Source organism: Rosa rugosa, chromosome 1 (assembly GCF_958449725.1).
Source record: "Rosa rugosa chromosome 1, drRosRugo1.1, whole genome shotgun sequence".
NCBI lineage: Eukaryota > Viridiplantae > Streptophyta > Magnoliopsida > Rosales > Rosaceae > Rosa > Rosa rugosa.
Genome location: NC_084820.1, coordinates 58,241,767 through 58,313,315, shown reverse-complemented (window position 1 = coordinate 58,313,315; position 71,549 = coordinate 58,241,767). Strand labels below are relative to the sequence as shown.

The window sequence follows — 71,549 nt, the reverse complement described above, 5'->3', positions numbered from 1 at the left end:
TTTTTTCAAGTTGGGTTTTGCTCATACGATGAAGAATGCTTGGGAAGCAATCTAATGGTTTTGTTCAGACGATGAAGAATGCTTTGTTATCAACTCGATGTAGATCTGTGCCGTATAGGTTGTCTTCTTTAGCTTGTAGATTTTGGGGCTCAACAAACAGATCGCTGCAGAAGAAACAAGGAAAGAAGAACAGAGAAAATGGCAGCGAAAACAAGAGAACCACAGCGAAGAGAGCAAAACGAGAGAAAGATTGAATTTTTCAAAGGATAGGAAAACTCAATCCAAGAAAGAATGGCCAAATATGCGAGCATTGAATATTTGAAAGAATGGGAATTTGGATTAGACTCTACTCGACCTTTGATTCTCACAAGGTGTAAATAATGATTTTCTGGAAAGAGAACCTTTCAAATTCTGAAATTCTCCATCATCATTGAGTTCTTATTGTTTGAATCGGTGGGCCAATAGAATGAATTTGGGCATTTGGAATTGGAGCTTCGTTTTCTACAATTTGGCATTGCTTGAGATGTATTAGTGGGATTTAGAATCTGGGTTATGTTGGTGATGAATTTGAGTGACGAAGTAGGTTTTGTGATTGGGATTTGGACACCTAGAAAGCTTTGATAGTGAGGAGCCGTCCGAGTTTGGTGGCTAGGAAGCAGATTTGGTGGTGAGGGGCGGTCCGGGTCTGGTGGCGAGGCGGCGGCCATTGGGCAGAACAATGGGTGCCCAAAACATTTCTGGGCAGTGATGAGATCGACGCGTGAGCTGGTTTCTGGTGTCACCGGACGACGCGAAGGCCGGATAGGATTTTTCGGAGACTGGCGAGCATGGTGATGGTGGTGAGTTGAGATGAAGTGTGGTTTGGTTTTGGGGAGGAGGGCCAGAGGAGGAGGAGGACGAAGAAGATGAATTTTTTTTTTTTAATAATTTTTTTTTGAAATGACGATTTTAGCCCTTAAAGTGGGCCCTATGGTCGTAGTTAACGTTCGATTTAGACGAAATGTGAGGAATTGGACACGGTTGAGGAGAATTGAAAAGTTCCGGGAGTAAACTGATTAAATTGAGAGGACAGGGAGTTAATGAAATTACCCCCCAACCTCAGGGGGGTAAACTGAATTGAATCCTTATGACTTTGGATTTATAAGTTCATTCATTTCAAGAACAGATCCAAATCTCAACCTTTCAAAACCAACAGTCCAACACCAGTGATCAAGCGTATGTACGGTTCTCCACATTATAAGCATGACAAGAGGACTCTGAGTCTTTATCTGTATATTGCATGTAATAAATACAGTAATAGATGAATAGCTGGTCCTCGATCTCTTATAAAGCCACTACTAGTAAAAAGGCTATTAGACACTGATTTTAATCAGTATATATTAGTCTCATTACTCACTGAAATCTGTGTGTGATGGTCATTGGCCACCCTATACTCACATATTAGATTTCTGTATCATTTGAGGGGGGTGGTCATTGGCCTTTGCACACAGATAGAAAAGTCTGTGTGAGAGTTTTTTATGGGACCCACTCATATTTCAGATTCCCATTTGCTTTTTACTATCAAATTAAAATCAGTGTGAAGTTTTTTTTTTCTCTTTTTTGGACAAGAAAATCAGTGTGAATTATACAATAAATACTAATTATTTAATAACTTGGTTTCTTGTTTTAGTTTAATGGTAATTATAATGAACCGACCATCCCTCCTAATCTGCAATTGTCAAGCCAGAATGAAAACACAAGTCTTCATTCAATGTATGTAGCAACATCACATCTTCCATCTATGCAGCGATATCACCCCAAGAAGACTCAAGATATCTCAGTTCATCTTATTCATTATCCCACATGATATAACCATAACCAAACCTGAGAAAAAGACCTCAAAGGAGACATGGTTTCACATGAACAAACCCGGAAGTAATGGAGACTTACAGCTGGAATAGTAGAAGTAACAGATCGGCTACTGCGAGTGTGAAAATGGGTGAATCTGGGTTTGGTGTAGGCCTGGGCACGGGCCGAGCCCGTTTCGTATTTCACTGGGCCCGGGATCGAGCCCGAACAGTTCGGGCCGGGCCCATATTAAGTTTTCAACATCCAGGGACCAGGAAGGCTCGGACCGTTAACAAACGGGCCGGTCCTTCAGGCTTTTCGGGCCCAACTATGAATTTCTGGAAAAACTATGTATTTCTAGAAAAACTATGAATTTCTGGAAAAACTATGAATTTCTGCTAACAATCACATTCAACTTAAGCCATCACAATCACATTCAACTTAACAAATCACACTGCCAACCAACTTAACAATTGATAACAAATCACAAATCACACTGCCTTGATAACAAATCACAAATCACAAATCACAAATCACACTACCAACCAACAGCACACTGCCAACCAACAAATCACAATCACATTCAACTTAACAACTGCCAACCAACATCAGAACCAAACAAACTCCAAACATAACAAATGTTCCATTGTTCCGAGTTCCAACCAAACCAAACTTAACAAATAACAACCTCATCTCCAAATTGCAGTTGAGCTCCATCTCCAAACAGCCACCCCAACTTCAAAACCAGCATGGCAGTAGGCAGCAACTAGTATCACACATAAGCTAATTTCTGATTTTCTGAACTGCAAGTTACACACCAAAACAACAGATTAATAGTAGCACACACACACCAAATCAGTAACAAAATCACACCACATTTATACATTAGTTATCACCATCAGTAACCAAATCAATTTGAGTAGATTAACAGTAGCACACTCACACCAAATCAGTAACAAAATCATACCACATTTACACTATAACCATCAGTAACCAAATGTCCAAATGAGTAACAAAAGAACACGAATTATCACCATCAATAACCAAATGTCCAAATCAGTAACAAAAGAACACAAATACAAAATCACACCTTTAGAAGTAGACTTTGCAGATTTTGGAGGCTTCGCAGCAGTACTTGTAGACGGTGCCTGAGTTGAGGTTTTGTCTTGATATTCTGCAAGTTAAAAGAAATACAAACGGTTACCAACTGAATAAGTTGTGTAGATAATGAACATCAGTAGTTGAATAATTAAAAACTGACCTTTCTCAATGTCTTCATAGAGTAGCACCTCCTCGATGGTTGGAACATACTCTAGACCCATTATTCTCGGACTCTTAAGCCAATTTTGCAAGCATATAAGGGCTTCAACACTCCTAGGAATTAAGGAACTCCTGTGTGGATCGATTACTCGCTTGCCTGTGCTAAAGCATGACTCGGAAGCTACTGTGGAGACTTGAATGGCTAGCACATCTTTTGCCACAGCTTGCAAGTTGGGATATTTCGATCCACTGTGCTTCCACCAAGTTAAAATTTCAAAGGTTTCCCCCACTTTAGGCCTCTCGAATGGATCAATAATGTATCGATCAACTTCACACTCCACCACAATTTCATCGCTGTTCTCAAGTTCTTTCGCCCAATTATCCATCATTGCGGCCATCTTGCCACTAGCTAGCACCTCTCGTACCAGAATGCCTCGATCCATTGGTGACCTTCTCCTTTTGGTTTGAGGCTGAATTCATTGAAGTTGCATATGTATCAGTCAAGGCTACTAGCAGATCTTTGACCTTTGCTTCCCTCTATTTAGCTTCACCATCATCCATGCCCAACTCCGTCTTGCAAATATGAGTGAAATTTTGAAGTTTATACCTAGGATCAAGAACTAAGGCAACCAAAAGAAGCTGATTGACATCATCGATGTTGCCAAAATATTTTTGAAACTTATTCTTCATCCTCACTGCCATCTGACCCATCAACGCTGCTGTTTCATTCTCATAAGCCATCCCAGGCTACCACAGTCCATCAATCTCACCCTCTATTGCCACAATGTCATGGAAAGCTGAATGGGCAGTAGGCTTCAAAGTTGCACTTATCCTCAATGTAACGTTGTAGAAAACTCGTAAAAACTGGCAGAAAATGGCAGCCCTTTCCTAATCGTCATCATTAGGTGGTCCGACCCTCTTCCTACGAGTTTTGGACTTCACTTCCTCCACCACTTCTAAATCTTCATCTATCACATCTTCTTCATCAAAATATCCATTATATTGATGCACATTCTCTTCACCAAACCGAACAAAGGCCTTTTTCAATGCAATTGATGTGTCCAACATTAGAAATGTGGAGTTCCACCTAGTCGAAACATCAAGAATGCAAACTCTGTTGGTATCCAAAATTTTCTTCTCAACACACAACTTGAATTCATCGAGCCTAGAAGAAGAAGACCTCACATACCTCATTGCATTTCTAATTGAATTAACCGACTTGTCCATAATAGACAAGCCGGATCTAACTACGAGGTTCAAAATGTGAGCCAAGCACCTCACATGTAGATGCTTCCTTCCCAAAACCGGGGGACTTGTCCAATTCAACATCTTCTTCCGAACGTACTCCACTGCATGTTTGTTGGCAGCAGCATTATCAACCGAAATGGTCAATACTTTATCTATCTTCCACTGGACCAAGCACGTTTCTAAAATCTTCCCAATGGTGACACCCGAATGATTGGGAATGCAGCAGAAGTTCAATATCCTTTTGTGCAAATTCCAACCTCCATCAATAAAATGCGCTGTCACCACCATGTAATTGACATTCTGTATTGATGTCCATGTATCGGTGGTCAGACACACTCTGTGTTTGCACAACTCAGCCCTAAGCTCCTCTTTTTTGGCATCATACATCGCTAAGAATTTCTTCACAATGACCCTTCTGCTAGGGATTTCCCACCGAGGAATGGAAACCGAACAAAAGTACTTAAATCCCTCCTTTTCTACCTGACTAAAAGGTAATTCGTCCATAACTATCATCACCACACAGGCCTCTGTACAAGCTTCTGGACTCCACTGTCTCATCACTACAGAATTGGTACTCCCATCACTAGTCAACACCTTCTGTCCTTCCTCCAAATCTAATCTACCAGGATATTTTTTGCACACATTCTCTATATGACGTCTAAGAGTTGAAGTACCATTAAAAGATGAATTAGCTTTGAACACAGTATCAAAATACTTACATTTCGCTTTGCTGCAATGTCCGACTACATCCTCCTTCCCATCCTGTTCCGAACTCGTAAGTGGTTCGTCAAACTTCTCAAAATGCTCCCAAACATTAGACCGGCAACTGCTGTTTCGAGTCCGTCTCGAATCCTCCCTCTTTCACTTCGATGTCTCCGCCTGGCTGGAAGCCGTCTCACCGCCATCAGTCGTCGCACCGCCACCAGTCGCCGCACCGCCCTCAGTGGTTGGATTCGTCGGCACCAACTGATTCCCAGAAGTGGCCATTTCGAACAAGAACGAACCTTGAGTCTACTGCCTTCACTTTACAACACAGAACGAAGCAACCTTGTCCTGTTATTGATCACCTCCACATTCCACCCACTCCAAACTTCTCAATGCAACCAACCCAATGAGCTGAGCTTCCTCGGACCTCAGACGATGCTCCAAGATGTCGGATAAGAGCCCAGAAGCATAGAACGACCAAAGAGGACAGCGGCTCCGCCAGTACCCCCGACACCCATCAAAACATCAATCCATCAAAACCCATCCAAAACTAAAAACTAAGTATACCTTAAATGTTGGAAAAAAGGATTGGAAATCTGAAATTGGGGATTGGAAAAAGGGATTGGAAATCTGAAATTGGGGATTGGAAAAAGGGATTGGAAATCTGAAATTGGGGGTTTTACTTCTCGTTTTACTGTTTTAGGGTTCGAAGAAAAGAGAGGCAGAGAGATGAGGTCGTGCTAGCTGCTAAACGAGTAGGATTGGAAATCTGAAATTGAAATTGGGATTGGAAATCTGAAATTAGGGTTCGAAGAAAAGAGAGGCAGAGAGTGAGAGAGATGAGGGTTCGAAGAATAGAATTTCCAGAGAGTGAGAGAGATGAGGTCGTTTAGCTAAGTGGGGGTTGTTTGAAATTGGGATTGGAAATCTCATTTTAGGGTTCGAAAAAAATAGAGGCAGAGGCCAGAGAGTGAGAGAGATGACGGTTCGAGGCGGAGAGTGAGAGAGATGAGGTCGTTTAGCTAAGTGGGGGTTGTGATCACCTGTGGTCAATTTCACGGTATACTCAAATAAATGACCTATCACAGAGGGACATATGGCAGTAATGGGACTAAGGGCTTATACGGGCTGTAATCCGGGCTTTTACGCATTAGAGATACCAGGCCCGGGACCGGCCCGTTTTATTCATAAACGGTCCGGGCCTAAAATTTTCATCTTTTTTTTTTTCTCAAAGCCCGGCCCGAACCCGGCGGTTCGGACCGGTCCGGTCCGGTTTTTCGGGTTTTCGGGTCAAAACGCCCAGCCCTAGTTTGGTGCTAAATATAGTGAAAAGAGTAATACGAGTTTGAAACTGGATGAATATGGAATTAAACATAAAATGTTATCTGAAGGTTCAAATATCATACCCAGAGAAACCTTAAAACGTGGATTGCTGCAAATATTAAGTTGCAATCCCAGCAATTTGAGAGAAAGAGTATAATTTGTTGATACCCAATTGATAGAAATGGTGCAAGGAGATGGGTTGGGGTGGTTGATGGCAGCGATGGCATGGGTTGGGACTTTGGTGGGAATGAAGACGAGAGATGGCAGAGAGAAGAGAGAGAGAGAGGGCAGATCATGTTTTTGATCTAGATCTGAAATCTATGGTGGCTAAAGGAGGCTGGAGTTTATGGAAATGTCTTACACAGATATCAGTAAATATTATTTTATTCACACAGATATCAGTGAAAATCATTTCAAATGGATATAAGTGAATATTATCTTATTCACACAGATATCAGTCGATGTTTTTACACAGATATCAGTGAATGTTTTCACACAGATATCAGTGAAAATCATTTCAAACGGATATCAGTGAGTATTATCTTATTCACACAGATATCAGTCGATGTTTTCACACTGATGTCAGTGAATATTATCTTATACAGATATCAGTCAATGTTTTTACACGGATATCAGTGAATATTATCTTATTTACACAGATAGAAATAAATACAATTTATTTCACGATTGAAATCTCAATTTGTTAATTTTATTACGTACAGATTTCTGTGTATATAGTTATAGTCATGGATATTAGTGTAGGTTAAGAAATACATGTGGGTCTTCTTTATTCATACACGCATCTGTGCATACAATTATAATAAATATTCTGGTGGTCCTAATCTAGCATATTAGATACAGATATATGTGTGAGTTAATCTTTCACACAGATATATGTCTAAAATAATCATTCATACTGATTAACTGATATCTGTAGCTAATATAAATCAGAATGAAAAAAATCAGTGTGCATTGATTGTTTTGCTAGTTTTTTTTTTTTTTGACATAAAAGTACTTCATTCATAGAGGTGAAAGCTACCTCAATTGATTACAATCAGACTTTAGTACATCCTCCAGGAAATCCGGAGGTTTAATAAACCACATAGAGCCATGACTAGTTGCATAAGCTGCATTAGCCAAACAGTGAGCCACACGGTTACAAACCCGTGAAGTATGTTGCACTATAATATCAGTTCTGTAGGTGAGTTCCTGACGAATATCATCAAGCAGTCCTTCATCATTGACATAAGTGAATCGTGCATCAGCAATACTAGAAACTGCTTCCAGACAATCAGTTTCGATAATGACCTTGCTAACCTGCATTGTAGCGACCAGCTGCAATCCCTCCTTTATAGCACACAACTCCACTTGTCTTGCAGAAGCAACAGCTGGAACTGGGGTAGCAAAAGCAGCACGAAAGTGACCTGCATCATCACGTAAAACACCTCCCACACTCCCCCGAGAAATACCTGGGAGGAAACTACCATCAACATTTAGTTTCCAAGTACCTATGTCTGCCGGTTTCCAGATTTGCTTCTGTTTTGGATGAACAAGTTTAGGCACCCGTTGTGCTTTGCCATATTCCTCCAGCCAAGCGAACGAGCTAAGTACCAAAGCCTCAGCCAACTGTGTGGTATTATTCCACAACATATGATTTCTATTCTTCCACAAAGCCCAAATGATCACGAGGAGTTTGGCAAATAACTCCTTCTTTAGATGCATAGCTTGTTCGAAAAGCCACTCTTTAAAATTCATTCGAGTCAATAAACGTCTTCCCAAATTAAACGGGGGTGCATTCAAAATGGCAGTTGCTATAGGGCATTCACAGAAAACATGGGCCTAAGACAGAAAATATCTGATTAAGAAAGGCAGGTTGATGCTTAGCCACAATAATTTCTAAGCCGACTACAAACTTTATTAAATATTCATAGAGAATTCGCAAATTAACTTCATGATTGGATAGACAAGATAGATAGATCTAATAGGAATTGCACTCGGACTAGAGAACTTTCCCTTACCGTGCATTTTTATTAGCTTGGGCGTTCTTGAGACATATATTAATTAGTCTTTTCGTACAAAGTATAAACAAAGAAAGAGACAAAGAGGGTTAATTTGTATGTTAATACTTCCAACTGCATGTAACTGGAGCAAGATCATGATTCAATACCTTTTCAAATTTTGCAAGTTAGTTGATCAGTTGGGCCGGGCATGAAAACACAATGAAAATTTAGTAGTTTCTTCTAATTTAATAATGCATAGTTTGGAATAGTTAATCACTTCACCATGACTTGATGACATGGTTAGCTTCATGTAATATTCATGCATGCTTAAGAATAAAGATCAGAACAAGAAAAAAAATAATGTGTATCATTCAGCAACTGAATAATAAATATAGCAAATTAAAATAGCTAGTTTAACAGATACATATCTGATCACAACCATTAAGTGGGATCTAACAAAAAATGACCATATACGTACGTATATATGGTATCCTAGCCTTAATTTTTTTTTTTTTTTTGAAAAAGGGAATACAGTCAATAAATAAACACAAATGTTTCCCTAATTCTTCCTCTTACTATTACTGACTATTCCTTCATTCCCAGCCAGCATCAAGTACTTGTCCTTCCTTGTAAGAGTGGTACACTCAAACCCCAAAGCATCACCCAACTTCCTCTGTATATAATTAGCAACTTCACAGCTAGATTTTCCACCAGCACAAGTCAGCTCTTTAGGTAACTTGCCTAATATTTCAACATAATACACCGGTCTAGGGTTCATCATGAAGAAAATAGGATCCAAACATTTGAGCCCGCTGGCTGTAGTCCCATAGAACATACTCACCTTTGTGTTGACAGCCACAGGCACAATCTCATCAGCCAATTCAGCAAACAGTGAACTAAACCTCAACAGATAGGGCTCTCTACATGTTGTACCCTCAGGACACACCACCAAGTCACCTTCACTAAGCAACTTGTTCATTGTTTCTCCATCTTTTTTTCTGTCCCTTGTTAACCTCACTGTCCTAATTGGGGCTATGACCTCAGACATTTTGCTTAGGCTGTATGTGACAGCTGTCAAGGGCTTGGCAAGAGCTGTGCTGAGGAGAACTGGGTCTAGAAGTGTTCTGTGGGTACAAACATAGAGGACTCCTCTATTTTCATGGTCTGATTTTGTTGAAGTGTCTAAACCTTTGACAGATAGATTTAGACCGGTGCAAGTGGCTAAGAAGAGTGCAATTTTGAAGGGGAGGAAAATACCCACTGAGATTCTGAATATGGCTATGACTATTCCAATGGGGATCCACAAGAACATGGAGAGAGTTGCTAATGGAGTAGGCAAGAAAGCTAGCCTTCCATCATGGAATATTAAGGGCTTGGGGTATCTGTGCCTTGGCAACACTGAAGTACTTGAATTGCTCTTGCTGTCTTCCTTGTTCACTACATAAGCTTCCTGTAACAGTTAATCACACAGATAGAATTAATTAACTAATTTATTTCACTGGTAAAAAAAAATATTAAGCAATTAATTGACATAATAAAAGCATGGTCTAGATTAAACGTCTGTAACATGCATGGCAGATATTTGGTGAGGACACATCATAATATTTTATATATAATTAATGTAAATAAAGGATTATATTGAATTATTCCCCACAGAAATTAATAGGCACATGCAACAGAAAAGTCTGAAGAATTAAGTATGAAAGAAGCCTGCCCTTAATTAATTAAGTATGTTGGGTTATTTACTTATGAATAAAAGGATGCCAAGAGAAGAAAGGACATATATATTGCTTTCTTTGTGAACATGGTTCTGTGATGCTATTAGTATAATTTAAATATAAAATCCCAAAACCTTGTGTATAAACTCTAATTAAGCTGATAAGTAAGGCCACCTAACTAATAACTTATGGGGGTTGGGTCTAGTTGCTAAACAATTAATGTAAAATAATCTCTTTTTTTTTTTTTGTGAAAAATGGAAAACAATCTCATATCATATGATCTATTTAAGTAAAGAAATAATATTAAGGAGTGTGGAAGTAAAAGTTGTATATACCTTGCAAAGAGAGACGAAGAGATTATCATGGAGGCTTGAAGTTCCTAGTCCAATATCCGGTTTTCTGTCACCAAAATGTTCCTTTAGAGCTCTGTGCTTCATAAGCAAACCAGATTTAGACAACATACCGGTGAAGTATTGCCCAGAAGTGAGCAACTCAGTCCCCTTAACATCATCAACATCCAAATACTCCTGAAGGAACCCTTCCACCATGACTCTAGGGACACTACTAAAAACCACCTTAGACCCAGTTGAAGCTAAAGCCTCATAGGCATGAAGATTAAGATTTTCAAGATAAAACTTGGGTAAGACAGCTCTTCCAACACTCTCCATGTGCTTAATCTTAAGCCCACAAAAGGTTATGAAAATCATGACTCTTAATTGGAGTTCATAGTCCAAAACCCACAAAAAAGAGCATGACAGCAACAATAGAAAGGCTCTAATAATGCTACCACCTTCAAAAGCAACCAACATGAAGTAAGGAAATACAGAGTCTGATCTCAAAAGGCCTCCAAAAATGTCACAAACAAGTGTGTGGGACTTTCTACCATTTAAATCACACTTGGTAATATTAGGGAAAGAAGGAGGTTGAGGTAATTGGTGAGGCTTGGGAGAGCCATAGTTTCTGACTTTCCTTGCTGCTCTGTGACATGAATTTGCTAACAGCTGGTACCACACCCAGTCTGTGAGCTTGAGAAGTACCATTGGGAGGACCATGGTGACAAATTGAGGAATAACAGAGATGAGAGACGAAGAGAGAAGGGTTTTGTGAAGAAGAGGAAAGGATCCAGTAGGTATATATAGGAGTCCCATTAAAAGATTTTGACTAGGGAATTTGGTTAGCCACACAGTTGGCATTAATTGCCACCTCAACAATTTTCTAATTCGTTTCTCTTTTCTTTCTCTTTCTGTTCTTATTGATCACCTATGCAAGTTTCTTCTTCTGTATATCATAATACTTTTTTCTTATAAAACAAACAGTAGGGTGGATTGTTGGTGACCGCCTTAATGTGCATTTTTACTCCATCTGCAAATTCCAATGGTATGCATTGGAATGTGTGCAGATTTTTAAGGATGAATATTGATGAGGGCATTCTTGGTTATCCAAAAGGATGGTGACAAACTGGGAAGAGCTTCACCAATGGGTTTTCATTTTCACACCAATATTAATCCTGGAGAACCAATCCATGATTTAGTTAGATAACCCATATACCATCTGATTTATTGACTTTTTTAACCATTTGGAGGATTGTAGAAAAGTCAAATACCATTTAGTAAATTGCAAACATCTTTATTATTTGACTTTCTTATATTAATGAATTCCTATTTTGGTTTTCCCAACACTAGCATTACAAAATTAATTAATGTAGGCCGGAAAGAGATAATAAACTTATAAAAGGTCAGAAGAAATAAATACTTTTTATATTTTTTATTAAAAACTCTAATTTTATTTTTATTATAATACAAGAAAATAAAAACTCAAATGACACACACGAAGTGTGTCGGAGTACGTTTTAAGAGGCTAGTATTAATAAATTATGAACATAATGGAAAGTTCAAAAATTTTAGAAGAGGAGTTCTCTTAATATAATAGATTTTAGCTCCTTTAACAACAATATATATATATATATATGTGTGTGTGTGTGTGTAACTTGGTGAAATCTCCACAGCATTTTTATTTTTTAGGAAAATATAAAGTGACAATTTTGTGAATGTTAATCAGAGATTGCAATATGCATGACTGTGTCACAAAATCTATGAAAACGCATTGGTTCTATTTTCCTTGCTTTGGTTTTTGGGTATGCCAGTTAAGATCATGCAATTTGGATTAGGTGGTTGGTAAGGGTTTAATCATCTGTATGTTTGATTATCTTGAAGAATATTACTGTGAACACATGACTTTATTGTGATCTCTCGTTCTCTCCCCTTTTTTTTTTTTTAGATAAAATTCATTTTAAGTCCTAAATCATGTCCTATACCAGATGCAATTCATACGAATTTTTTTTTTTTTTTTTGCTAATTGTAGTTTAATGACTCAACTTTTGTATTCCTAGTATACTCTTTTGTTTTTCGTGAGTATGCGCCACCGCATGGTCGTGCACGGGCAAATATCAAGGTATCAAAAAATTTAATATCAGAGATGCACTATGCATGACATTGTCACAAAATCTTTGTAAACTCGCTGGTTTTATTTTCCTTATTTTGGTTTTTGGGTGTGGTATGCAGTACTGCATACCACAAGTTACTCATGTAGTACTGCATATTACAAGTTACTCATGCAGTACTGCGTACTACATGCAATTTGGATAGATAGGTTGGTGAGGCCTTAATCATTTGGTATGGATGTTTGATTTCCATGCATCCTGTTTGCATGGAACGCTAGAAGCCTAGAAGTATTGAAGAAGAAGATGAAGATATTATAAGTTACACTAAACGTGACTTTCCTGTTCATGTTTTTTTTTTTCTTTTGTTTTTTTTTTTCTAATTTCGGGAACAATGAAATAGTGAAGTTATTGGATATGGATGTTACATAGATAAGCTAGCTAGATGCCTGGATAGCACATTTCCACAAGCGTTAGTTTTCAAGCAAAATAGTTTCTATTTTATAAAAGTTCATACATACATCTCACCCTAGCTAGATTCACGACCATAAACTTGTTCCTTATGTATTACTAGCATATCGGACGTTTTGTCTTACATTAAGTATTGGGCTTTTGAAGTAATTTTTTTTTTTGATCGGGTAGTTAGCTGTTAGTAACTCACACACTCATGCAGTGGTATCCCAGCGCCAGGACACTAGCACTGACATTGAGGCGAAAGCTAGGCAAAGCCAGACTAATCCACTGCACCGCATACGCACGAACCCAAAGGATCCCTCAAATCTGCTGGCCATGGGATGGAGCTGGGATTCGAACGCTAGACCTGGGGGTTCTAGACTAGGCCGTTCGACCAACACACCACACCACGTGGTTGCTTTTAAAGTAATTTTAAATGACTACTAAAAGCAAAAATTATTGATATTTTATCGGAAAAAAAAAAATTCTTAGAGAGCATGAGGGTCTCGATCGCTAGGGTTTATTAGCGGCGACACTGGAATTTTGATTGGAAAAGATGGGGTCTTCTCCTCCTCTGGTTATCTTGAGGTTAATGGTGCTGGGGTTCCTCTTCTTCAACCTTGTATCATTCATAATTTGGTTCCAATTCTTTTTCTGATTTTCCTTCTTGGAGGACTTAGTCCGTTATTTGGTTGGGCAGAGGCTCGCGGACTTTGAAGAGTGCGGGTGGTGGTACGCAGGGAATGATGTCAGAGGTTCGGCCAGTGTGGCGTCACATGACAGAAGGATCTGGGCATCAAGTTTTGCCTGTAGCTGGTTGTGGGTGGATACGAAGATGCTGGATCGAGATCCGAAGGCTTACAGAGAACCAATGCTAGGTGGTACAGATGGTAGAGTGGATATTGGGATTGAGGAATGTTGGCGAGGGCTGCGTTGGAAGGTTCTTATGGCGGCAGCTGGGTGTCAAAGTACTGATGGAATAACTGTCGACTGTTGACTTGCAAACGGTAAGCTATTCAGGTGGTGGTGGCATATTGGTGGATCCTTGCCATGTTGGATATTGTGGTAAGATTGTGATATCGGTTTGGGGATGCTCTGTGACGATATTGCGGTGGTTAGCGACGATAGAGACAGCGGTGCGAACCCACATGAATGTGTTGACCTAACAGAGTAACAGCTATGTCCAGTGACGGTGGCACCTTGAAGGTGGTTGTAACAGTTTCTAGGGTTTTGGATCTTAGGCTGGGCCTAGGTTTGGTAGGATCTAGGGTTGGGCTTGAAATTTTATTTTTTTAAATTTAATTATTTTAGTTGGGTTTGGAAAACTGAAATGATTGTGACTCCTCTTTTCATGGGTAAAGAGTCAAAAGATTTTTAAGGATTGAGATATGTCGCCAAGGGCACCCGCATTTCCTGTGCCACTTGGTTTTCCTATGGGTTGTGTATGGTAGTTTTGAATGTGCTTCTGTTTGAACCGCTTTTGGCTGAAGGTCAACTGTCCCTTTTGGCTGCGTTGACTAGTGTGGGTTGCGAACGTGTCAACACTTGTTGGTGTAATCTTGCTGGGTCTTGATGTTTCTAGCGCTTTTCTTACTTCTTCTCCAAGCGATTGCATACCCGTAGTGGGATCAACTTCAGATGAAGTCCGCCGGTTGCCTTGAGAAAAAACTTTATGCTCTTGACGACGGCCGTGGGGAGCGACTGTTCGGTTCTTCCTTCTTGTCAACATGTGGTGGCTGACCTAATCAATACTATATCAGGGAGATATAGCAGAGCTTACAATGTAGGGCGAGGTGACTAGTTGACCCAAGTGTCCAAGGAGTAGTTGGCAGCTCCTTGCTCCGAGTGCCTAGGAGGGTGCAACTCTTTGATCCAAGTGGCGATGATTGATGGCTCGTTGCTCCGAGTTGTCTGGGAGAGGTTTAGACTCTGCATAGTACTCCGAGTGAGATTTGGTTTAGCAGTGTGCTAAGGTTTGCAAGCATAAGTTTGTATGTTGATTATCTGTTTTTGGTTCGCCCTAGCGCTCTTTATAAATAGGTTGATTCCTTGACCTCCAAGCAGATATTCTCTTTTTTCACCAAGATTCTGTTACCAAGAGATTCATTAGGATTCTGTTTCTTAGTAGGAAATCCATCATAATCTTCTTCTTAGATCCTTATCTTTAATGCTCTCCCAATCAGCTTTGAATTCCTTTCTAAACGAGGAACTTTAGGCCAGCAAAACCCTAGGCTTTTCCTCGCTGGGCTTCGACTCATATAAGCTAGTAATTGGGCCACAGGTCTTGGCTCGATAATGCCCAATAACACCATTAGTCATAGGCCTGTTAATTTGGGCTCAAACAGCTTCATTATCCTTAAAAATGTTGAATTGCTTAGGTAATGACTATTTTGATAGCCCATTTAGGTGAAATTGTTATGTATGATTTCGCTGATCAATAAAAGAATCGACATATTTAAAAAAAAATAAAAAAAAATAAAGAAGTATTGGGCTTCAAAGCTACCACACTCTTAAGTATAAGAGTTTAATCAATTGAAACTCATTTATGTTGTGTGTTTGTGTGAAACTATTATCCATTTCAATCACCATCTTACATGTGTTTGTCAATAGATTGGTTAGGATGGCATTTTCATCATAAATTCCATTACTTTCTTAGACAGTTTATAGCCTATTTCTTCTTTTTAATATAAACCACACTAATGTGATACGTTTTGCTTATCTTACAAATTAACCTAATGATTAACTAGAGTGAGAAGTCCAATTTGAATCAAAAGCACTTCTAATCAACCTCTCACTAAAACCTTCTATCAATCTATAGAAATATCTTTTATTATATCGAAAGGGATCTAAATCTAAGCTAACTTACTTTTAATCAATCTTTAACCACTTGGACTGATTTCAAGATCAAAGAAATAGAGAAGTCATTGGATATGCATGTTCCATAGTTAAGCTAGCTAGATGCCTGGACAACACATGCATTTCTACAAGCTCTAGTTTTCAAGCAAAATAGTTTTTTGTTTTTGTTTTTATGACAGAAAAAGTTACAACGAGAAAGAAAAACCACGACTAACACCCCTTCACAACTGATCTAAATGGACGCTGGGCACACAGAAAAGGGTAGACAGTAAAACCAAATTCTAGGATGAGAATGATTATAGGCTAAATTTGCTAAATGATCAGCTATAAAATTAGCTTCTCTATAAGTATGTCTAAAGATAATATCGTGGAACTTAGTAGCCAAGTGCTTAATGTCCTTAATTAAAGTCCTTAAAATCCAAGGAGTCATTGCAGAGCCTTTGATACAGTCTCTTTCAACAATAAGATGAGAGAACTCTTGAAGATACGCTGTAGCAAATTAGTTTCTATCCTATAAAAGTACATACCTACATTTCCAACCTAGCTAGATTGACCACACACTTGTTCCCTACGTATTTCTCTCATATATGGACGTTTTGGCTTACATTAAGTAGGCCTGACAACTGGGCGGTCACGGGCGGGTTGCGGGCGGACTTAACGGGCTCAACCCGTTATAACCCGTTAAGATAACGGGTTGAGCCCGATGGGTTCGCGGGTTACCCGTTGGAACCTGTTAAGACCGTTAAGGTTTTTTTTTTTTTTTTTTAATTTTAAAATTCTTTTATAATCAATTACCCACTAAAACCCGTTAACAATAAATTGACCATTGAAACACGTTAAGACCCCCTAACATAAAAATGATTACTCTTTTTCACATCCATTATCTATTAAAACTCTTCTAAAAAATAATAAAAAATTGTTTTTATTTTTTATTTTTAAAACCCTTTTCCAACCCATTACGACATTACCCATTAAAACTCTTTTTCATTGTTGCTTTGAAAATCAACAAATTCAAAGAAAATCAGGTTAGATGGGGAGAGAAGGTTAGATGGGTTAGACCATTTTTTATTTCTAATCGGGTTAGATGGGTTCCATCGGGCAGCCCGTTTCCGCCCGTTAACTAACGGGTGGTTAACGGGTTGGCAGCCCATTAACACGTTATATTATCAGGCGGAAATAAATGGGTTTTAAGCGGGCGGTTAACGGGCGGTTGACGGGTCATGGGCTGAATTGTCAAGCCTAACATTAAGTATTGGGCTCCAAAGCTACCACGCTGGCACGCTCTCTAGTTTAAGTGTTATGAAATTAGGCCTAAATGAGTATTCTTGTCCCGATTAGGAGAAGTCATTAAGTTGTCACGTGCTTGGCACCTGTTCTGGTCAATTAGCCGTTAATTGAGTTAGTTAAGGTTAAGTGGTTAATTATTTATTCTGTTAGTTGTAACCAATATGTGGAGGACACGTGTCCGTGGTAGGTAGCTCATCTTGGGCTATATAAACCAGACCTTGTATTCCTTATGGCATCGATCAATATATCTGCAATTTCAATTCCTTTCTTTTCTCTTTAGCTCTCTTTTTCATCTGTTGATTTCCAGTAGTTAGGGTTAGTACCTTAACATTAAGCAATTGAACCTCATTTATGTTGTGTGTGTCGGTGTGAAACCATTAGCCATTTCAATCACCATCTTACCTGTTTTATTTTGTCTTGTCAATAGATTGATTAGTCTATAGATTATTAATTGTGATGGTAATGTGGCTCAGGCCGGGCTCCCAGCAAGGACTATTACATAATTCTTGGAAAATAAAAGGACTATTCTAATCAAAGTCTGCATCCTTATGCACTTCATCTCCAGCTTTGAAGTCCTCTATGGTGAGATTGACATCTTCACCATCTTCTTCTTTTGCAAGGTAAACTTCTTGCTCCCTCAGGTCTCTGTACTCCTTGTAGCGTGCAGCTAGTTGGGCGCTTGCCTTGCATTGCTTGAAACAATGCTCACTTGATCCACATCGATGACACACGTCATTGTGGTTGCCTCCCTTCAATTGAGGTGCACGTTGTGCATGTTGTGGACGCTCCCTAGGAGGGTTGGCGCCACCACCACGGCAAGGGACACCACGGCCACCTCTCCCACGTGTGGCATTGCCACCACGTGTATCCGCATCAAACTTGCGGTTTCCTTCCTTATCAGGGCGGTTATATGGACCCATACGTCCCTCATGTCCCTTATTCTTAGGGTTCCGCTCCTTGCGCCCTCCTTTGAATGCATTATAATTCGCCTCATGAACGTTTTTAGTTCCAATGGGCCTTGAATTATAATTCCTCACGAGTATGTTATCATGTTTCTCAGCTACAGACGTAACATTGATAAGCTGATGAAACCTCGTGATCCGTCCAGCATTGACCTCGGTACGATATTGCTTTGAGACCATAATTGATGAAACGGGGAAGATGGAGAGAGTTTTCTCAATTAGCTCTTGCTCTGTGATGGGTTGTCCACAAAATCTCAACATGGATTGTAGACGAAGAGCTTCTGAATTATATTCAGCAACGGACTTGAAGTCGGCGAAGCGCAGATTGTTCCATTGAACCTTCAAGTAAGGGAGGAGGGAATCTTGGACATTGCCAAAGCGCTCTTCTAGCATTACCCATAGCTCTCTTGCATCTTTGATCGACATGTACTCCAATGATACCTCTACTAGCAAGGCTAGTTTGCTATCTCACCAAGCATAATTAACACCCTCTTTGGGACACCCACAAGCCATGGTGAGGCCCAACCGCTACTTGCATCTTGTAGCCCTATGTTCAAGCTACGCTACGGTATCCGGAAGTCGCAAATCCGTCGCCGGGAAGCCACCTTTCCGGCCTTGCCAAGTTGCCCTCACAAACTAGGCTTTCTACACTAGAATAGTTATCTTTGCTTGTCCCACATCGAAAACCATGTAAAGGAAGAGCACTCCTTCACTTATAAAAGGAGACTCCTTCCCACTTACTCGACATCCCATTACATCTCATGTAATCCCTTTGGACCGCAAGGCCCGAACACACTAGTTAAACATTCAAGTGGACGTAGTTTCCCGCTAAGGCGGGAAATGAACCACTATACTTCTTGTGTCGTTCTCTCTCTCTCTCTTTACTTATCGTTAATTAGATCCCCAACGGATCCAAGCATTAACATTGGCGCCGTCTGTGGGAAGCCAACACAAGGGCTTCGTCACTTACCATTGAGTTAAGTCATATTAACCGAGCTCGAAATAATTTCTTTCTTTGAGTTATATAATTGAAATTCTTAGCGGTAACTTGTGCCATCGGGGCCGGTCAACGCCCAACATGGCTGGTCAACGCCGGTCAACACGTGGTCAACGCCCAAGGAGTGGTCAAAACTTGCAGAAACTACTCAAAACACCAACATATGGGTCGGTCAACGCCCAGCGGGGTCGGTCAACGCCATAGGGTCCGGTCAACGCTGAACCTTCAAAAAAAAAAAAAAAGGGGCGGCAAAAATTTCTCTGGGCACCCAGACATCTTTTCTGGACACCCTTCTTCTTCTTCGCTGCATTTTCTCCTGCCTCCGCTGCAACTTCTCCGGTCAAACTCCATCACCGCCGAACTCTCTCTCCGCCAGTCACCCTTAAGCTTTGGTCCGTTGTGGCCCACACCTCCGCTAAGCAAACACTCCACCGACCACCGCCGGAAGGGTCTCCGCTGAACTCTTCCGCTAGCCAGGCCTCCGTCGAGCACCTCCGCTAAGCAAACACTCCACCGACCACCGCTGAGCTTCACCGCCGGAAAGGTCTCCGCTGAACTCTTCCGCTAGCCAGGACTCCGTCGAGCAAAACCTCCGCTAGGAAAGAGCTCCGCTAGCCATTACGGGTCTCCGCCGAACTTCGAATCTCCGCTGAGCTCCAAGTGTCAAGGCCTCCGCCGACCTCCAAGTGCTATCTCCGTCGAACTCTGAGCCTCCGCCGAGCTCAAAGTCACGGCCATCGCCGCTGAGCTCTGGGTCTCCATCGAACTCCGAGTCCACTGCTCCGCCACACTCCGCTGGCCCAAACCTCCGCCACCATAACACCTCTAGCAGCCCGCCGCTGAACATACACCGCTAGCACAGGCATATCAGTCCAAACAACCACCCAACAAAACATCTCTGCTTGACGGAATAATCTCATCCTCATAGCATCACCGCCAGCTGAAACCAACGGCACCGCCCAACTACAATCACAGCTGGGCAACCTCATCTGGACAACACCACCTCTGGGTAACATCACCACTAAGCAAGCCTCCGCTACCGCCGGCTAGGGATCAGCTGCCCAAGCTCCGCCGCCTAATCTCGGCTCCCACTGAACAACTTTCTCTCCAAACCCAAAAACCACTTTGGGCACCCATCCAATCTTGCAGTTCCTCCTTCCTACTGGTTTCAGAACTGACGACCCCATGGTTTCGATCTCTTGGTACAGCTCCTCACCTAAACGTTGATCAGCGCCTGGAGCTGGAAAACTGGAAAGTCTTCTTTCTGAAAAGCTACAAAACAGTTATTTCTACCAAGCATTCAACTATTTGCACATGATACCGCAACTACAAGTTGACGTACATTATTGGAGCACTTTATCCGCCAAAGCAATGGAGCGTCATGCTTGGACAGCTCCAACATGATTTGGGTACCTATGCCAATTCCAACTCCAACTCACTCCAAATTGGCACAAGATAAGTAACTATATCTTATCTTTTCCGCTCTTGCAATTAGAGCTACTAACATGCCAATACCATGCTTTTACTACTTCTAAGCATGCCTACAATATATCACACTTGGTATGCTTTTACATGCTTCCATAAACTTTTGAGCATGCCAACAACATTTCGTAGATTTGGCAACACTTTCTAGATCTTACATACTAGATATGCCATGCTTCACATACCGATCTCAGTGATCCTTTAGCATATCTACAAAAATGCAAAAATTATATTAACATCCACATTACAAGTACATGCTATACAAAATATGCCATGCTTCTATTTTTAATTGCAACTCAATTAAATAAACATGGGGCACTCGAACAAAATATTATTACTTGCTCTATGTATTTATCATTTTTCATTCAGACCAACCGCCAAGCGGTAAGGCAACGCCTCATAATGACAATGACCGCTACGCGGCATTGCAGTCAAGTTTCTCCTCCGAGAAATAGTAAAGGGACTAGTTAACACAGCCTACGGCAGCCATTGATCCGGCAGTTAACCCCGACGCTTGGGTACCAAAGATTGGGCTCGCTACCCAACACCCTCTGCTCCGCGCAGATCCCCTCATCAAACAATTTTCTGACCATCCGGAGGTCTATAGCCAGGAGTGGGGGACTCCTCGCAGGGACTAGCAGGGGCCCACCCGAAAGGGCAAAAGCGTTCGCTCCAACCAATTCTAGATGGACGACGCACTCGCACTAATTATGCTTGATATACGGCACAAAGCTACGCTTTGGTATCAACCCGCAAGAACACCCTCCTTGACTGGGGACTTCGGGGACTTGTACATACAGCCCAGCATAATTAGCAACGGTCACGCTCATGCCTCAGGACATCACCTTGAGCTACCCGTTAATGCGCCGCCAAGCTTTTCGCGCTCGTGCCTCAGCGGCACCGCAGAACTTTCGCGCCCGTGCCTCAACGGCATCGCAGAACTTTTCGCGCCTGTGCCTCAGCGGCACCGCCGAGCTTTTCGCGCTCGTGCCGCTTTCGCGCTCGTACCTCAGCGGCACCGCCGACTTTCGCCCTCGTGCATTCCCGGCACCGCCAAGCTTTCGCTCACGCCTTCGCGGCACCCCTGAGCTTCCGCTCATGAGCTCACCGCTCACGCCTTCCCGGCACCACGAGTTTCCGCTCACGCCTTCCCGGCACCACGAGCTTACCGCTCATGCCTTCGCGGCACCCTTGAGCTTCCGCTCATGCCTTCCCGGCACCACGAGCTTCCGCTCACGAGTTTACCGCTCATGCCTTCGCGGCACCCCGAGCTTCCGCTCATGCCTTCGTGGCACCCCGACCTTCCGCTCATGCCTTCCCGGCAACCCTTGAGCTTCCCGCTCATGCCTTCCCGACACCACGAGCTTACCGCTCATGCCTTCGCGGCACCCTTGAGCTTCCGCTCATGCCTTACCGGCACCACGAGCTTCCGCTCATGCCTTCGCGGCACCCCGAGCTTCCGCTCATGCCTTCCCGGCAACCCTTGAGCTTCCCGCTCATGCCTTCCCGGCACCCCGAGCTTCCGCTCATGCCTTCCCAGCAACCCACGAGCTTCCCGCTCATGCCTTCCCGGCACCCCGAGCTTCCCGCTCATGCCTTCCCGGCACCCCGAGCTTCCCGCTCATGCCTTCCCGGCAACCACGAGCTTCCACCCACGAGCTTCCCGCTCATGCCTTCCCGGCACCCCGAGCTTCCCGCTCATGCCTTCCCGGCACCCCGAACTTCCCGCTCATGCCTTCCCGGCACCCCGAGCTTCCCGCTCATGCCTTCCCGGCACCCCGAGCTTCCCGCTCATGCCTTCCCGGCAACCCACGAGCTTCCCGCTCATGTCTTCCCGGCAACCCCGAGCTTCCCGCTCATGCCTTCCCGGCAACCCCGAGCTTCCCGCTCATGCCTTCCCGGCAACCCCGAGTTTCCCGCTCACGAGCTTTCCCGCTCACGAGCTTTCCCGCTCACGAGCTTTCCGCTCATGCCTTCCCGGCAATCCTCGAGCTTTACGCTCATGTCTACTCGACACACCACACGTTAATGGAACATTGAATTTTTCTACCATTTGTCGTTTACCGACCGCGACAAATCAAATTCTTTTCGCGTTCCATTAATACGAGCGAAAACCAAACAAGACACAACCGTACGCGCGGTCATCGTTCATGAGTTACAAATGCATACCTTCGCGGCACTCATGCAACTTACATCTCACGAGCGTAACCCCGTCAAACTCGACCTCGTTCGTCTCCTTGCGCGCATAACACATTTATCATACGCAATCCATTTGCATCAACATGTATCACGCACCCCATACGTGTATATATGCCAACGCATACCCATACAACTCACATTTGTTGCCCAATGCAACGAGCATTCTACGTATGCCTGTTTTTTTGTCTTTGTTGTGCAGGTTAACGAGTCCCTTCTTGCTTACGGAGTTCGGGGACTTGTAGGGGCTCCGTACCGCCCGGTTACTTATGCTTGGTGACATCATGTGTATAACTCCCCAACCAAGAAGCTCCTCTTACTTGGGGACTTCGGGAACTTGTAGATACCTCTACTAGCAAGGCTAGTTTGCTATCTCACCAAGCATAATTAACACCCTCTTTGGGACACCCACAAGCCATGGTGAGGCCCAACCGCTACTTGCATCTTGTAGCCCTATGTTCAAGCTACGCTACGGTATCCAGAAGTCGCAAATCCGTCGCCGGGAAGCCACCTTTCCGGCCTTGCCAAGTTGCCCTCACAAACTAGGCTTTCTACACTAGAATAGTTATCTTTGCTTGTCCCACATCGAAAACCATGTAAAGGAATAGCACTCCTTCACTTATAAAAGGAGACTCCTTCCCACTTACTCGACATCCCATTACATCTCATGTAATCCCTTTGGGCCGCAAGGCCCGAACACTATACTTCTTGTGTCGTTCTCTCTCTCTCTTTTTACTTATCGTTAATTAGATCCCCAACGGATCCAAGCATTAACACTGAGTGATTTGTCCATATGACGTCGCATCAAGATAACTGCTTGAGCATGCTTTGTAGGTGTTCGGACGAACACAAGATCCGGGTTAGGTGCCTGGATTATGGGTAATATTCCCTTTGAAGTGAGGTGGTTCTCAACATCGGTTACCTAGCTTTGGTAATCCGAGCCTGTTGAGTCAAGCATGGGAAAGTCGAGTCTTGGTTCATTCGACATCCTGAAAATAAGAAGAAAAGATATATTAGTTTCGGAGCTAAACTTCCATGAAAATTAAAATAATAAGATTTCCGAGCTATGCTACCAAGAAATCAATTTCCAGGAATATTTGGATTAGACCAAACAATGATGTTTAATATGATCACAATTTGATGCTTGCGGACGCTCTTAGTCCAAATATTATGAACACTCGTAGTTCATTGATTACGAATGCTCTTAGTTCGAATATTATGAACACTCTTATTTCGTTGATTACGAACGCTCTTAGTTCGTTTAGCGTGAATCCCCACAATTTCGCTTATTAAATAATCGAACCCATGTTCGTATATTGCAAATCCTGCAGCAAATAAAGAAATTTAAAAGACAAGAAAGCAGGAACTTTAATCATAAAAACTTACTTGATGATTCGGGGCTTGAGAACACGCCCGTGTTGATGCAGGCGTGTTGGGGCAACAGTAGCAACAAGGGGCAGCAATCGGTGGCAGCAAGCAACAGGGCAGCAGCAAGGCAGCGAACGCACGAGATAGGCAGGTTGCAGGGCTGCGGAGGCTTCAAGGCTGGGCGCTGGAGTGCGCTGGCACAGCGGGGAGTGCGGGGCGCGGGCGGGACAGCAACGAGCGGTGAGGCTAGCACGGGCTAGGTGCTTGCGGTAGGGGCTGCAGGGCTTGCGGTAGGGACTGCAGGGCTTGCGGCAGATTTCGGTGAGTAGGGATTTTAGGGTTTTTGGATTTTAGTGCTAGGGTTAGGGCTCGTGCTGATAACGTGTTGTAGTAAATTGGAATTGCAGAGAGAATTGTGTGTTTATTATTGATAATAGGAGCCCTTTATATAGAGATTTACAGAGTACACAAAAGGTAATAGAATTCGAACATAACTAGGAAATCTAGAACTTTCTCCTATTACAACTCTAAGACTAAACCCTAGTTTGAAAAGGCACACATGATGTCGACTTCCTTCAATAGGGGTGGCGCCATGGGCCGTGGTGGTGGCGCCAACCCTCCTAGGGAGCGTCCACAACGTGCACCTCAATTGAAGGGAGGCAACCACAATGACGTGTGTCATAGATGTGGATCAAGTGAGCATTGGTTCAAGCAATGCAAGGCAAGCGCCCAACTAGCTGCACGCTACAAGGAGTATAGAGACCTGAGGGAGCAAGAAGTTTACCTTGTAAAAGAAGAAGATGGTGAAGATGTCAATCTCACCATAGAGGACTTCAAAGCTGGAGATGAAGTGCACAAGGATGCCGCAGACTTTGATTAGAATAGTCCTTTTTATTTTCCCAGAATTATGTAATGGCAATATGCCTTAGTCAATAAATGACAATTGTATTAACTCTTTCTCATGTGGCGTATCCAATGAAGTATGATGTCTAGGAAAGTAATTAAGATTAGTGGTACTTAAGAGAGTCTCGCTCCACCGACATCTCTCTCTACTTCCCTGGTCATATTTGATTGGAGTTACCAAACGGATAGAGTGACTACAATTTGTCTAAGTTTGATTTTTATTTTGGATTAGACTTTGGAAACTTTGATGTAATCATTGGCTATTTTTATTAATAAAGTATCGTATTATTATTCAATGTCGTGGACATGTTTTAATTCCGAACTTTATTATTTTTCAGTATGTTTCCCGGAGAGTTGGAATGCCTTGTTGATAGTGGCACCACACATACTATATTGCGACATAGGCAACTATTTCTATGGATGACGCCTAGTCGATCTTTAGTGACTACGATGGCTGGACCATCACAATTGATTTATGGTTGAGGACCAGCTCAATTTATGTTGCCAAATGGCACAAGTATTAATGTCACCGAAGCTCTATATGCTCCTAGGGCTGGAAGAACCATATTGAGTTTTAAAGATGTAAGAGCCAATGGTTTTCATGTGGAAACACATTGTGAGAATGGAAAAGATTTCCTTTGCATCACCTCTAATGACTACGGACATAAACGAGTATTAGAGAAACTTATGTGTCGCTCTAGTGGGTTGTATGCAACCACTATTCGAGTCATTGAATCCAACCATGTCATGAGAGATGACTTATGGGATTCTAACACATATAGGCTTTGACACGACCGTTTGGGACATCCAGGTCGTGATATGATGATCCGTATATTAAAAACTTCACACGGACATCCATTCTTCAAAACGAAGAGAAGTACGAACCAAAGATTGGTCCAAGGAGCAACACTTGCGCCACAAGGCGCCATGAGTGTGCATGACCGGCCACAAAGGGCCGGCGCCGTCTACCACCTACGGCAACAGCATGGTTCTGACGCCATGCCTCCCTCCTTGACTCTTTCTTCTACTTCTAAAATCAAATGTGATTTTGTGGCTCAACCGAATTCTTCCTTGGTTGCCTCTAAAGCCCATCATTCGTTTTGCAAAGCTTGCTCTTTAGCAAAGTTAGGATCGAGACCATTCTATGCAAAGGACACTAAAGAAAATATACCATTCTTGCAAAGAATCCAAGGTGTTATTTATGGACCTATCCAACCAACTTGCGGACCATTTAAATATTTTATGGTGTTGGTTGATGCATCGACACGCTGGTCACATGTCATGCTCTTGTCCACAAGAAATGCTGCATTTGCTAAACTCCTAGCACAAGTCATTAAGTTAAGGGCTCAGCACCCTGATCATCCTATTAAGTCAATTCGTTTTGACAATGCTGGAGAGTTTACATCCAAAACTTTTGATGACTATTGCATATCCATTGGGATTGAGGTTGAACACCCTGTTCCTCATGTTCACACCCAAAATGGTCTCGCAGAAGCTGCCATTAAAAGACTTCAAATGGTTGCTAGAGCATTGGTTATGCGCACCAATCTCCCTGTTTCTGCTTGGGGCTATGCAATATTACGTGCAGCTGTGCTCATTCGTCTGAGGACTACTGCCACTTAACCCTTTTCTGTGTCCCAGATGGTTACTGGATATGAGCCTGACGTCTCACACTTACGCATATTTGGGTGTGCAGTTTATGTGCCAATTGCGCCGCCACAGCGTACTAAAATGGGTCCTCAAAGACGATTATGCATTTATGTTGGATATGACTCTCCAACCATTATCCGCTACTTAGAACCCTTGACAGGCGATCTATTTACTGCTAGATTTGCGGATTGTCACTTTGATGAGACAATCTTCCCGTCGTTAGGGGGAGATAAGAACAATAATGTTCAACAAGAACGACAGGAATTGTCGTGGTCTGTCCCCACTCTGTCTCACCTTGATCCCCGAACCGCATAGTCCGAAATTGAAGTGCGGAGAATGCTTGATCTTCAGAACGTAGCAGACTCGATGCCTGATGCGTTTTCTAATATCACTAAAGTGACAAGATCACACATACCTGCTGCAAACGTGCCTGCAAGGATTGATGTCCCTAAAAATCATGGACATGGCGCCGCCACTACTAATGGTGATGGCAATGTGGCTCAGGCCGGGCTCCCAGCAAGGAAACGTGGGAGGCCCAAAGGTTCGATGGATTCTCGCCCAAGAAAGAAATTAAAGCGAGTTTGACACAAAAAGATCCATTAATCATCGACATAAATAACCCGTCTCAAGAAGATATTCCGGATTATGGTTATGTCCAAGAGACATCATTGGGGGACGCTCCAATGTTAGAACAAATTCCAGAGAATAGAGAGATCTCCATGAATTACACTAGTGTACCTGAGACATTGAATCGAGATTCTATTATCCTTGATGATGTGTTTGCATATTCTATCGCTCAAGGAATTATAGAACACGATGATATCGAACCTCGCTCCGTTGAAGAATGTCAACAAAGAGCAGATTGGCCTAAATGGAAAGATGCGATCCAGGTTGAATTGGATTCACTAACAAAGAGACAGGTATTTGGGCCTATAACGCTGACACCCCCAAGTATAAAGTCTGTTGGCCATAAATGGGACTTTGTTAGAAAGCGTAATGAGAAAAATGAGGTTGTTAGATACAAAGTCCGCCTTGTGGCGCAAGGTTTCTCACAACACCCTGGAATCGACTACAAGGAGACATATTCTCCCGTAATGGACGTTATAACGTTCCGCTACCTTGTCAGTTTGGTAGTTTCCGAAAAACTTGACATGCAGCTTATGGATGTGGTTACAGCATATCTCTATGGGGATCTAGATTCAGAGATATATATGAAGGTTCCAGATGGACTTCAATTACCCAAATCAAGTGGCTCTAAACCACGGAGCGCGTTTTCAATAAGATTAAGACGCTCACTATATGGATTAAAACAATCTGGCCGGATGTGGTATAACCATCTAAGTGACTACTTGATTGGAAAGGGATATGTGAACAATGAAATATGCCCATGCGTGTTTATTAAAAGGACAAGTTCCGGATTTGCAACTGTAGCAGTTTATGTTGACGACATGAACCTAATTGGAACTCTAGATGAGTTAAAGGAAACTGCTAAGTACTTGAAATTCAAATTTGAGATGAACGATTTTGGGAAAACACGGTTTGTCTCGGACTAGAAGTCGAGCACCGTAGTGATGGGATTATGATCCATCAGTCAGCATATACTCAAAAATTATTAAGGCGCTTTAATGAAGATAAAGCGAAGCCTATGAGTACTCCCATGATCGGCCGTAGTCTTGAGCCCGAAAAAGATCCGTTTCGTCCTAGGGATGAGGACAAAGACTTATTAGAGGCTGAAGTGCCCTATCTAAGTGTAATAGGCGCATTATTGTACTTAGCTCAATGCACAAGACCGGACATCTCGTTCGCAGTAAGCAGTAAACTTGTTAGCTCGACATAGCTCTGCGCCAACACGCCGCCATTGGATTGGTATAAAGACAATCTTTCGATACTTGAGAGGTACGATTGATATGGGCTTGTTTTATCCCTACAGAGAGAAAAGAAATGACGAAAGTATGGGATCGGACCCCACAAGGCAAAATGCCACCTTCCGTGATGTAGACGCCGACGCCGCTGTCCATGGTGGCCGACAACCTCCTCCTCCCCTCCATCAAAATGACAACGATGTCTTGATGGGTTTTGTTGATGCAGGGTATCTCTCTGACCCTCATAAAGGTCGCTCCCAAACGAGTTATGTCTTTACCGTGGGAAGCACTGCGATATCTTAGAGGTCTACAAAGCAGACCCTTGTTGCTACTTCCTCAAATCATGCAGAGATTATTGCTCTACATGAAGCCGTGCGAGAATGCATATGGCTAAGGTCTTTAATTAGACATATTCGAGGAACTTGTGGTTTGAAGTCTACCACAGATGAACCTACATGCATTTATGAAGATAATGCAGCTTGTATTGAGCAAATGAAATTAGGTTTCATCAAGGGCGACAACACCAAGCATATATCACCCAAGTTCTTTTACAATCAGCAACAACAAGCACTTCTAAATATTGAAGTGAATCAAATCCGATCTGAGGATAATGTAGCGGACTTATTTACTAAGTAATTACCTAAATCCACCTTCGAGAAACATGTGAAGAGCATCGGATTGAGAAAGTTATCCGAACTCTCATGATTGTAGCAATCAGGGGGAGATATTGACATCAGGGGGAGGTATGATGTCTACATGTTCGATCTCGAAGAGTGAATGACGTGTTGTGCTCTTTTTGTCCTTCGACCAGTGTTATTTTTGTCTCACAGGGTTTTTGTTACCTGGCAAGGTTTTTAGTGAGGCAACGATCAAAGCATCATCACCAAGTTTGAGCGGCACAAGGGGGAGTGTTGAAGGAAGTCGACATTATGTGTGCCTCTTCAAACTAGGGTTTAGTCCTAGGGTTGTAATAGGAGAAGGTTATAGATTTCCTAGTTATGTTCGGATTCTATTACCTTTTGTGTACTCTGTAAATCCCTATATAAAGGGCTCCTATTATCAATAATAAACACATAATTCTATCTGCAATTCCAATTTACTACAACAAGGATGACATTTTCATCATAAATTCCATTACTTTCTTAGACAATTTTTTTTTTTTGAAATAATGGTAATTCCATTGATAATAGCGCATGCCAAGAAGGTCATTACATACCCACCCGCTGACACATAATAATGGCCAGAACAAGGTTTCATGGAGGAGCCACAGTGGCACATAGGATAGACCAACTGTATTTGAACTTATCGCTCACTTAAAAGCGAGACTATAAGCTATGGAAAAAAAACCATAGCGAATAGACAAGCCAAACTACACTTGTTAGGTTCCTAATACAAGGAAATATAAGGTAATTAGACAAAAAGCTAAAAACATAGGTTTGGGCCAAGAGCCTAAACCCTAGCCCAAATTTAGAAGTTAATGGACTAAGGTAGAACCTCAGCCCAACAGCGCAGTCACCAAGGAGATCTCCAGGCCCAGCAGCCCGATTCGGGCCCAGTCTGCCATCCTTCCCATCACCCTCGTCGTACGTCCTCTTCCGGCATAGATCTTCCCATCACCCTCGTCATCGTACTTTCTTAGACAATTGATAGCCTATTGCTTCTTTTTAATCAAGAAGTTTCATTAAATGTATAACTCAATATACCAAGTTATATTTTACATCCTTCTCAGAAAAAAAAAAAAAAAAAAAAGTTATATTTTACATTTACATAATGAAAACAAAATAAAATAAAACAGATTATAATACTTACTATTACATGAAACTTTGAGTATTCACATAATTGCATATTTTATACTTATTTTTTTTGTCTAGATTAACTATTCACTAGACATTTAGTCCGAATAAATAGAAACACTGCTGAGTTCATATATATTTACGATCTCGATCACAAGTATAAGAAAAGGTTGAAATGTCTATAAGTGAATATAGCAATACCTCACCTACTTTAACTCTGTGATGCATTTTTCTTATCTTCACAATTAACTTAATGATTAACTAGAATGAAAAGTCTAATTCGTAACAAAAGCGCTTATAATCAACTTTTCACTAAAACCTTCTATCAATCAATAGAAATATCTTTTGTTATTTCGAACAGTGTTACCGGGATCGCTCATCTTCTAGGTGACCCGCGTTCCAGACGAACGAACCCAATCGCCAGGCCTAGACTTGAGATTTTGAGGCTTGAGGCGAAAAATAAAAATGGGCCTACATTTTTTATAGAGAAGAAAAAAAAATAGCCAAAAAATATTTACAAAAAAAAAATTGAAAAGAAAAATAAATACACAACAGAAAGAGGATTCAAACCTAGGATAGGAGTAACATAATAATAATAATAATAATAATAATAATAATAATAATAATAATAAATGCAACTTGCCAACTAAACAAATCTCATTTTTTAGTAAAAGACTTACATTTTAGGGCAAATGATAAAAGAGGTCATTATGAAGTGTCTTATGATAATTCAGATAACACAATGTCTCCATGATAATTAAGGTCACCCTTTACCAATCTAACACTAAAAATAACAATAATTACAAAAACTGCCACTAGCATTTCTTTGTCTCTCTCTCTCCCCACCTCCCGTTACCCAAGCTCGTCTAACCCTATTCGAATCTCTCGACCCTTGCCAAAATCTCTCTCTCTCTCTCTCTCTCTCTCTCAAATTCTCTGCATCTGGATTATTTATTCGTTCGCAAAGCTCAAAAATCGATGACTTCTTCGTCCTTGAGACCTTCGTCAACGACAACGGCAGCGGCGACGACGAACAATGGCGAAGCTGGAAGTTCCAAGAGGCAACAACTCCATCCCGCTCGGTAAACGACGTCGTCAGTTCGATCCAAGCCGGCGTCTTCCTCGACTTCATGACTGAAAGAGGAGGAGGCGTTATTGTTGAGCATGGAGGCTTCTATCGCGGATTCTGAGGCCGTTGACGTGGAGGGGACCATGGTCACGGTGGTAGGCGTCGCTGCTGGGCCTGAGAGAATCATGAAGATCATGCCGGTTCAGAAGAAGACCCGTGCCGGTTAGAGGACTCGCTTCTTCTGGTAAGTAACGATCTCTTGCTCATATCGTGGTCATAGAAATCTTAGTTGTTGTTCATAGTTGAAAGATTGCCAATTCAATTGAATTTTGGTTGAAGAAACCCTAGATTATCATGATTGATTGCTGGGCGTTTAGTTTTGTATGGCTGAGATGAAGCAATTGGCAATAGTTTTGTGAATTTGGAGTCTGAATACTATAGTGTTTGATGTGAATGTTAGACGTGGAACCTGCTTCGCATTGCTATATTCAATATCACTGGGTATGATTAGAATTTGCTATCTTGTTGACTTTTGCATTGTACATAGGTTTTACTGTTAGTGAGTAATATGTATAATGATGAAGCTTTAGATTGTATTTTAGTGTAGAGAATCCTTAGATGCTATTGATTTGTTAAAATTGATTTTGAGGCCAATGATAATGATGCAAAACTTCAACAAAAAAGAAAAAGGGGGGCGTAATCCAATGAGCTAACTTGGCGTAGAATAGATTATATACCAGGAAGACTTGTGATGGATATATTAGATTAGCTGGAGCTGGAGCTGGATTTGTGATTGTGGATTGGAAAGGGAAAGGGAAAGGGAAAGAAAGAGAAGCGATCGTGGTAAATGGGAAATGCTAACGGCAGAGAAGAGGAGGAGGAGGAGATCCAAGATGAGGTCGTTGTCAATGGCCAACTAGATATTGGGATGGAATCCATGGAACCCTTGTTCTCTACCCAGGTTCAATCTTGCTGCTTCTTCTTTTTGTCTTTTGCATCATTCATGGCCACTAAATTATAACTGTATCTGGGAATATGCCGCCACCCGACCTTGAGATTAATTTTGTAAGTTTTCAATTCTTGGTTTGCAGCAATCCTTCAAAGTTAGCACTCTACTTGCTATTTAAAATTGTAGGAAATGTGATTTATTTAAAATTGTAGGAAATGTGATTGCTGATATTTGGTATAATAATCTCACTTAGTAAGAATTAATGTCTTAGTTTTAAAGTTCATGAATAATTGCAACAATCTAGTGTTGCTTGTTCGTGGGTTTTTGTTGTACTTGTTATAGCTATGCAGTTTCTTTTGTTAAGTTTATGTAGAATGTAGCAGAAAATTTTAGGAGTTGTGGGTTTTGTAGTTGATGAGTGCCAGTGATGACCAGACTATTCGTATATGGAATGCTAGCAGTCGCTCACTTTTATAAACCAGAACTCATGAGACAACATGAAAATCTTCATCGTCTTTAAGAGAGGTTGACCCATTTGCTGACCTGTTTTGTTTTAATAAAAAATATCATTGTCATTTGCATAGTGGTCACTCCCAATTCTGGGTTTTCGTGCCAAGATTGATAAATATGATATTTTATTTTCCGCATATATTTTCATTTCAGTCATGATCAACATGTGCATCTCTACATGGTTCTTGTTTTTGTTTTGGGCTTTTATGGTATTTGATGTTTATAGTAGCTCAAGTGGAGCCAGCTAGTACAGTTGATAATCAGCCAGTGGAGGAGCCTCTAACCGTGAAATTGACTTGGACAATTGAGAGCTTGTCTAGGTTGAACACCAAAAAGCACTACTCTAACATGTTCATGGTTGGTGGTTATAAATTGTATTCTTCCCTTGACAATCATCGTAAGGTCTAATTTAGCTCTTGAGCTACAGATGAGTTTTTACTAGCATAGGGGTGTGTTATTTGTATAAATTTGTATTCTTACGCTTCTTTGGGATGTAGGTAGTGTTTTATATCCTGGAAAATGTATTCAATCAAAGATGCCGATTGCCATGATTCTTTTGTGTTGATGGTGCCAAGTCACTGTTAATCACATGTCACTAACTAAGTAATTGACCATGTCACATTACATGTCACTGACAATGTCACTAACCAAGTAACTGTCAGAAGCCAAGTCACATGTTAATAGCCAAGTCACTGTTAATCACATGTCACTAATTAAGTAATTGACCATGTCACTAACCAAGTACCTGTCAGTAGCCAAGTCACAAGTTGATAGCCAAGTCACTGTTAATCACATGTCACTAACTAAGTAACTGACCATGTCACTAACCAAGTAAGTAACTGACCATGTCACTAACCAAGTAACTGTCAGTAACCAAGTCACAAGTTGATAGCCAAGTCACTGTTAATCACATATCACTAACCAAGTAAGTAACTGACCATGTCACTAACCAAGTAACTGTCAGTAGCTAAGTCACAAGTTAATAACCAAGTCACTGTTAATCACATGTCACTAACTAAGTAACTGACCATGTCACTAAACAAGTAACTGTCAATAGCCAAGTCACTGTTAATCACATGTCACTAACTAAGTAACTGACCATGTCACTAACCAAGTAACTGTCAGTAGCCAAGTCACTGTTAATCACATGTCACTAACTAAGTAACTGACAATGTCACTAACCAAGTAACTGTCAGAAGCCAAGTCACTGTTAATCACATGTCACTAATTAAGTAACTGACCATGTCACTAACCAAGTAACTGTCAGTAGCCAAGTCACAAGTTGATAGCCAAGTCACTGTTAATCACATGTCACTAACTAAGTAACTGACCATGTCACTAACCAAGTAACTGAGTAGCCAAGTCACATGTTGATAGTCAAGTCACTATTAATCACACATCACTAACCAAGTAACTGTCAGTAGCCAAGTCACAAGTTAATAGCCAAGTCACTGTTAATCACATGTCACTGGCTATGTCACCGGCCAAGTTATTGTTAACCTCAAGTCACTGACCATGTCACTAGCCAAGTTGTATGTCACTTACCATGTCATTGTTATACACGTCTATGACCATGTCACTGTGAATTCCTGGCCAAGTCACTGTCTATCCCTTACCAAGTTACTGGTCATATCACAGGCTATGTCACTGGCCAAGTTATTGTTAACCTCAAGTCATCGACAAAGTCACTGATCATGTCACTAATCAAGTTGCATTTCACTTACCATGTCATTGTTATACACGTCCATTACCATGTCACTGTCAATCTCTGACCAAGTCGCTGTCAATTCCTGGCCAAGTCGGTCATGTCACTATCAATCCTTGTTGTATTGATTGCAAGGCATATCAGCATATGTTCTAATGGCTACATTGCATTCATTATATATACGTAAAAAAAAAGAGTGTACAACCACCAACATTATCCACGAAGGATAATGGTACACAAAAGTAGTACATAGTCAACAACTAGGAACCTTATAGATTCAAATATATAGAGTTATATTATAATTCAGTAACTCGAGTATCATTGGCAATAAAAGCCCGTAATACATCCCCCTATTAGTTCAAAGTATTGATATCTCAAGTATCAATATTTGTGACAGTAACATTACTCCACTAAAATCATACTTTCATAATTTCTGGATCATTCTAGGGTCCCTTGCAGACCTAAGCACCCGCCTTCATTTGGACATGAGCAATCTCCCCCAAGGAAGTTAGGAAGTTGACTGTTTAAATAGAAAGTTGCAAAAATCAGTTCAGTAACTCGAGCCATGAATCCAATCCATAACCGCGTTGTTGGTGGAGCTGTTATCCTTGTACTCCAACTCTCATTGAAAGCCAAACAACCACCAATCACCATATCGAACACCATCAGATAATGAAATCAAACATGACAAATCTTAGCAAGCATCATAAACTTGTAATGAGAAAGTAAACTACCGAGGACTGGTTCATTGGCTTTAATACAAACATTTGCTCCATTGCTCAATAGTTTTTCCCTGTTCATTCAGAGGCATATTATAATCATAAACAATAATTTTACTTCACATGTAGGCGAGATGGGAAGGACCAGAAAAGGATATGTAACGTCCCGTATCTCAATTGACCTGTTTACTAGTCATTTGGACGGTAAACGACCTTTACTTTCACTTTTACTTTCGGTTTAGTGCTTTTAGTGGCCCTAAAAATTGACTTTTTGTTCGGGTCAAAATTTGAGAAAATGTTCTTCATGAAAGTTGTAGGGGACGTTAAACCGAGCGCGTACATATGTGGTACGTAAAAATCGGAGCGCGTATGCAAAAGTCATAAGCGAAAATGTGAAAATTACTGTTCATGGTAAGTAGTATATATTTGAATTTTTCACTGTGGCCGGTAACTTTTTCTTTTTCTCTTTCTCTTCCCCCGCGTGTTCTCTCTCTCGTCCCCGAGCTCTTGCTCTCTCTCTCTCACCTCTGCAACTCCGGTTGCTTTCTCTTTCCGACCACCAAAAAGCGTAAAACCGGTGGCTACGGACTCGTTTCGACCTCCTCTTGGTGCCTGCGGTGATGGCTCATGGCGGCTTGGCCGGAAAATGACGCATCGAGCTGTGGAAGTTTCACTGTAGCAGAAGTGGTCAACGCCAGTTTCTCCCGATTCCGGCCACCTCCGGCGACGAACCATAATCATTTGGAAGCGCCTTGCGATGTAGATGATGCTCCCCAAATATTTTGCAGCGATTTGAAGCGTGGAGGAAGAATTGAAGGTTTGAAATTCTTGCACTATTCACGGTTTCGGGTTCAATGTTTACCTTAATTGTTGAACTAGTTCTAGACGTTTTCTGGCTTAGTGGTAGTTGAATAAAACGTTGGGTCCGTTGAGTAGGTGCTGCTGCCAAAGTTTGGTGGCCAACGGAGCTGGTGGCGGTGGCGGCGGCGCCGCCACTGTGGGCGGCGGTAGTGGCGGCTAGGGTAGCTTTTTAATTTCTTTTTCTGGCTAGTTAAATTCTATAATTATCATAGAGCTTGTATGTGAAGTTTGGTGAATTTTGGAGGAGTTTGGAATTGTTTGTGAATTTCCGAAGTTTGAAGTTTTGTGATGGAATTGTGGGAAATCCGGCCGTTGGATTTCCCTCGTTTTCATTGTGGAATATGTAGATTGAGGAATTGGTGTTGTGGAAGAGATTTGGGTGGAATTTGAGAAGTATTGGAGATAGAGATTTTCGGGTTTCGTTTAGGTTCGTATTTATTTTATTCGAATTGCCGTTTACGGAAATATAATTGTGTACAGGGCAATGTTGCGAGCTACGGCTAGATGAAGGAACTCGTTTGCGTGGTCGCCCATTAGTACTGTGAGTGGACTTTTATTTTCAAATAAGTGATGCATGCATTTATTTATTAAAGTATGCTTTATTTAATTAACATATTATTTTCCGAGCATATGAATTGATTTTGGAATTTGATTTCAATTTATCTCGTGGATTTGCTTTCAATAATGATTTTCATGAAGTAATTATGATTTATACCGGTTGTGAATTTTGATTATTAATTTGTTATGCTCGGATTCGAATTTATAATTGATGTTGAATTTGGACGAATTATTTTTCCGAGGTGATTTCCGGAATTAATTATATTTCTATTCGTTGTTTTGAGATTTCTGGAAAGCTTTTCGAAATGGGATTTCGATGCAGTTATTTCTTATTTATCTATCGACTTTCGGTTTTGGCATTGGGAATGCCTTGTTGATGATCTAATTATTTTCTTAGCGTGTGGGACACGCTGTTGATTTATACGACGTTTTACGAGAATTTCCGGGTACGGTTGGGAATCGTACCCGTGTTTTCTTTATTCGTGGGACATGGGGAAGCCTTAAGGATTTATTGGATTTTATTAGTTTTTACCCGCCATACCTGGGTCGTCATATTTATTGCTAGCTAGCCTATTAGTACTCCTCCCTGCTTACTATGTGTTTGTGGGTGAGTAAGAGCAGAGCATGGGATGCTCCAGAGTGTGGGACACTCCGACCCGAGCCTGGGAGGCTCCCTTCTTTCGTATGGTGAAACTTCTTCCCCATATTTTATCGTTGCTTGACTAGCGGGGCTAGTCCGATTTTCACTGTAGCCAGCGGGGCTGGTCTTATCTTTTTGAGAAACGAGATTTCGGTTTTACGATATATTTTTCGAATGTTGTGACTAGCGAGGCTAGTCGGTTTATCGTTTTGAAATTCTTGGTTTTAAAGCTAAATGTGTTTTACCATTTGTGCATGCATCGAGTTTTTAAAGGAATAAATGTGGGAAAGTATGAAATCCTTCTTATTTTAAATTGTTTATTTTTGTCCACTCACGCTAACGTTTTTCGTCTACTTTCCCCTGGGCCTTTCGGTTTCTAATGCCCAGTTTGCAGGCGCTATTAGTTGAGGTCGGGCGTACATGGATCGAGGCATAGTTGACGAATAGCTTCCGCGCTTCTTTGTTTGGCTCTGATCTATTGTGGGTTACTATTTTGGGTAGTCCTCTTTAGGGGTGACTCGACCAGTTCTCGGTAGAGTTATCTCTAAGGTGGGCCCCGCAGGGCCACCTCGGATTTCAGGGTGAAATTCGGGGCGGGTCCTGTCAGGATACGTCAGACATAAGGTTCAAAATAACATTAACACTAACCTTGAGAAAAATACCACAATCTGTCACATGAACAAGTCCCTGCATCCCATTATATGTGAAAAGTTAGAGAATAATCATAATATTATCAATAGAACGTGAAGATAAAACGAAGCATGATTTAACTTAGATCACAATATGCACCTTCATGATACCGCCCATGAGAAGTGCTCTCCGTGCAAGACATTGCTTCTGCAGACAATAGTAGAAATCAGAAAGGCCAATAATTGAGCTTTTGCATATCTAGCACTACAAAGAAGTTTTGAGGAGGCTCATCCACATATTATCTTCACAGTAATTCATGTTTCACTAAACCCTTTCTAACATCAAACAACACCAAGGTCAACTCATACCCTTATATTGTGCTATCTTCACAAATTGTTTTCTAAACCTTTGCATAATAAAAGAGAAGAGAAGCTTTACCCTTCATGTTACATCGCTAAAACATAAAGGGATTCTTTATATTAATCATTAAATCTTTTCAAGAATGTGGTTACTCTAGACCTTCCTTAAATCAAACGAAAGCTATAATAGTACCTCTTTAAGAACTATTTCTCTGCATATTAGCCGCTGTTGCAAGAGTACGTACCTCTTTATGCTCTTTGAGAGTATAGGTTTGCGATCCAATGTCTTTATTTTTATCTCAACAGTAGGTTCAGACCCATCCATCAGCTCACTCATTGGAATATGTTTAGCACCATTACTCTTCTCAGCTCATCGTGATCCCTACAAAGATGCAAGAGTAGAAATCAAGATCATTGTACTTCTTTTTCTCCTCCTGTATGATTTTCCATAATCTAAACCACTATGGTAAACATAATTTCACTTAAAAACAAACTCTTACTCACTGTTCTACACTAACAGAACTAAACTTAATTCCAAGTCTGCAAACATATAAGACAAACAAAAAACTGAACACTATGACATTGTATATCAAATCTAAAGCTACAAATATGCTCCACGAATCGCAACCAACCATTAAGTTACAATGTATATTAGCACTATATAGATAGTTCCAATTGACGGCACCCACAACCCATTTCAATCCATTACCACCAGTCAACATAAACATCAAACTCTTTTTCTCATTAAACAATTCATTCCTTTCTCGGCTATGATTATAAAGCTTGAGCTGAAAATTGATGAAAGTGTAAATATACAGGAATACAAATTTGGTGACCTGGGGACCATTTCTAAGTTTCTTCAATGGTATTATGCCTCTTACTGTCCTTCTCGCTCACCAATGCAAAAATACCTGCAAAAACCACCAATCACAAACCCGAATCAAAAACCCTCAATCATGTCCAAGGTCTTGTTTACGTACGCATCAAATAGGCTACAGCCGGTATTGGCAGCGGCTTCTCCGCCGTAGATACCGAATTCGAGGTGGCGGGATGTGATTGGTCCGTCATCACGGTGATGGAGGCAGAAGTCGATGGTGGCGCGAGGCATGGTGGTGTGAAGTGGAGTCGACGATGACGACGCGTATCGAAAGCGCGCCGATTCGAAACGACGTTGCAGCAAGCGAGAGTGGATAAGCAAGGGTTTTGAAATTCGAATCGCCGGCGAGAGATGGGTTTGTTGCTTACGTGATGAGATCGGAGGGAGAGGAAGCGGAGGAGCTGAGCTGAACGATCTGGAGGGATCCGATTACCGGCGAGTCGTCACCGCTTCAAGAACTCGTACACCGATTCCAAAGACGCGTTGTTCTTCGCCATTCACACTCTCTCGAGGTCTGTGTCTCTGTGCGGAGGAGAAGAAGAAGATACTGAAGGTAGAGAGAGAGAGAGTTGACTTTAAGGGTATATACGTAGAATGGGAATCAAAAAATAAAAAACTGACCTTTTTTAACATCACCTTATTATTTATAGGGACTAAATTAATATTACTAACAATTCATTATGGACCTTTTTATCAAGTGGGAAACTAGGTGACCTTTTTATCATTTCATATTCTAATATGACATTTTCTATCATTTCCCTTACATTTTATTTACTTAATAATTTTTTTAAATACCCAAAAAAAAAAAATTAAGCCTCGACCAGACATTGGGCCTGAGACAACTGACTCACGGGCCTCATGCCAGGTCCGGCTCTGCCAATCGCAGTGCGTCTATGACCTAAATCGCCATGTTTAGTGATCCCATATTAACGGCAACGTTTACCCAAGATTGGTCTTCCATCTTATGGTATTCTTGAAGAAAATAGATTTCTTTTTTGCCATCAAACTACCTTCATCGTTGGCTGAGTTGACACAGGGTAGTTAATTATGCTTATCCAAATATAACAATGCTTATCAGACTCCAAATTAGTTTTTCCACATCTATATTTGTATTTTTGGTTTTATTTTTTAAATTTTAAAGGCAGCCACTCTCTCATTCATTGATCATTAATTTCTTTTTAATTATTATTTACCTATATTTACATTAATAAAAACTTCATTTACTTTGCCAATACAAAAATTTAATTATTTTAATATTAATAATGTAATTATAAAAAATAAATTAAATTTAGAAATTTACCCTTTTCGTATTGCGTGCTTAAGTAACTGGCATACCGCGAACCTGTACATGTACGACCTGCGATCCAGATAACACTGATTTTAAGGGATCTAACTCTAAGCTAGGTTATTTTAACCAATTTTCACCTTAATTCTTTCACCACTTGGAATAAGAGAGAGTAGCTAACTTATTTTAACACCTTAGTTCTTTCACCACTTGGAATAATTTGAAAAACTTAGTCAAGATAATAATGCGTTGCAGTATAGGTAAAGCCTAAGAGCATATTTAGTAATGCTAGCCATTTTTCAGTCAAATTTTAGCCAAAGTAGCTAAAAAGTCATTTTGGCTAGCCAATTTAGAAATATGTCTGCATCAATGCTCTCTATTTTAGCTAGTTTTGAATTTATATTATTTTTTAAATGAAGATTAAATAATTTAAATGTATTTATAAATTACATAAAATAACTCAAAATGAATGTTTTAAATTATAGAGAACCTCATCTCACTCTCTATATTTAGGAGTGAGATAGCTAAAAGTTATAATGGAGAGCCACTTAGGAGTCTAGTGCAACTACTAAAATATATAAAAAGCTAAACATGCTCTCTAAAATAGCTAAGGAGCCAAAATAGAGAGTCTGTTAAAGATGCTCTAATGACACTTCCATATAATTCAAACCCAACACACATTATGCCGCCCTAAGAGCATCAGCAGTGGAGACTCATTTTTTAGACTCAAATTTGGATCCAAATAAGCTGGAATAGTGATTTGAGTTCATCTGAATAGTGTACAAAATGACTTACTTTTATTGGGTGCTGCAGTAGTGCAGGACTTATTTTTGGACTCATATTTTAGGTTTATTTTTTGCAGACTCAAATTTGGGTCCAAAACACAAATCTTTCCACGGTAGAAGTGTGGAACAGATTCATATTTAAGTTGATTAATTGTTCACCATTGGATTGAAGAAACAAACAAACCTGAGCCGCCGTTAGACTTGGAAAGCATAGTGGTCGATCTGGTGGTGGTCTCCACGTCAGAAGCTTCAGAACAGAAACAAGTGGGATTTTGTTTGCCATGTGGTGGGTCCCACAATTTTTGAGTCCAAATGGATTTGAGTCACTCCTTGGAGACCAAATCTGGTCCTAAATTTGAGTCTCAGGGAGGAATGGATCCAATTCTCTCCGACCCACCACAGTCTGCAGCACAATTCCACAACTTTTAGACCCAAAAATAGGTCCTCACTGCAGATGCTCTAATGATCATATCAAGTCATACTCGTCACCCACCAGTAATGACTAATGAGAGACACTTTATACTAAAGCATCGAGCTCGGGTGTTCTTTTTATTATATATTCGATCTCCTTACCTGAGTAATGTAGGGAGGAGACGGTTGGGAATTGATTCTCTGAGAATTGTATGTAACCCATAATCATGTTATAATATGTAGGTCAACCAACAGAAAACATCTTACATGTGGCGCTCACTCAGGAAATCTGGACTTGCAGTCAACATTGTTCTTGTCATTTCCCTTTGCTGCCATTAATATTGAAGCTTGATGGAATTATGCATCACAAGAATTTAGGTCAACCAACAGAACAGATGTTACAAAGTAAAGAAGATTGAATGTGGTCCTCATCGTGTATACTCGGTCTTTGTAGAAGACATATGTAGGGAGGAAAGGAAATGATGAACATAGGTTAACAAATTGGAGGCTTGAAAAAAGAGAGAAAGATCGGACATGCACATTAGTCTAACCGAAGACGTTCTCCCTTTCTCTATAGCGGCTTCGGTTGGTTTTGTTTGGCTTGGTCTTGGTCTTGGTCTTGGGCCAAGCCCTCGAGTCTTTTATGAGTTTATCTTTTAGGGGAAATGCTCATTTACCCAATTTTAGCTTAAAATTTGTCCACTTGCTCCACTAACTGTTTTTTAACCCCGTTTACCCAAAACACTCTAAGGGATTATTTCCCTAGTACCCAATTAATTATTTTTTATTAATTTTTGGGACTTTTTTGCCCTCTCCTTCAATCTCTCTCCTCTCAGTTTTTCTCTCTCTCTCTCCCCCTCACCGATTTCTCTATCTCTCTCTCTCTCTCTCTCCATCCCTCCAGCAGGTCGCCCACAACGCTGGCTCTCGCCATCGCCGCACCGAAACTCGTCGTCGTGATCTCCGCGGCCAGGCTCGACGCCAAGCTGACGGTCCTCGTCGCTGAGAAGCTCGGCGAGGCCGGGTTTGACCTTCTGAAGGAATCGACGACCGCCAGTAGAATCGGGTACGTCTTAGATTTGCTTCTATCTCTCTTGCCGACGACTGATCATCACGGAAATCGCAACTTGATTGTATCTCCGGTCCCGGGCTGCAACCGGAGTCGTTGCAATCGGAGTCAAATCAGTGTGAAGGCAAATGGTCAACCGGAATTGTTGCAAAATGACTGGAATTGTGGGCAAAATCGTCAACCGGAGTCGAGATTATTGGGGGGCAATAATGTGTCTTAATTGTTGTAAAGTCTCTATAATTGTGTTCAGTGATATTTTCCTTTGTGTTTAAAGACTGCTTCTAATGTGTTTTGGTATTTCTGATATATTATTGGGGGGCAATAATCTGTTTATTGCGGGGCAATAATATATTTGTTTTGTTATTTTTTGGAGGAATATGGGTGATCCTTTTGTTGTTAGGTGCATTTATTCTTGTTAAGAAGCCACCCGGGATGCCTAGGGTGAAGCGGTTCAAGTGAAGTGGAGAGTGTGAAAAAAAAGCCAATTCGTTGTGGACTTAAATTCACCAAGTATTGAATTTGAATACCTGTACTTTTGTAAACTAATTTAAAACCAAACTGAGTTACTTCTGACCATCTATAAAAAAATTATTGGGGGCAATAAACTTTTTATGACCCCCCAATAAACCTAATTATTTTGGTTAATGAATCTAGCAGCATTTTGTTGAAATGACCTGTAATAAATGAACCACAGTTAAGACATTATTGCGGGGCAATAATCTGTCTATTGCCTCCCAATAGACCACCCCAAAAATCACCAGTTTCTATCATTGACAGATTATTGTACTTTAATAAACTCAAAACAACATAAGACTTATCAAAACTCTAATTTTAGTGATTATTTAACCACAGTTAAGAAATTATTGGGGGGCAATAATCTGTCTATTGCCCCCCAATAGACCACAGTTTTGACGTCGTCCGAGACCTGCAAGCGAAGCCCAGACCCGATTCCGGCGTGGAGCTTCGGAGCTTCCCGGACATCTGACAAACAAAACCGGCGAAGCCCAGACCCGATTCAGGCGTGGAGCTTCGGAGCTTCCCGGACATCTGACGAACAAAACCGGCGAAGCCCAGAGGGGTTGGGATCGTGGAGTTGGATGGCGTCATCCTCTGGTGGTCCGACGGTGGGATAGAGCGGCGGCGGTGGAGGCTGACATCGACGGTGGAGTGGTGGGCGTGGTGGCTCAGAGAGAGAGAGAGAGAAAGAGAGCCTGAGACGAGGTTAGAGAAAGAGAGAGAAATCAATGAGGGGGAAGAGAGAGAGATATGAGTGTAATTTGTTAATTAAAATGAGGGCAATACTGTCAAACACTGTTAAATTGGGTAAATATAGGCAATTTTTGACCAAAAATTGGGTAAGTGATCACGACCCCTATACTTAATTAATAAGATCAATTCACATAATAGAATACGTGATGGAACTCCTCACTATGTATTTGTAACTTCTCATCTCACGTATACAGCGTGTGTTTAGTCCTACTGTGGTTGCTAAAAGAAAGCCGATTTTATAATAATTCAGATACCCCATATACAGAGTTTTCACCCAATTGAAAATTGGAAATTGGAATGACCAGGAAAAGACCCTTAGTCGGGTTAGGGTTGCGCATGGGTGGAGTCAACTAATCCAAAGTAGCCAAATATAAAGTCTTTTGCAAAGTCGCAACTAAAGTAATAAAAGCCTTCTTCTCTTCTTCCGTGTCTCTGTTTCTGTTTCTGTGAGTGTTTCCGGGCTCTGTTTCTCGACGACGGCAATGGACAAGTCACAGAAGAAGCAAGTCTACTTGTTCTACTGCGCCGAATGCGAAGACCTTGCTCGCCAGGTCGCTTCTCAGTCAGACCTCATTACTCTCCAGACCATCAAATGGAGGTCCTCTCTCTCTCTCTCTCATGTTTGCTTTGTAAAGCTTTAATCTTTCCCTGGCTTTGTTTCATATAATCGTGAATTGAGATGGGTGCTTGTTATTTCAGCTCTTTTTTTTAAAAAAAAAAGAATAAATGGGTACTTTACTCTCTTTCATGTACTGCATGCAGTGACACAATGAATGGAAACAGATTAAAAAAAAACCAAAAGAGCAAAGCTTTTGATCTTGTGTGAAGCTAAGAGTTTGGGAAATTAAACTTGAAGTTGAAAATGATTGGTGGAGAAGGGTAGTAAGAATTGAATGGTTAAGATTTGAGACTGGAAAAGAGTAATTGAGATCATCATCATTCATTCTAGATTTCTAGTAGTTACTTGAAATTGGACTTGCCCCTTGAGTTTTACTTTAATTTTTGCATTATCCATTGAATATTATAATGATTACAATTACGTCATACAAGAACTTCATATGAAATGAGATGATCTATGTAGCACATACATATATCAGTTGAGTTACAGGAGACTTGAATTTATTATGTGTAAGATAGGTGGGATTTTGATTGTCTGATTGGATCATATTCGTACAGGAACTTTGATGATGGGTTTCCAAACATTTTCATCAACAATGCACAAGAACTTCGAGGCCAACATGTTGCCTTTCTTGCGTCCTTCAGCTCCCAAGGAGTTATCTTTGAGCAGCTATCTGTAATATATGCACTCCCCAAGCTGTTTGTTGCATCCTTCTCTTTAGTATTGCCTTTCTTCCCAACCGGTTCCTTTGAACGAATGGAAGAAGAAGGGGATGTTGCGACTGCATTTACCATGGCGAGAATGTTGTCAAATATTCCCATATCAAAAGGTGGCCCAACCAGTTTAGTCATTTATGACATACACGCTTTACAGGTTTGTTTCATTTTTGGTATTTCTCTTGTTCTGATTGACAGACTTTATAACATTTAATTTGTTTAGTTTTTCAAGATTTTGGGGTGCAAATTCTTTTCTTGAGTTATTTGTGCATGAGGCTGGAGAAGTTTGCATTTGTAGTTACCCATGTACAGATAATATATATATATACCATTCAATCTAGACTAGGGGGTATCATAGTAGTATAACCGAATGCAGTCAATCATCCATACAACCCAATCTCATGAAATTCCAATTTCTGAAAATTCATGTATTAATTCCAGTCTGAGCTTGTAAGAAAAACTTTCAGTTGTATTCTAGGTGTAGAGAACCTCATTTATCATCCCATCTTGCTGTTTCTTTCCCATCTAATCATGAATGAGCTCATGAAACATATTTCAATATTTGTCTCCCACACACTAATTACTCTACAGAGGGCTGAAATTTCAATTTACAGTTACATTTGTCTGAACAAAAGTACTTAGTAATAGGTCAGCAATAATATATGTCTATAGTACAATAACTTATAGGTCAGACTCCAATTTGTACATAAAACTCGCTCTGCTCTTTTGCAGTTGACTTATTTTTGCTATTCTCATATCTTTATCTTTAAATAGCACATAGGATTGAGACTGTAAAATGTTGGGTCTATACTTTGTTTTAATAACTGACTGTAGAAAGTTGCTTGTCATTACACTTTGTTGGGTGTATTTATGTTTTAATTACTTCAGTTTTGTTTTTGTGCAGGAAAGATTTTACTTTGGGGACCATGTTTTGCCTTTGTTTGAGACTGGAATCCCTCTCTTAAAGGAACGGCTCCACCAGCTTCCTGACTCTAATAAGGTGGGGGTGCAGCATCATCTTCCATGTCTCACAGTGTATCATTTCATGTTAGGATATATATATTTTTTTTTTTCAATTTCCATGTCCTGTCTGTATTTCTGTAATTATGATTTCCATTCTAATTATAGTTGCATTCCAGATTGTTGTGGCATTTCCTGACGATGGAGCTTGGAAGCGATTTCACAAGCAGTTGGATCATTTTCCCATGGTTAGTCTGATATTTTGATTAAGAGGGAATTGTGTCTGTTATCTATCCAAATCTCACCTCTTGCAATTGGGTACTGTTTGATGGCAGGTTGTCTGTAATAAGGTTCGTGAAGGTGATAAGAGGATAGTTCGAATCAAGGAGGGAAATCCTGCAGGGTTTCATGTAGTCATTGTTGATGACTTGGTTCAATCTGGAGGCACCTTAATCGAGTGCCAGGTATGACTTACCAACATTTTTCCCTGTTTGGACTTTTCATACTCTTGAGCTTGTTGCTTGAGTATTGCAGATTGTTTATTTCTTTCAAGAGTGTTATTCACCTTCAAAAAGAAAAGATTGCAATTCCTCAGTTAGAATATGACTCTGTTAAAGATATGCTGTAGTTTGTATTCTGGATGTAATAGAGGCTTCTAATGGAAAGGCCTAGATTTTGGACCTCTAATCCAGGATGAGGCAAAGTTTATCCAACTGTTGACTTCCATTACAAGTCTTTGATTCTTTATCTAGAAAGTAGAAAGATTAAAAAAAAAGAATGTGGTATCATTAATTCAAATTTTGTATGAAGTTCCAACCTAATTCTTTTCCTTGCATGCGACTCATTTAATGCCTAGTACTCTTGCATAAATACAAATTCTTTATGGAGTTATGGAAGCAAGACACAACATGATACCGGGATAATTAACATAGTGAATATGAGATAGCAGGGCATTATAATTAACATTATAATCCAATTGCACCCTTATATCTGAGGTTCACTTTATGCAAAATTCCATATCAAGGGAACTGGTTTTTAATTTCATACATTGGACATTATAAAATTACAGGATATACGTTGTGAAGGCCATGTATCAGGTCATGACTCATGTGGTGTGTTACAAAATATAGATGGTTTCTTAAAATCATCAAGACACACTTTCTTTCTTGTAATAGCTTTGCTTTGCTTATTAAAATCACTCTTCAGTTGGAATTTTACAGTCAGGTGACTCGGATCCCATAGCCGTAATTGTTAAGTGTACATCAGAAATCTAAATTCTTGGAGTTAAATTAGGCTTGTTGAAGTTCAAATTTGCCTTAAACTTCCTTCTGTATTGTTCCATTGCGCAGAAAGTTTTGGCAGCTCATGGTGCAGCCAAGGTTAGTGCTTATGTCACCCATGGAGTATTTCCTAAGCGCTCGTGGGAGCGTTTCACTCACAAGAATGGTAAGTACTTGCATGGTATTGTTTATATAACTTGTATTTGAGTTTTCTGTGATTGACCTGAATTGCCATTTGTTTTTATTTTCAGGAGAGGGACTGTTTGCCTACTTTTGGATCACAGATTCCTGCCCACTTACTGTCAAAGCCGTAGAAAATAAAGCACCCTTTGAGATCTTAAGTCTTGCAGGATCCATTGCTGATGCTCTACAATAGACAAAAAAACACAAGTAAGATAATGTGTATCCGATGACAGCAAGATGATATTAGGGAAAGGCCCACAACATAAGAAGGCTATTTCAGATTAAGTTGCCTGGAGTCTGAGAAGGCCATTTAGATTTTATGTTACTAATAACCCGACTGAAATGGGGTTGCTGTCTGAAATTCCCTGTAACTTTAGAACTTAGTCATGTTTGAATACAGAAGGATCTGTTTGATTTTATGAGGATTCACTCGTGTCATAGACGCATGTGATTGTTTCTCAGGATAAAGAAAAGGTGCTGAATTTTAATTAAGTGGTACAGATTTCTCGTCCTAAATCATTTGGGCATGGAGAGCGCTCATACTTGGGGGAGTTGGTATCTTTCCTTCTTTGTTTCTCTTGTTTTTCTTTGGTCTGATAGTATGTTTCTTTTCATTTGCCGAGTTGAAACACCATACTGGATGACAAAGCCTCCCTGCTTCCCAACAGTGAAACTTTGATAGTATCACTCGTTTTCTTGTCCTAGATTCTTTTTGAAGTTGTGACGAACAGAACCATCAGAATTCAGATCGAGAGCGAACATTAGGAGGCTTCGACTTAATCAGTTGATTTGATGGGTTTGGTTCATAACATGATCTGATGAAGGGTTTGCAGACCCAAATTGAGCACACCTAAAGAGGTGGCAGAATGCAACACTTTTACAGAATGGGGAACCATCTGTTGAAAGACTTTTATGTCCTGCCTCGAGGCAATTATATTATTGTGAATTTGTTATGCTAATGCAAGAAATGTGAAGAAACAGGTTCCAGAAGTATTATATTTCCAATTCATCAGCAACATGTAATAGGAACAACTAAGCTGCATATACTGTGCACTTTCATCAAACATAGAAAACACAGGAACAAAAGTAAGCGAGAAAGAGCGTAAACATCTGTACAACTATATATTTATACAATTTTTCTTCAGTACATGACAAGACCAGATACAATATGAACAAGATGATTGTCTCCCTTCTATACAACCTTCTTTTTTTTCTTTTCCTCTTTGAAACAGCCCCCGAAGCCTAATATCCAACAGGGCATTTTACCATATAAACAAGTCATTGTATTTGCAAATGGGATTTAAAAGACCCATAACATAAAATTAAAAAGAAAAAGAAAAGAAACCAAAGGAGAAATTCTGCACAAACGGTTGAGCGAAGCATATGGCTGCAGGGACTTCACAGTTCAGCAATACGCTTCACCTTCACCTTATTCTACTCCCTTGGTTGAATAACAATTTGCACTCTCTACAAATTAACAAAATGCTCTCGGCCGCTTTCCCTTGATACCTTCTCAAGAAATATCAGAAGTATCCGTTACTCAAAAGCGGACGCTAGCCATAATGAGTTATTACATGCCCCATGCCCCATACCTCGATCTCTCTCTCCCTACTTTGTACAGTTAACTGTGCAGAAGTTAGCAGCCCAATCCTTGCTCAGGCAAGTGAGATTACGAATCCATTGCTAATCGTTCTCTGGATTCTCATCCAGATTCCCCTTTGGGCTGTCCAATGAATCACCCAAATAAGAGCCATCTGGCTGCCGTATGCATATGTTCAAATTTCTGGAGAGGAAAGTTTCCTGATGATCCACAAAAACATGGATATCAATTAAACAAAACAGGGAGCTACAAGAGGACTTCAAGACAGAGAAGCTCCTAATGATACTAAACAATTTTACGCAGCAATGCTACAATACCAATCAGGATTTCAAACATGGGGGAAAAAAAAGCCATGGTAAGATCATATTTGACAATTAGGGAACAAAGGTGAATATCATTATCCATAAAACACAGATGACTCAAACATATTACCTCGTCACCAGTCTCTTGGCCCTCCGAGTGGAAGAGGATAGGTCGGCAACGCTTGTCCTCATTCATAAGGCTTGAATTCTGAAAATGAGTCACAAGGGCAGCTTTACCCTGGATACGTGCATAAGCCAGTGAAGCAACCTTTTCACTGTTAAACTTCTCCCACTTCTTGCCATTAAATGCCTGCACCAATTTTTATGGTATAAGTACTTGGTAAAAGTTAGAGATGTTTATCCCTACTTTTCAGTCTGATTCAAGCATTTTTAGATTGCCAATTAAATATCAGTATTAAGTTCTTCCTTTCTTCCTGGAAAATAAACCACACAAAAAACAGATAGACCAGCAGTAAACGAAACGATTGAAATTCTGGAATCAACCTCATAAAAGGCTATAATGTGGGAAGGAGACACCATATTGATGAAGGCATAACCCACATTGCACTTATTCTGCAAAAAAACAAGGGCATCCATCAGTCCTAGATCAGCTAGAGGAAATCATAGAGCACTCACAATCAAACATCAGTGGAAAGAATCACCTTAAAGTCGATTGGCAAGTACAGGAAATCGTATGTACCCCGGTGATTTTCATCTATAGCAGCCAGCAGCATTTTAGAAGTGTACCTGAAAGGAAAAAGATTATATGCAACTTTATAAATGTGCTACTAAAAACCAAAACACAACCAAAAATGTAGGCAAGCAGTGAAATCCTGGGATGACTACAAATTGTTTCTTACTTATTGGGGATGTTTTTGATCATTAAAGTAGTCCTACTGTCTTCCCCGCGGAGAATTTTATCTAAATCAAGTTGATACTGCTTTTTGCTATCTACTTGATTCCCACTATTCTCAACCCGCCGACTCCTACCACGATCAGCAAATAGCTCACTGATGGTTGCTGCAGGTCCAGTGTAAGAACCATTCCCAAGGTACACAGTACTATGCTTTGGCATTGACATCATTCTAAAACTAGGAGAGCCATTTTCACTAATGTTTCCTGGAAGACCAACACCAGCATTCATAGTTGCACGACCACCCATGTTCATCATGTAATTACTATTGTTGCGGCTTAAACCCATGCCCCCAAACATTGGATTCATGAAGGATGTTTCAGGTGATTCGGGGAAGTAGCCAAAATGCCTATCCAGAGGAACACCAGATGGAGCAGATCCCACATGATGGTTATGTGAACTGAGGAAAGAGCTCTGCCGGCTAGTGAATGGAAAACCCTGTCCCTGTCCACCAGATGAAAACGGATGTCCCACAGATGATGTTGGCCAGGCAGAAGACTTGGGCTCGGAATAAGGAGTTGGGCTTCCCCAGAGAAACTGAGGACCTGACAAAGTTCCAATACCTGATGAATTTGAATTTGACTCACCATATGAGATGGGACCTGGACTAGTGCTTAATTTCTGCTCAGGAAAGGAATGAGAATGCTGATAGGCTGCTCCTGGCGTTGAAACGGAGTTACTAAATATCTGACTTGTATGGTTCAACCTTCCTTGGTCTTTACCAATAGGTGCAATCTTTGGGGAGTTAGGAACATGAGTTGGAAGAATTGAAGCTAACCCAGGTAAATTGTTGCTGTCTACAGGACTCAGGCTTCCCAGACCTGGGGACTTACTAAAACCAAGCTGATTATGTTCAATGGGGCTTCCAATTTGTGCCCAGGTACCTGCATAGTATGAAAGCCATTGACTTAGCTTATAGCAGACCATGCATTCCCAGTAAGTGTAATCCAGGAATTCAAGAGGAGATGAACAGAAAAAACTGAGTTATCAGCTCAATACAGAAACAGAGAGATCTACCTGGAGGAGAGTTGGTCATTGGTGAACCCACTTGATGTCGGAAACTCCGAGTTTCATCTTGGTCAAGCTCTTGACTTAGTTGCTGCATCAAGCTAACATAGAAAGTACAAAGAATTCATTTAGGCCAGGTTTAAATGTAAAATCAGCAAGATATCTATATTTACAGGATTCATCAAAAGCAATTTTCTTTTATTGGAATTCAAGAAAGGTTATATAGCATGAAAGTAGCTAAATCCATATGACATATGGAATGGAGGCCAGGAAAACATTGATATAAAGTAAAAGAAACAAAAGATGGATTAAACTAAAGTTCACAAATGCATGTTTTTCAAACTCTCCATGGAATAGAAGCCAGCCTCTACAGAGTCTAGACATAGCACAGCATGTACATGCAACATAGTTCAGTTAAATAAGCTCCCAAAGAACAACAGGGTAAATGATTCCGAAAGGTCAAAAGTAATCAGAAGTGTGACTATTGACATTTTTGTTTATTTCCTTCATTTGGAGATCCTCAACTTAGGTTTGAAGTTGTAACTGCTATTACTCTCGAATCAATGCATTTGTTTATTAAGAGTCCTCACAGGATGGAATTTGTATCTTGACAAGTTGACAACATATTTATTTTCTGCTGATTTATAATTTTTGAAGTCCAGCAAACAGCCATGACTTCACAATATATATAAATATATCCATTGATAAATTAATGTAGCTCCATTAACCAAGCAGGCAACATGACACTTACAAGATCCAATTAGCCTTCGCAACACTGTTTGCTAGATTCTTATAACATTAATAAGATGACAAAAATCCAGATAATGCAAATGACTTGAGCACAAATGTCAAATTGGTTCAAAAACCACAAGTAAAACAGTACTTACTTTCTTCGAGCTCCACCAGGGCGGCTGGGTTCAAGCTTTATGCGTTTCCCAGCTATGTCGCTCCTATTTAGTGCTCTTAAAGCTGCCTCTGCAGCTCTAACGTCATAAAACTCTATGAATTTATGGTGTCTCTTGTGTGGTGTTTCTCGGATCTGCATTTCGATCGAGGAAACATAATCAAGATAGTGAAAAGGTGCACAAGGCACCCAGAGGGAGAGACAAAAAAAAAAAAAAAAATTAACTATAGACTCCTAAAAAATTTACACCTCCTTGACTTCTCCATAAACCCCAAATATCTGTCGAAGGTCATCATTTGACACTGATGCATCCAAATTGAAAACCACAAGAGTTCCTTGGTTGATATCCTTTTCTGAAGGGTTATCCTGAATTTCAGCAAAGAAAAAGATGCATTATGAAGATGTAAATTTAAAAACTAGTAAAAACCAAATTACAATATCGGACAACTTATTGATTTATTCAAACCTTGGGAATTGAAAAATGAATGTCAAGTTTTCTTCGTCTCAAGGGCTTGTTCTGTAATGCACGCATTGCAGTGCGAGCAGATCGGATATCATAGTATGATATCATCACAAATCCCCTATGCTTGCACGCAGTATATAAAGTTCTGATATCTCCATATTGCTGAGAAAAAAGGGAGAGCACCAGAACTCAATAAGCATAAGAGTATCGAAATAAAAGATTAAAAATTGTATACACAACAGTTATACAGAAGAAAGATTAAAAACATCTTAAAAAAGCAATAACAATAACCAATTACAAACTTTCTCGCACACAAATGAGCCGATTCTCAAAAGAGAGAGAACAAAATGAGTGACTCTAGATTCCTAGCAAGTGTGGGAGAATCAGGGATCCAAATAGAAAGCACGAAAAATCAACCAAGCCAGACTCCAAGGTGCACCACCGAAATGAGTTACATATCTACCAGAACATTGTGGTAGGAAAAGAACTTCACAACATCAAGAAGAAAGCTGGCACAGCCTTAAGGGTATAGTACTAAGAATTCATTGCAAAATGGGGTCTCTAACTTTAACAGTATAGTTCTTAAAATTACTAAACCTGGAAGCTACCAATGTCATTCACACAGTAGCAAAAGCAGGTTGCAACAAAGAAAATACTAATCAACTCAAGAAAGGGAGCATGATGAAATCCAATCCCATATTAACCAAGTTAGCACTCCAAAGCACCCCAGGTGAAATGAGTTTTGTAACAAGTTATTGCATAATGTTACCTTGCAATGGTTAAGTCAAAAAGGAGGGAAGGCCATCTCCATGATATAAAAAGTTATATGCTTCTTATTATCTACCACATGGATTTTGATGGATCTATTCACTTGGAAGGCTTGAGGAGTCTTAATTACTAATACGGGAATTTGGAGGACCTACGACATTGAATAAGGCAGCTAGAACTCATTTGATATCGTATCATGAAGGAATCATCTATAACAGTGTGTTCTTAGTTGCAGTTCTCCGCCAAGCAACAGCCCCGACCCACCCGAATACATAGAAAACGAGGACATAAAAGAAACCAAGCCAGGCAAAGAAGCCAAGTCAACCAAAAAGTTAAATGAAATAGCAACGCAGAATACCTCAAATAGAGATCTCAATTCGGAATCCTCAACATTACTATTGATATTTCTAACGAACAAGGTCCTTGAAGGATGCTCCCCATAAGGATGTTCTCCAGCCACAGTTCCCGCTCCATTTGGAAGAGCATAATGACCAATACCATTTGGACTAACCCCATCAGATATGCTTAGCTTTGACAAACCAATACCAAGGCTATCTTGCGATTCAAAATCCAATTCCATTCCGCCACCACTGCCAAAGAGATCATACTCTTCCATCTCCTCCAGATGACTAGGCAGCCGACTTAGATCAAAATCATCTGTTAAGCCAGCTAACAGCTCGTCTTCATCATCAGGAAGTGTAATTCTGAACGAATTTGATTCAGCATTCTCAAGTGGATTTTTAATCTCAATGTCCTGGTCAACTTTAACTAGATTGGGCAAGCTATCATCAACAGACTGACGCAAATGCTCCGAATCGGCAAAATTCACTGCATATTAAGGAAATAGAGTCTCAACTCCCAATAAGCATTCTACAGATACAGATAACCTCTTACATTATAAAAGAACTCAGACGTACACTTTTCATGTGGAAGGACGGGCAATGAGCTGGAAAACAAGCTAGTATCACTTGATGCATGATATGCCTCAGTTGTACGAAGGATTCCCCATGCAGTATTCTCTAATTTTCTAGGAATATTGACCGATGGAATCTTAAAGGCCCCTACAGAACAGTTACAAATGACCCATCAAAAGAAAGATCGTGCATGCGTAAGGACATTTATAGAGCATATGTATGTAGCTGTGTGCCTTGTAAGGCTTCCATCAGTTAAAGAAAAAAGAATAAAACCTTCAGAACGACCCATTTTAATATCTTCTAAATGTTTCTCCATTGAATCACTTTCTGCAAACACAAGGACAGTAAAAGAGAAAGTTCAGCTATCAGAAAACTCTCAAATAGCATGATTGTCTCAGGAAACATGCATATGTAACTACAGAAACATTGTATGCATCGACAAACATAAACAATAGATAAAATCATACAAGAATCAGCAGTATGGTGCAAAGAAATGAAAAGAAAAATACAAGGATGTGATCAATTGATTCATCCAGAGTTCAAGTGCTTGCTTAAAATGTAGTTTGGATGACTAGCAAGGTAAAGGTGGTCTCGAACCCCAATCATGCAGTGCTCTGTACATTTAGAGGTTCATTTATAACTAATTTTAGAACCCCAACAGTCAAAGACAATTATCTAACCTCCAAATAGTTTCCTACTTTTGACTTAGTACACAACTGCTCTCTTCATATAACCAAGATAGCATCAAAACATGCAACACAATTTGCCAGAAGTATCAAAACCGGGTAGGCACATTTGATCTCCCAAGACTAGATAAAGCTGAGCGATTTTCGTCTAATCACAACGTACATAGAAATCCAAAGGGGGCCTACCACACAACACAAGTTTGGTTGGTAATTGATCAGCTAAAACTAAAACCAGCTTGAAGAAACTGGCACAGCCCAACCCAGTAGCTCCACAAAAATCCAACTAGGTAACCAAGTCAACAAAGGCTCTGAACTCAAACTCAATGTTACAGTTCACCTACCTACTTCCAAACCCAAATAAGCCTCAAAAATCAATCAACTTTCCCCACAATAGCAAAACCAATTCCACCAAAACAGAAAGAAAGAAAAAACCCACATGCAGAATCATCCAATCACATGCAAAGACCAAACCTTTGACACAAATAAACCCAATCACACGAAAGCCAAAACAGACCCAGAAATCCAATACTTGAATTACCTCAACAATCATGAAGAAGAAGAAGGAAAGAGTTAAAAAGAGTACCTTAGGGAGTAGAGAGAGAAAGGTAGGAGTCAGAGAGTGAAATTGAAATTCATGACGAAATGGGAATTGTGGACTCAGTGTGTGAGAGTTTCGTAGAAGCAGAGATATTTGTTTCTTCTACTCCTCTACTTCCTCCTCTCTCGCCGAGAAACCAGACACAAAATGTAAGAAAATTTCCCAACAAAAAAAAAATGGAAGGGAAGGGAAGGCCAATAAAATTAAAATATTATAACAATAATGAAATAAAAATGAAGAGGGGGCAAATGATTGGAGGCAAGGACCAGTAGCAGAAATATACGAAAATAAAGGCCAAAAAAGAATTATTATTTATTATTTAATTCTCAGACTCAGGCACCATAAACAGAGAGCTTTAATCCTCCTATTCAAAAAAAAAAAACAGAGAGCTTAATTTTGTTTCTCTCTCCTCCAAACTAGAAATTCGGCTGGATTTGAATCGCATTTGGCGTCCGTTGACACGAACCCAAAACTAATATGACGCACTCGGATAATTTGAATCTCATTGCTTTCTTTCTTTTCTCTGCTACGTGGCGGGTGGTGAGTGGCGGGGAAGGTTTGATGGGGCCGAGGGGATGGGGGATTTGTCTGGTGGTTGTTCCAGGGGATTATTATTGCGATACTTTATTGTGGTGGGGTTTGCCGACGTGTTGGTGCAATCGGCCGGAGAGTTGGGTTCCACTGTTTTTGTACGTGGGGATGTAGAAGTCCCAAGGAATAACCGGAGCAAATAGGTTCGTGCCGCGTGGCTGTAATTATGGGTCGAGTTTGACCGGACCCGCAAGGATAAGGATTTGTGGCCCAAACCCACTCAGACTTTCGGACTGGACTTTGGAGTTAGGTTTTTCTTACTTTTACACTTCAGAATGCAAGTGTTTTAGGCCTTTTATTTTTTCTCTTATCTTGATTTTTTTTTTTGTTACAAAAAGTTTAGGTAAGAGGGAGGCTTCCCTACACTACCAGGGTCAGGGCAAACTTACGACCTCAACCCAACAGGACTTAACTAGTCAGTGTCCCAGCTACCATTAGTATGGAATTATGCAGGACATTTTCTAGATTGCCCACCAAATGAAATATTGTTGGTAGCGGGGATCGAACTTATGTGAGTTTACACCTCAAGTCCGCCCTTACCAACTGAACCAACTCTCAATTGCCTTGATTTACTCGGTAATCGAGTAAGGAAAAAATGTAAAGTGATTAATAATTTTTTTCACGTAAGATTTAGATTAAAGGCTTACTCAATTAGAGTAGGTGAACACCATTTTCTTAGAGCGGTGATTGTAAACGAGAATTTTGGAGCATAACCTTGGAGATTAACTTCATATCTGTAATGGGCCTGACCTGATGCAACCAAGTTGGAAATGTTGAAAATTGATTTTAAAATCAGCCCAATTAATTGAAGCCCAGTTTAGTAGATCCTTTCATGAAAACCCCCATTAGCTAAATAAAAAATCATTTTTGTCAATTGGAACGTGTTGACAAATCCAATAACATGTTTTGGCATATCTAATTCAACACATGAAAAACGAGCTTAGCTGAAGCGTATAATATTAATATATACAAGTATTTAATCAGCGCTGGTTAAGCTGTCAAATAATGTTGCTTAATTGGGCCCTCAAGTTGTTCACACTTTGCTCTGTCACCCTCTTAAAAGCACGAAACCCAGCCACTTGACATCACTGGACCCTCAATTCCATCGGCTCCCGCAGATTCTAATGTCCAAACAACGAAAAAAGTATCTAATTCATCGTGACAATGAGCATGTAAGGACTAAAGAGCTAGGCTTCATTAGTCAAACACTAACACGAGATAGGAATAAGCTACTCATGATCTTATTTTGTTTGACATAAAACACGTACTGCTATGTGAAATTGCTCATCTAAATCATTACAGTAGATGAAAAATCTTCACCGAACCATCACTCTTATCAGAACGTCGTTGACATTCCGAGGATCGGACTCCGAAGAGAGAGAGGACATGAGGTAATGGGTTGGCATGGTTTGCCCAAAAACGAACACTTGGGGGTGAGAGACGAGGCATAAGTGGGGGTAGCAAGGCCTAGCCACGAAATAAGCGCGTGGCCATTTCTGGGCTTTGAGTTGGCATCACCAAACACTGGGATTCAATTTGAGTCATTCAAATTCTGTTTGGTACTAGCTACTCGTACCCCTCCCCCCACCAGATCAAATCACCTCTCTATAGCTCCAGCAATCATGCGACCGACAGAGGCGGGGGCCCGCACCAGATCAGCATATCTCCACACTGTGGGGATGGGGCCCACGCACCTTTTTTCCTACGGTCGGTAGTAGCCTGATCAAAGGAAAGCTCACGTGGCCACGTGGGGTGGGTGATGAGGAGGATGCGTAATACGGATACGCAATACGTATACACGTATTTCTGTGCGTATAGGATTCGGGGGTAAAATAGTTGAATACCAGGGGCTGGCATGGCCCCCCCCCCGTTTTGACTTTGGAGGACACGTGGAGCACGTGAGGAGGATGACCTCAGTCACACGCAAGCATTTAGGGTTAGGGTTGCTTTGTCTGCGTGCAACGTTTGCATGGGTTGGCAGGTCGTCGTCTTCCTCCCGCTCCCCCCCCCCCCCCCCCCCCCCCTCCCCCATTAAAATTTATAACAGCTATGTGGTAGATACCAGTCATGTCATGTAAATATATATTGGGTGCCATCATATTCATTGTACATGTTCCAAGTGCATATTATATATACGTTTCTTCATCTTTTTGGCCAGGGAAAGCTTGGTTGCAAGTAGGTTTTTCAAGTGGCTGGTGATTATTGGTTTTTCTTCTTTCTTCCTTTCTATCAAGATAAAAGTTAACGATCAAAGGGAGGAGCACTTGAGATGGAACCATTGCCTTTAGGTGCTTTTACACTAGCTATAGTGTGTGGTAATGGGTTTTGCTTTATGTTGAGGTCTGGCCGGTGAGTGTTTAATTATACACATGCCACATCCTCGAGAGTTTTGTGGACCTTGTTAAGCACAAGATAAAAAGGCATCTCTCACGTACTTGATTCATGCACTATCACCATTTTCTAGCTAGCTAAGACTATATATCATAATTGTTGGTGGCCATTTGGAAATATCTCGTAGTGGGATGAAAGAGTATTCATACAACAAATTGTTCTACTTAATTAGCCGATTGTTATATTTTCATCCCTATTGCCTAGTTCATCGAATATCTTACATCTTTGACGCCTCCTTCTTATTATTTTTTCTCGGACATCTAAATACCTGATAATTTAATTGTTCGACAAATGTTTGAATTAACGATGGCTGTCCAACAATTATTTTTAATGATACCTAAATATAGTCCAGTTCAAGCGACATGTGACACAATAACTTTGAAAGTAATGTTGAGTCTTTAGTTAAAATATGTAACAATGCCATGAACCTCTCTATCAACCAAAGTAAATCTTTTCAACTTATCCCAAACTTGATAGGAATGGAAGTGCATACTATTATTGAAACGCATTATCTATGAAAGTGTGAGATCTTGAGAGATATCCACATAAACAAACTCTTCTCACCTCGTGATACGGTAGCTATGAATGTTCCCAATTCCCTACCATGCGTGTATACTAGATAATGCACAATCATGTACTATTCTTTCTACGTAGATACGACACTTTACAAGCCTATCAAGTAATTAATCAGAAGCTTTCCAGCTTTATCAAACGAATAAATTACCAAAATGATTGAATGAAAACGACCACTTCATTAAAATCGGTGGGGGAAGACTTCAACCTCCTTTGTATATTGTTCATGCGTGATTGTGAAAGCAAGATCGAGTAGGACCAAATCTATTTTGTTAATCTGTGGATCCTTTTAACTTTTGTAGCAAATCATCTTTCTTAAATCAGTGTCATGTGGAGAATTCACGGCAAGCTATTAGAGAAAAGCAATTTACACTTTTATAATCTCCTATTACTTTGTATTCTAATGCTTCTTTCAGCTACATATATATATATATGTTGTCTTCTATTATGTGAACCACAAGGAAATAAAACTAGGGCAATGGCAACCGACTTTTAGGAAATATATATATGATTCTACTATTTGATAGAGACCACCAAACATCCATGAGAAAAAGTAAGGGCAGGAGATAAGAAAACTGAGACAAAATACTTTTCTTTTGCTTTGGGAGATTTAAAAGAAGATAAATGTTGTGTTTTATTAGTTAATATGATTAATGGATGCTTACATGTCCCACATTTAGTAAAGAAGATTGATGCTATTGCCCCTCCCAACTTTTGTGGTCGGCCTCCACGTACGCCCACTTCAATATGATGATTTGAACGTTGAAGTGATCAAAGATTCAAGAATTTAAGCTATTCTGTGGCAAGCTAATTGGAGCCAATAATATGATACTTTTGTCCTTTGTTCTATAATAGCTTCAATCTTTCTCGTTCGGTTCCTATATGCTTTATAATTCAAACTTTGCAAATCAATCACAATTTAAGGGCTTAATTGGGTAATATATATGATCGAATATCTCTTATTTAATATGAAACTTATGTTCGGCTCTAATTTTGGGGGGTTCTCTCTAGCTAGGTTGGATGAAACGTCTGTGTTGGAAGGTATGGTGCTTGCTTTCAAGTACGTAAAGGACCTATGATATACACAGTATCAGGGTTTTCAGTATAAGGCTGATTATAAGTTACACATATATTGCAAGTGGATGTGGTATTGTTTATATATACCACCTAAATACACATATGCACTTTGCCAGAAAAAGAAACAGACCATTACGTGTTTAAAGACCGTTTTGCAGTGTGGTTGTCTAATTATCAAAACAACTCCATATGTTTTTGCTTTCAGGTCTGAGATCCATAAAATTACAATCGGTTCTCAACTATAAATATATACATATATATGTGTGTGTGTGTTGAGTTAACTAAGTAACTGATACACGTATCGTGATTAAATAAATAATAATTTTCAAACATATGATATATGATATTTGAGTTCTCTTATATTGCTCTTCCATGCTACACAAACAACTATAGCATAGGATACAAGATTTGTCGGTGCCAAAGTTGATAATTAGGGAAAATACATGGGATGCATATAGATATATGTGCTATTATATATAAATATGTTTCTGGTAAACTAATAATTTAGGCTGGGGGTCCTATAACCATATTAAATATAAGTTGTACAAGCGACCATCCAAAAACTGGCACATGGAATTAAAATTCATGTCAAGTAGCTAATTGATGCGGACTATTATAAATTCATCAAATTAGTGTGGTCATCAACGAAAATTTCCTAATCAGTAAGTTTAATGCATTAGATATTTCTTGGACCGTGTCTCTTGAAATGACAAGTCTCATTTCGGTCATGTTTCTTACACTAATGTGTGATGTACGTATGACTGAATAACGTAATGAAGTGATAATTTGGGATTGTAATTGCACGCACAATCATGTTTTCATTCTTTAAAAAATGTAATGAAAATCAATATTGAGATCCAATCCCATCCTCCCACTTATTTCATGATAATGTTTTCATGAATAAAATCGACACTAATTTTATTTACGTACAACAACACCACCAATAATTGATACGTTGCAAAAGATTAATTTTTTTTTTTGGGAGAGATTAATTAGAATCGCAAAAGAAGAATCTGCTATTCTGGCACCACACGAGTAATCCGAAACCACCCTTACAGTTCCTCGTAATTAATTATACTGCCCTTTTCCCCTTATCCGTATCTATACGCTTTGTGTCTGGAAATAAATACGATTACGAAAGCACACCACACCATCCATTTTAGCTTTCCTCTCCCTAGATTTATTCCGCTCTATAGTCTGTCGGTGTAAAAATCAGATCTTGCAGCGTACATACAAACTCGGTTGCTTCTTCTTCTTCTTCTTCTTGTGGTTCTTGGGAAACCCAAGTCAAGTTGGGAAGAGGGTGTGGTTTAAGTTGTGGGTTTCGGGTCTGTGTTGCGAAATGTTTAAGCTTTATGCGCTGGATGCTAATTTATGGTGGTAGTTGGTGGGTGGTCTAATTATTGTTCAGTGATTGGGATTTTGGGGTTGGAGTTGGAATTGGAGGTCTTCAAGTGCATGAGGGATTTGGTTTTCTGGGTTCTATGCTGCTGGGTCAGGGATTTGGGTTTGAGAATAAGGTGGGATTCTGGGCTTTTGATCAGGAGCAGAGGTAGGTGGGGCAAATGTGGCTGAGTGTTTGTGACGAGTGACTACTGGGTTTGGTTTTGCTGTGCTTGATCTCAACTGGGTGAGACGTTTTTGGCTCAGTTTTTCGAGATTTTGAGCTCTGGTTTTGGCACAATAATGCAGCAGGATCACAGCAAGAAGGTGAGTTCTTTTTTTATTTGGTTGCTTTTGATTGTCTCTTGATTTAGTATGTGATCCCAGTGCTGGTGATTGTTGGCGGTAGTTTTCGGTTTCTATGTGTTCTTTCTAATCATGTTTTGATCATTGGAACGTGTCATGATTCATTTTATGTGTGAAATTTGCATAATTGGATTTGTAGGTGTTTGTTTTCCTGGTAAAGTTTTGATTTTTCGGATCATTGAGGATTGAAACGGTAGATCATTGAGTTTTGATTTTTCTGAACTCTTTTCTTTGCTGATCAAGTGATGCATCTTCTGATTTTTAAGAATTTGTAAGTGCTATTAGATTTCAACTCCCCATCCCTTTTGATTAGGCTAAAAAAAAAAGGGTGCTGTTGGCTTTGAGAGATGAATGTAACAGTCATAATGGATAACGGTTTCCATTCTTATTCTGGAATGGTTGTTATTCCTGGAATTTAATGCTTATGCTTTTCTTTCCAGCTTATTATATGCCAATTACATTGATCCCTCTTCTCTCTCTGTTGTTTGACTAGATTCGTGTCTACTAAAGTGACATTTCTCTCCTGTCTTGATTTTCTCCCTCATTTTATTTGACATTGATTTTAGTTTTCGTTTTGGCTGTCTTTTAGTTTGTTCAACAAAGAATGAATGAGTTGGTATTGGTATCCTCAATTCCAAAACTGCAATTAGTTATAGGAATTTGACGTTTTTGTTCATCTTTTACCCTTTTCGTTTTCATTCTATTTCTATCTGTTTAAAGTTGACTTCAAGGACTTTTGAAAATTATCTTTGAAAGTCTCTGATTAATAACATGAATTGTGGTTTTTCGGAAGGGATAGTAATGCATGGTCAAACTAGCAAATTAGGATTTTAGTATATATATGGATTGTATTGATTGCATGCTATCTTAGGATATATAAATTGTATTATTGTTTGTGCATCAGTTAATACTGTATACTGATCTGGGATTCAATGCTACAGAATTCAACAGAGATGGAGTTCTTCTCTGATTATGGTGATGCCAATCGATACAAAATTCAGGAAGTTATTGGAAAAGGAAGCTATGGTGTTGTTTGCTCAGCAATAGACACTCATACACATGAAAAAGTGGCAATAAAAAAAATACATGATATATTTGAACATATATCTGATGCTGCTCGTATTCTTCGCGAAATAAAGCTTCTCAGGCTTCTACGACATCCTGACATTGTGGAAATTAAACACATTATGCTGCCACCTTCTAGAAGAGACTTTAAAGACATATATGTTGTTTTTGAGCTCATGGAATCAGATCTTCATCAAGTTATCAAAGCTAATGATGATCTGACACGAGAGCACTATCAGTTCTTTCTTTATCAACTGCTTCGTGCACTGAAGTATATTCACACTGGTAATTGTTGCTCGCTAATTTTTTTGCGGTTTCAACTGGATAGGTTTTGTGCTCTTTGTGTTTCTAGTGGTTGATTGACTCTCTGCTGCATTTAGCTTTTCTTTTTTTATTGTTGTTGTACCTTGTGTTTGAAAATCTCTCTTCTATCTTCCCTTGGCCTCTCATTTGTCTTGATGTCTTCCTTTTCTAGCCTCTCGCATTTTTTATTTTTATGGGATGTCATTGATTTTGGGGCATGACTAATACTTAGCTACTTGCTGCAGCAAATGTCTACCATCGTGATCTGAAACCAAAGAACATATTGGCAAATGCAAATTGCAAGCTAAAAATTTGTGATTTTGGGTTAGCGAGAGTTGCATTCAATGATACACCTACAACAATATTTTGGACGGTATTTAATTTGTGATGTTAGTTAGTCTATTTTTTTTATAGAGCAATGTTTATATAGCATTTGGTCAGATTTTGTAACATCTTATTTATATGCTAATACTTCTTCACCTTTAATGGGGCATCTACAGGACTATGTTGCAACTAGATGGTATAGAGCTCCAGAGCTTTGCGGATCATTTTTCTCTAAGGTAGAACTGCACACACACTTTCGTACTTTTTAGCTTCAGCATGGCATGGGTTTATGAGTAGGTTGATTTAAATCTAGTAACCAGGTGTATCTTTGCTATCATCATATTCCTTTTCCCATGGTTGTATTTTAGCTTGTATTTCCTATGGTAATGACATGCTGATATGGTGATAATATCCTCTTCTTTTAAAGAAAGATGACCGAGTCTTTTATTTCCCCTCATATTGAGATGGAAGAGTGAATAAGGAAATCAATACATTGTTATTGCACTTTTAAATTTACTTTCTAGTATGATCTAAATCTTGCGTAGTTGTGAGGTATCTTTTCTTTCCTACTTCTTAATTTCTGAAAACATATGAATGCAGTATACACCTGCAATTGATATATGGAGTATAGGCTGCATCTTTGCTGAAGTATTAACTGGAAAGCCCCTCTTTCCTGGAAAGAATGTTGTTTAAGCCTCTTCTTTTAAAGAAAGATGACTGAGTCTTTTATTTCCCATCATATTTAGATGGAAGAGTGAATAAGGAAATCAATACATTGTTATTGCGCTTTTAAATTTACTTTCTAGTATGATCTAAATCTTGAGTAGTTGTGAGGTATCTTTTCTTTCCTACTTCTTAATTTCTGAAAACATATGAATGCAGTATACACCTGCAATTGATATATGGAGTATAGGCTGCATCTTTGCTGAAGTATTAACTGGAAAGCCCCTCTTTCCTGGAAAGAATGTTGTTCACCAGCTGGATTTGATGACTGATCTGCTTGGAACACCCTCATTGGATACCATATCTCGGGTATAGAAAACTTCACTTTTCTGATACTATGCTTTCTATCGCTCCTTTTTGTTTTTCTTTACAATTTTATCCTCTAGATATGCTTGTAATAAGAGCAATCTACTTTAATGTCCAGGTTCGAAACGATAAGGCAAGGAGATACCTAACAAGTATGAGAAAAAAGCAACCTGTGTCGTTTGCACAGAAATTTCCAAATGCTGATCCTTTAGCACTACGACTTTTGCAAAGATTGCTTGCCTTCGATCCTAAGGACCGACCAACTGCCGAAGAGGTTGGTCATATTATATCCATCATTCTTGTGTTTTCTCCTATGTGCATGTCTGTGCTATTTGCTGGCAAATCATGTGTGATTAATCTAGTTGGTACTTTTATGTAGATACTTTGATCATCAATGTGTTAATTTGGTATTTTGTTCTTTTACCAGGCACTGGCTGATCCTTATTTTAAGGGACTCTCAAAAATAGAGAGGGAGCCTTCATGCCAGCCAATTACGAAGATGGAGTTTGAATTTGAGAGGCGAAGGGTCACAAAGGAGGATATACGGGAGCTAATTTTTCGGGAAATATTGGAGTACCATCCTCAATTGCTTAAAGACTACATAAATGGAACCGAAAGGACTAATTTTCTCTATCCAAGGTTCAAGCAGCCATAGTTATCTTCAATAAAAACATTGTGGTACAGATTGATCAAGTCCTTTTTTCCTACGTCATTCCTGATTTTGTGTTTATTTGTATGCAGTGCTGTTGATCAATTCCGGAAGCAGTTTGCACATCTTGAGGAAAATAGTGGTAAAAGTGCCCCAGTTATTCCACTTGAACGAAAGCATGCATCTCTTCCTAGGTAAAATATCATCCTTTGGGTTTATGTCTTCAAATGTTAACAAGCTTCTAACCGAGTTATGTATGTCAAGTACTGATACATAGTAACCATGGTGATAGTACAAGGCTGGCCTATAATTAGCTAAGTTAAGTTTTTTTGTGAGGGCTCCATCACAGGATATCCTATTACTGTCCCATTTTCAGAGACATCTCCTTATTAGGTAGTGTGAGGGTTCACTAATTAGCCTAATAAGTCTGTCCTTCTAGCCTTTTTTGCAATTCTAGGATGTCTTCAGCTCTGAAATAGCTGCATGTTTGATTTATATTAGACTGTTGAGGGCTATAATGACAAGTCACAATTCATTATATGTTGACAGGTCTACAATTGTACATTCAAATACGGTTCCCCCTAAGGAACAACAAAATTATGCATACTTGAAAGATCAGAAACACGCTGAGGAAGCATACAAGAATTCAAGGGATACAGAAGGAATACATGTAAATCTATCACGAACCATGCAAGCACCACAAAGAATTCCCTTAGGTACTCAATAACTTTCTTTAAGAATCTGTAGCTGTTCCATTTACTTGTGCTTCGATGTAGTTTTTAACTGGATTTGGTTTTACTTATCCAGCTAAACCCGGTAGAGTTGTTGGGCCTGTTGTACCATATGAGAATGGAAATATCGTCAAAGATGCTTATGACCGAAGGACGCTTATTAGAAGTACAGTACTGCCCCCTCAGGCTGTTCCTCCATCTTATTGTTATCGGAAACCCAGTGGTGGAAGTCAAGAAAGGTCTGCAGTGGAAGTGAATAGAGACTTTTCCTCGCAATCCAAGCAAGCTGCACAGTGTGGCATGGCAACAAAAGTAGCACCGGATGTAGCAATCAACATTGACACAAACCCATTTTTTATGACACGGGTGGGAGTCAACAAGGTGGAACATGATGACCGAATTGCTATTGACACAAACTTCTTGCAGTCAAAGGTTCCATATGGTGGGATTGGTTCTGCTGCTGCCACTGCAGCTGCCCACCGCAAGGTTGGAACTGTTCAGTTTGGCATGTCAAGGATGTACTAGGGAAGCATTTAGACACAGTTGGGTGATCAATCGTAGAAATGTTTCCCTAATGAAGCAGTAGTTCATGCAGAGGAAGAAGATGGAGCCAGTCGTGTAGGAAACGGGATGGATAAGCACTCGAAGGGAGAGGTCGAAAGCAGGTGATGGAGTGCTTTACTTTAAAAGAGCCGGCTTTCTTTTGTTGTGTTGGATACAAGTACATTTATGTTGCGACAAGAGACTATGTCAGTGAAATTATACATTCAAATTCAAAAATGAAACACTCTGCCCGTACGTGAAATATAACTACGTGCAAAACTGTACCTCAGTCTGCAACAATGTCATAAAAGTGGGCTCTATATCCATGAGGCTTATCATTGTGTAGAACGAGGTGTATTGAAGGAAAAAGAGCTTAAATCCCACTCCTGTTGTCCTGTGAAGGAAGTAAATGGATCAGTTATGAGGAGTTAATTTTTGTGGGGATCAGAAATGATATGTTTCTTTCATCATTCATCATATCCATCCTCTTTCTTCGACTTCGCACAAAAGTTAGTTAGCCTCTTATTCTTACTTGTACAAGCCGATCTAATCTTCCGCTGCCGACGGAACCCCAACGTACGTGATTTGACATATAACTGGATTTGAACCTTAAACATAATGGAAACAGAAGTGTCAAGACTCGTCTCAAGACACATAACAGAAGTGATAAGACTCAAAGCAGTGTAGGCAAGGCATTATGGGTGCCTCTGCTGTTCTGTGAATAAAGTTTTAGGGAAGATAATCTCAATATCTTGTTTTGGTGTTCCTCTTTGTTCCCTCGTAGGAAACTCAACTCCTAGGTTGTTTGTTGGAAGATACATGCATGGAATGGAAATGAATGCTATAGGGTACAGGTGGATCTCATCTCAGAGACCCATGCTTCTTGGATCAAGTAAAATTAGTTATTTAAATTCCCGCAAAAATATATTTCTTTGAATTTATTTAAATACAAAAGGGTTAATTACAAACTCGTACACTATCCTGGTAGAGTATGACCAAGGGCAGCTAATTTATCGCCTGACATAAGATTTTTTGATGATTTTTGTTATTGCAAGAGATCATTGTTGCAGGACTTTTCGATAGTTTATTGAGATAAAATGTAATGGAATTCTTTCCTGATTGGTCAAACGGCCTGACACAAGATATTCTCCTAAATCATACTAACCAAGGGTTAATAAGAATCATTATGTTCATAATTTGCTCACATTGGTTAGAAGTCCTTTTGAGATTGGCTTTCTGACAAAATGACCACTTAATTGATCAGGCGATCTGACACAATATATTCTCCTAAATCATACCAATCGAGGATTAATAGGAACCACCACGCCCACAGTTTGCTCCCATGTAGTTCAAAGTCTGAACAGTCTCACAATATCTATTTAGCCATTTGCTAAACGGCTAAACCCTACCAAACCCGAGTCCCAAGGCAGATTTTACGGATTTTAGGGCACCGAATAGCAAGAAGTATAAAAAACATCCCATCATGTTAACTGTTGGGAGATGCCCGGAGCACTAAGCCAAGTTGAAAGAAACACCAGGGATGGACATGTATATGTACAGTTGGTGATGGAGGAAAGGTGGGAAGTAAGTGAGTTGGAGCGATGGGCATCCAGCAATAGTTTTCCCTGACTGTCGCACACAAGAATTAACAACACTTCGCTGATGCACATTACAGCAGCTGCAGCAAGCATGTCCATGATGCCAAAATCCACTTCGATAGATAGATAGAAATATCACTTCTCTCTTGTGATTATAATTATTAAGGGGGGAATGGGTGCACATAGTTCCATGCCATATCATTATTCATTACTCCCCAACTTTGCTGTACATATGGACCCTCTTTGCACGTATGCCTTGTCCCAATAACCACCCATCATAAGGGTCCCTTCTCCACACCACATGCATCCCTCTTCTCCTCTTCCCTTCTTAACACACTCATTTGATCCTCATTTACTCTTTGATATGCAATATCTCTTGATGATTTTCCTTTCATGCATGGTTGTTCCTTTTTAATTCTCTTTAAGCTTTGTTTATTCAGAGAGAGACGGGGATAAAATGTTCAACAAAATGCCTATATTATAATATGATATTGTATAACAATCTGATATTTAACTACAAAAATTATTAAACTAGTTGTCGTTATCTACTACTTAATCGTTGTTTGTTTTTTCTAAGTAAAGCCAAGACTCTATTGTGACGAAGATAAGTTGTCATGAGAAGGGGCAATTGGTCTAATCTAGCATTAATAATGTTTTGGTTTTGGTGTTTCACATCACGATCGAAGATGAGAGATGTATGTAGGTTTTCGAAAAATGATTTTTGGCCTACTTGGTTTAAATTATATGAAAATGATGATTCTTGCTCTGCTACTTGGGGAATCTGTTTTACCGCAGTCCGCCATGGTTTTCTCTACATGAAAAATTGAAAATTGATCCCAGACATCAATGCTGCCAATTTGGTGCGAATATGCACATCAACATATGCGACTCGATTCATTTTTGAAAAAGAAAAAAAAAATACAATTGTAAGTATGTTAAGACAACTTTATCAATATCAGTTTAAGTGATGATACATTTACTTTACATGATCGCACAAAGCCCATGTGTTGTACTAAATTATGTCAAAGATGATGTCTTTGTTCTTATTAAAACTGATTCAAGTAAATCCGAAACTAGGTCACAACTCTTTTTGGATCTGAGATTAGGTCACAACCCACAGCCTGACCTGCAAACATTGTACTTGGATGAAGTACGGCTCCTCCTAATTTATTTTATAAGACAAAAAAAGAAGGGAGTAAACTATAAAAAAAACTCAAAGCTAGATGTGGGAAGAGATCCGATTGTGACTGATTGTGATCCAAGAAATGCTTTGAGGTAGGATTTCATAAATAGAATATTATAAAAGAAAAAAAAGAAAAAAAGAAAAAAAGAAAAAAGAAGGAGGAACAGGGTGTAGTGTGGTGTAGGATGTAGTGTGTGAATGTGACAGCAAAGAGAAGAAACAAGGGAGTAGGGAGGGCTCTGATCACATGGAGCCCCATATGCCCAACAAAACCAAATCTCTTTCTCTCTCTAACACTAACACTACCAATCCCGATGATGATGATGATCTAAATCAAGATCACAATCAACCTCCGCTGGTTTCCTCCTTGGAAACACCCACCACTACTTCTCCATTTACACCCTCACCCGTCACTTCACTTAACACCTCACTTCACTTCCAGTAATTATTATGCGGTCCTAGAACATCATATCACGTTCTCGAATTGGTGATCCAATTCAAATAGAACAACCATATTTTAGATGGGCTCGATAAATAAATAAGAAGATGATTTTAGTGAACCAATTAACATTAAATCATTGATACAACATATGGACTCTTAAGTTTGAATCGCAAATTCGTGATAATACAGGATTATTATCTCACCTCATTTTTTTTTTTGATTAAATAAAATTTCATTCGATAAATCACAACTACAATCTTCCTACAATTACAACATCCAATAAGACATTCGCGATAAGAAATCATGAAACTAAAACTACGCATCCCTTACTTTTTTTTTGACTTTGTCAAGGGGAATCCAAAGGCTTCCTAGGCCCAAGATAAACTCATTCGGCTCATGTGAAATGCTCAAACTGTGCATTGCAGCACAGTATCTGGCCACTTTAACAGTTTCGGGGTTCGAACCTAAGTTGGGGAGCACATCCAACTAAGCAAGAATCACTAAGCTACTTGCAGTAGTTACGCATCCCTTACTTGAAATAGAATAGATTGACATGTTAATTGATTTAATGACATGAATTGATATCAAAACACTCAATGGACAAACCATCAATGTTAATTTCATTCAATAAACTGCAACTACAAACTCACTTCAATCACAAAATTTAATAAGACATTACATCTACAAAGACAAGCCATTAAAAAACTGAAATTACTCATCCTCTTACTAAAAAGAAAAAAAACCTGACATGTTAATTGATTCAATGACACGAACCAAAGTTCCTGAAGATATAGTAATAATTGATACTTACTAGTGACCACAATTAATATTAAACTGTTGAGTGGACCATCTGATAATCTTCCGATGACTTAAGAACAGAACATGGGAATATGGCGGTACTTAAACCACAGGGCCTTAAACTGGCAAGGGACTCTCACCTCGTTTTTGTCTAATTAATAAATAGTGAAAAAATTGAAAATTAGGAAACGGGATTTGTGTTTTGTGGGGCTCAAGGGGTGGGGTCCCGGTGGGAGACACGTGGCGACCATGCCAAGGGTAGTGATGTAGATCACAGGAAGAAGGAGGAGCACATGGGGGGGTGTTAGGTTCAAGAAAATCATGTGATCACATGTGCTCTCTCTTGCCTTTGTTTTGTACCGTGGGCCCACCTCCCCCCACCCCACCCCGTTCCACTCTATCCACACCCCTGATTCTCTCACTCGCCTCCCTCTCTCCCACCGCTGCGCGTTTCACTGCTCCCCCACCATCTTCTTTTTCTCTTTTCCGTAAATACTTTTACTGTGGGATTGTGTTGAAAAAGAAATTTAAGCGATATTCAAATATTTAAGGGATTGTGTTGATTG

General features: G+C 40.0%; 4 protein-coding genes and 1 long non-coding RNA gene across 7 annotated transcripts; 2 read left to right on the top strand and 3 right to left on the bottom strand.

Moving 5' to 3' along the window:
• Positions 1-8,760: 8,760 nt before the first annotated feature.
• On the bottom strand, positions 8,761-11,172 carry LOC133742940 (glycerol-3-phosphate acyltransferase 1). The gene is made up of 2 exons (XM_062170650.1): positions 10,417-11,172; positions 8,761-9,813 (listed from the first exon to the last, which is right to left on the bottom strand). Exons 1-2 carry the CDS (start codon positions 11,131-11,133, stop codon positions 8,923-8,925), a joined length of 1,608 nt encoding a protein of 535 aa, XP_062026634.1. The 5' UTR covers positions 11,134-11,172; the 3' UTR covers positions 8,761-8,922.
• A 26,729-nt stretch (positions 11,173-37,901) lies between these two features.
• Positions 37,902-39,740, bottom strand: LOC133742929 (uncharacterized). Of its 2 annotated transcripts, XR_009862833.1 has the most exons (4): positions 39,164-39,740; positions 38,573-38,709; positions 38,128-38,175; positions 37,902-38,025 (listed from the first exon to the last, which is right to left on the bottom strand). It is a non-coding gene; the product is annotated as an uncharacterized LOC133742929 (long non-coding RNA). The 2 variants fall into 2 exon arrangements; XR_009862831.1 differs by having other exon boundaries at positions 38,573-39,740.
• A 4,569-nt stretch (positions 39,741-44,309) lies between these two features.
• On the top strand, positions 44,310-48,227 carry LOC133725694 (ribose-phosphate pyrophosphokinase 4). Its single transcript, XM_062153045.1, has 7 exons — positions 44,310-44,621; positions 45,200-45,515; positions 46,263-46,358; positions 46,498-46,566; positions 46,654-46,782; positions 47,668-47,764; positions 47,850-48,227. Exons 1-7 carry the CDS (start codon positions 44,506-44,508, stop codon positions 47,972-47,974), a joined length of 948 nt encoding a protein of 315 aa, XP_062009029.1. The 5' UTR covers positions 44,310-44,505; the 3' UTR covers positions 47,975-48,227.
• Positions 48,228-48,879: 652 nt separating this feature from the next.
• Positions 48,880-56,360, bottom strand: LOC133725693 (protein MEI2-like 2). 2 transcript variants are annotated; one of them, XM_062153043.1, is made up of 13 exons: positions 55,923-56,360; positions 54,927-54,980; positions 54,657-54,800; positions 54,098-54,567; positions 52,975-53,133; positions 52,758-52,874; positions 52,492-52,643; positions 51,614-51,705; positions 50,544-51,480; positions 50,346-50,430; positions 50,188-50,256; positions 49,814-49,993; positions 48,880-49,581 (listed from the first exon to the last, which is right to left on the bottom strand). In XM_062153043.1, the coding sequence occupies exons 2-13, from the start codon at positions 54,967-54,969 to the stop codon at positions 49,465-49,467; spliced, it is 2,565 nt and encodes an 854-aa protein (XP_062009027.1). In that variant the 5' UTR covers positions 54,970-54,980; positions 55,923-56,360; the 3' UTR covers positions 48,880-49,464. The 2 variants fall into 2 exon arrangements, with proteins under 2 accessions (XP_062009027.1, XP_062009028.1); XM_062153044.1 differs by lacking the exon at positions 55,923-56,360 and adding an exon at positions 55,334-55,881.
• Positions 56,361-61,727: 5,367 nt separating this feature from the next.
• On the top strand, positions 61,728-67,432 carry LOC133725691 (mitogen-activated protein kinase 20). Its single transcript, XM_062153042.1, has 10 exons — positions 61,728-62,279; positions 63,260-63,668; positions 63,932-64,059; positions 64,187-64,246; positions 64,893-65,042; positions 65,158-65,313; positions 65,467-65,678; positions 65,781-65,882; positions 66,238-66,404; positions 66,496-67,432. Exons 1-10 carry the CDS (start codon positions 62,256-62,258, stop codon positions 66,942-66,944), a joined length of 1,857 nt encoding a protein of 618 aa, XP_062009026.1. The 5' UTR covers positions 61,728-62,255; the 3' UTR covers positions 66,945-67,432.
• Positions 67,433-71,549: the final 4,117 nt, after the last annotated feature.

Excerpts from the sequence above, each read along its gene's own strand:
- LOC133742940 (XM_062170650.1), bottom strand. The coding sequence starts at position 11,133 with ATGGTCCTCCCAATGGTACTTCTCAAGCTCACAGACTGGGTGTGGTAC. Across the intron at positions 9,814-10,416 it reads TCTTCGTCTCTCTTTGCAAG|GAAGCTTATGTAGTGAACAA; the intron begins GTATATACAACT and ends TAACTGTTACAG.
- LOC133725694 (XM_062153045.1), top strand. The coding sequence starts at position 44,506 with ATGGACAAGTCACAGAAGAAGCAAGTCTACTTGTTCTACTGCGCCGAA. Across the intron at positions 46,567-46,653 it reads AGTTGGATCATTTTCCCATG|GTTGTCTGTAATAAGGTTCG; the intron begins GTTAGTCTGATA and ends GTTTGATGGCAG. Across the intron at positions 46,783-47,667 it reads GCACCTTAATCGAGTGCCAG|AAAGTTTTGGCAGCTCATGG; the intron begins GTATGACTTACC and ends TCCATTGCGCAG.
- LOC133725693 (XM_062153043.1), bottom strand. The coding sequence starts at position 54,969 with ATGGAGAAACATTTAGAAGATATTAAAATGGGTCGTTCTGAAG. Across the intron at positions 54,568-54,656 it reads CGTCCTTCCACATGAAAAGT|TGAATTTTGCCGATTCGGAG; the intron begins GTACGTCTGAGT and ends CTTAATATGCAG. Across the intron at positions 53,134-54,097 it reads AATTGAGATCTCTATTTGAG|CAATATGGAGATATCAGAAC; the intron begins GTATTCTGCGTT and ends CTTTTTTCTCAG.
- LOC133725691 (XM_062153042.1), top strand. The coding sequence starts at position 62,256 with ATGCAGCAGGATCACAGCAAGAAG. Across the intron at positions 64,247-64,892 it reads GCGGATCATTTTTCTCTAAG|TATACACCTGCAATTGATAT; the intron begins GTAGAACTGCAC and ends ATATGAATGCAG. Across the intron at positions 65,043-65,157 it reads CATTGGATACCATATCTCGG|GTTCGAAACGATAAGGCAAG; the intron begins GTATAGAAAACT and ends TTTAATGTCCAG.